This window comes from Poecilia formosa, unplaced genomic scaffold, assembly GCF_000485575.1.
Source record: "Poecilia formosa unplaced genomic scaffold, Poecilia_formosa-5.1.2 Scaffold358, whole genome shotgun sequence".
In the NCBI taxonomy this organism is placed as follows: domain Eukaryota; kingdom Metazoa; phylum Chordata; class Actinopteri; order Cyprinodontiformes; family Poeciliidae; genus Poecilia; species Poecilia formosa.
Genome location: NW_006800297.1, coordinates 539,035 through 602,535, shown reverse-complemented (window position 1 = coordinate 602,535; position 63,501 = coordinate 539,035). Strand labels below are relative to the sequence as shown.

Below are 63,501 nucleotides of genomic sequence, written 5' to 3'. Positions count from 1 at the left end.
ACACTAAAAATACACTGAAAGATTTTGTGGTTTTGCAGTGAAATTGTCTTCATTCTGAGAACAATTAAAGAAAAAGCCAAATAACAGTTTCACTGCAAAAACACAAAAACCTTACCAAGTGTTTGTGGTCAAGTTTTCAGTGCAAACATCTGAGCACACAGGAAATAAGACAAAACAAACTTACAAGTAATTTTCAGCTAAAAATATTTGAACTTGTTTTAAGTCAATAATTCCTAAATATTGTTGAAGAACTACTGGTTTCACCGTCACATTATTTCACTTATAACTGGTGAGATATTTGCCTTCTGTATTTTTAAAATATTTTTGAATAACATTGTTTTTAAGTTTCTTACAGACTTTTGACTCAAAATAAATTAGATCCCGATATTCAAACCTTCAGTTTCATTGATGAAAATAATCAATATTTTAATAAGAGAACAAACAAACAACCAGAGTGAACTCTTTATTTGGAGAAAAATCTTTGAAATCACTCAATTTTTCAAAGTCAATGAATTCATCAAGAACAACATCCAAGTTCTAGGAAAAAGTTAAAATCATGCCATTAGTCTTTTCATACATAAAGATGTAGCTGTAAGATGACAGTTTTTTTCTACTTTTTTTGTTTATAAAATGACTTTTTCTGACATATTTCACCTCCGTTAAAGAAATATTCATGTAGAAAAACAGTTGTCGTCCCTCTCAACAAAGCAAAAATACAGAAATAAAAGGCGTAATAATAATACACTACGTTACAATGCGCTGACATGGCTTCAAAGCACACATATTACACTACTGTACAAGGGTTTCCCCCCACAGACACAATGCAACAAAAGCACATCCACTGCTGAGGATAGATCAAACCTGTGAAACAGCTTAACACTGCTTATTTACTGAACCCTGACCACAGAGTGGCGTTGGCAACTGGCAAATGAGGTAAATGTTTCTAAAAAAAAAAGCACCAAAAGTTTGGCTTAAAATGTGCTTAAAATGTAGATATTTATATTTATATTTATATATATATATATAGCTTATACAGAACGGCAAATTGAAAGAATTTCAGTCCAGCTTCTCCAAACGGTTTTCCTTTATGTTTATTTGATTTTTTTTTTCCTTTCAGATACACAAGACTGGAGAAACAAAGCACTGAATCTGCAGTTTTGGTTGAGAAGCCGCTGAATTCATACCGCCAGTTCTGCTCTGAGTAAAGTAAGCAGCATTCTTCCATGTCTGAGTGGGACATTAAATATCAATGTTTAGAGTGAAATCCAAGCAGAAAAAAGGAAAAAAAAAAGTTACAGATTTGTCTTACATGGATTCACTTTTACATAAAAATCTTAATTAAAGGGAATATTTTATTTTTTTAAAACATATATAATTGCTTGGAAAGTTCTCAAGCACAAAGTTTGTCACTTGTTGAGAATATCTACATAAATGTCAGTAAGAATAGTTCCTACACTGTAAAAACACAAAATCTTACCAAGTATTTTTGGTCTATTTTTTAGTGCAAATATCTTATTACGTTTGAAATCAGACAAAATTAACTCATAAGGAACTTTTCAGCAACATAGAGGAGCTTGTTTTAAGTAAATCTCCTAATTTTGATTTTAAAATATACTAGCTCCACTGGCAGATTATTTCACTTATAACATTTTTCCCATATTTTATCAATATTAAGTAATTATTAACTTAGAACAGGCTAATTTATCTTGCTCAAAAGTTATCTATAAGTTGATTTTGTCTTATTTCAAGTGTACCAACTTACAAATAAGTTTTCAACAAGATAGGTGAGCTTGTCTTAAGTATTCATTAATACTGATTTTAAAAAACCGCACTAGTTCCACTGGCAGATTATTTCACCAATAATGGGGCATTTTCACCATCTTTTATTAATATTAGTTATTTACTTAAAACAAGCTTTTAAGTGAGATCTACCAGCTTATTTTAAGCCAATAACTTCTTAAAATTGAAGAAAAAGTACTACCGTAATTTCCAGACTATCAGGTGCATTTAAAAGCCTTTAATTTGATCAGAAACCGACAGTGCGCCTTTATCTGGAGTAAAACAGCGCCGTCTAATGAATTAGTATGGATTAATTTTACCTGTTTTTTAGTGACCTCGAAGCGATTTTGTGCGGTACACGGCATGTCGAAATGTTTTGGCTACACTACTTTACGGCTACCGTAGTCAGGAGCATCGCGGAGTAATACGTACCGTGCTTTCACCGACTAACTGTCAAGTTTTGGAGTTGAGAATACGAGAAATCTGTATCCGTCCGCTGCCGCCGTCGAAGCGGGTGGGGTGGTGGTGGGTATATTGATCTGGCGGTGAAAACCACCGTAAGAGGTGAGAGCTGGGCGGAGGAAGTCAATCGACGGCCGTAAGAACCGGGGTTGACTACGTAATTACGTCATCACGTAGTAATTACTCTAATACGGGAGCACAACAGGACAGCTATCTCAGTTTTGTTTTGCTTAATGCGCCGCATAGACCAGTGCCCTTTATTATGAAAAAAATATACCATTCATTCCAATGCGCCCTATAGCGCGAAAAATACGGTAATTCTACTGCATATTAAAAAATCATTTACTTAAAGCTCATATTTCCTGCTGAAAAGATACTTGTGAGTTAGTTTTGTCTTATTTCAAACGTAATAAGATTTTTGCCTTAAAAGTAGAGCAAAAATTCTTGATAAGATTTTATGTTTTTGTTGTGTACAAAGCTTAACCTGCGCATCATAAAATGTTTTTATTAAGAAACATCAAGGGAAAGTGAGCGAAAAACTGGGAAACTAAGGGTCTTTTAAAGATCACCTTCAATGCGTTAAAAAATAATAATAATAATAAAAACAACCTTAGGCCAAATACTTCAAGGGGACACCGATATCTAGAGCTAAGCGATGTGCAAACATAATTGTGCATAGAGATCAAATTGTAATAAATATTAATGTGGTACTAGCATTATGACATGTTTTGTCAAAACATGTATGGGTGATTGTACATTTTTATTTAAAATTTAACTTTACTAAAACATTAAAAAGTTTTTTTTGTTTGTTTTTCTTTTACATATATAGTGCTGTTGGAAAAGTGTATTTTTTTTAAAACAATCATTTCCCATGAAATGTTAGCCAGAGTCTCCGAAGAAACAGCCAAACACTCGACAAAACAAATAAAATAAAACCTGATAAGATTCGGAGATTTTTCAATTATTTCTCCAAGTTGAAAATCTTCTAAAACTTTTCTTTTTTTTCCAAATTGCTCTACACCAAAGAATCACATGAGCAACAAGCAAACGGGGTTTTATAATAAGCAAGAATCTTTACATAGAAGAACGTTCGAAGCGTTCAGAAAGAAGAAGAAGAAGAAGAAGAAAGGAAAGGCAAATGGCTCTATTTTAGCTTTAGTTTTCACCGTTTCTTCGTTTGATGTAGCTTAAAGATGCGAAGCATAATGCCTGTCTTTGGACCACTGAGGTAATTGTTGGTGTGTGTGTGTGTGTAAAACATGCTGAAATGTTTCCTTAAACAATGTAAAAGAGAAACTAGTGTTCCTCTGAGCGTTTCAGAGGTTCCGTCTTAATTCGAGGTATATGATGCCGGGGCTGACTGCTGGCGCCTGTGGAAAATCTTACCAAGCATTCAGACAGATCAAGGTGAATTTCATTCACTCTGCTGTGCTGCGTCTTACAGTGTAACCCCCCCACTAATCCCACCCACCCACTTCAATGATTTCCTGTAGTCTCACTGCTTCATCTGCATCAACACATCCCTAAAAAAGCACCATGTGTCGCCCTGGTTTGTTCCTGAATAATCCCAGGTTCCATTCACCTTCAACTCAGTTCTTTCAGGAGTCGCTTTTTATTATTTACATATTTATATACATTATTTATGCGTGGAGTAATAGAGTTGCAGGTGGGGTTGGCGGTTATTTCACCACTTTGCCGTTTCGCCTTACAGTTTTGGTCGCTTCCTACCTGAATGTTTTCGGTACAAGCACAGCTTTCCTCCATACCAAGAATGAATTGATTAATAAATACAACCAGTAAATGATCATTTAGATTTTCTATTATCTGTTCTGTTTTGTTCCCCCGTAAGGGAGTGTGCTTATTTGATGCTGATGCTGAGCTGGCCCAAGGCACAAGTGAACTAAGCCACTGCACAGGGCCTCCAGGCCAGGAGGGGGCCCCAGAAAAAGTAAAATAAATGAGTACAGAGAAGAGAACGTTCTGCGTTGGCTTGTAAACACCAACTTTCCTTACTAGCTGCGTTTCCATTTACCTTAAAATTGCGAAAATTGGAATTAAGAAAGTAAAGTTGCTTAATGGAAACATTGCTAATTAAAAAAAACAAGTTTTTCACTAGAATGAAGTGGTTTTTCAGCTGCACCAAAATTTGTGTTTTTCCACAAAACTGCAATGGAAAGACGTTTTTTTAGCATTACACGGGTCACATGATGAACAACCGGATGTTACTACTGGTGGAAATGACAAAGAAGACGACAGGAAGTGGCTGGATGATGATGATGTAGCATTTATTAGTCGCGTGCTAAATTAAAATGAGCTCAATAATTTCCATTTGCCTGATTTATCTTTTTTCTCTTTTTCTACCAAAGACTGGATGACAAAATTCTTCAGTCTGGTGTTTGGGTCTCAACTAGCCCTTTTTTGACAAAAATTTTTTTTTACAGAGACTTCACAATTAATATTATTTGTTGTGTTTATTTATTTTTGATATTTAAAATGTCTTCCAGTTCATTTGAATTTTCATTAGAATTTAAAGTTTATTGATCTTTGAGAATGTCTTCTTGCATTATTATTTCATTACCATTATATTACTTGAAAATGGTCTCAAAACAATATTTTTGTTTATCGCAACAATTTCTGGACAATTTATCATCCAGCAAAATTTATTGTGACAGACCTACTAATATGTTTTTTGTAATGATTTATCATGCAAACAAACTTTTTCAAGTGTGATTTTAATTTCGTTTCCATACCAAATGTGTGCCAAACTTTGTCACTAATCCATTTAAGTCAAAAACACACAACTTTGTAGTAGCCGTTTCCATTTAATAAGAAACAAAATTAAAATCAAATGTAAAAATGTTTGTTAAATCCTTAAAAAAAACGATGTGCCATAATCCTCCTGTGACTTCCTATCGTCGTCTTCTTTATGGTTTCTACCAGTAGTAATATCCGGTTGTTGATCATTTGACTCGCGTGATGCAAAAAAAGTGAAATAAACCAATTTTGATCCGACTGAAAAAAAAAAACACTATCAAAGCGCCAAAATATATGTTTTTTAAATTTGTTTTTCGAAGCTGGCGTGTTTCCATTAAGCAGATTTATTTTCAAAGTATTAAATTGCGCATTTTGTCAATTTAAACGCAGCTAGTAACTCTTTCAAGTTCATATAAATCTGCTGCACACATTTTAAAGATAAAGCTGCTTAATCATGTGAACAGATCTTCAAATTCATTGTCAACTCACAAGTTAACACTTCATTACCGCACAGATGATTAAGTTTGAACAATTTATCTGAGACGTTAGTGATGCCGAGGTGATAATTCAAATTTCCTGCTTCAATAAATATTACCCATAATCATAAATTCATCAAAAACAAACTAAATACCAAGAGAAATAAAATTATCTAAAACTATTAAGTAAAGGGATATGAAATAGTTTCTTTATGGGTATGAAATCGAAACAGGAAGTTTAAAGTTTGCACGTTTAAAATTATATTAATTGCTTTCATTTAAAAATTAATTATATTACTATTAATGCTGCTCCTACATGTAATATATGGCTGTTTTATTATTATCGCTAATGTATGGAAGGTGTAATAAGCTTCCATTGTGTTGTTTATCATCTGTGTTAGCTTCCCTGGTTGCTAGCCTGCACAAGGCTGTTTATTTTACCAACAGACATCTAACCGCTTGTTGCATATATTAGCTTCTAAAACAGTGTTATCCAAACAGAAAAACTAATTTGTGTATGGGAGTTTCATTAACTTTTCTAGAATATCATTAGAAAGACTTCTTAGATCAGAAAAGAACAAACTTTAAGAGGTTTTTGTGATGGTGAGCTTTTAAAAACATAGCACCCACTCATTCCCAGTCAGTTTTATGCAATTCATTCAACTCCGCCACCAAAATAACAAAATAACAATCCCAACAGTTTATATTTCACTTGAAACATCCAACTGGTCCAGTTCAGGGTTTGCTCACCGACTAGAAATGGCTTTAAACAGATAGAAGAGAACCGGTCCTGAATGAAACCCATCGAAGGTGAATGGAACTCATAATCTCTCTGGACTTTATGAAACAGGGTTTCTGCACTATTCTACAAAAATGTTTTTAATTCGATACTTTTCGAAGCGCTGCCCATACGTGTGCTGGATTTACCACTTTGCTCTTAGCAATACATCACAACACAGGAAACAAATAAAAAATTAAAATAAAAAATAATAATCAGGCTACAACTATTATTATAGCTTTCTGGGAACTGAACATCTTTTTCTCCTAAACCCTCAAACCCTGACTGAAGGTGGAGTTAAGCTAATGCAATAAGACATGTAAGCCTGAAGGCCAGGGGTGTCCAACGTGAGGCCCACGGGCCATTTGTGGTCCTTGGACTTATTTTGTGCGGCCCCCAACTGCAGTTCAAATATGATTGAAATTTGACCCGTTTATGCAGACAGAGACTTTCAATTCGTAACCAAGGTGAAAAAATGTTTCCGACACAGGAAATTTAAAGTACAACACAAAGTATTTGTGGTTTTAGAACCAAGTTTTAACAAAAGGTAAAACCAAGAGACTTTTACTGAAAAGCCAACTTTGCTGCACCCAGAATTATCTTTTATTCTTTCTTAAACTCAGCTAAAAATAGCAAACGGTTTGAAACAAAGTAACCCAGTTTCTGTTCTTATTACTGAAAATTTATTAAATTGAGCCCAAAGAAACTGAAAACTGGACTTTGTTGTTTTAATACAAACATGCAAAATCTACGAAGGAGTATTAGGGTCTTATAAAATAAAAAAGTAGCAGATTTCTGGCAAAAACCTTAAAACATTTGAGGGTAATCTCAGAAATTTTCTAGAAAAAACAAGAAAAAAAATTAATAAAACTTTTAGATTAATATCAGGAACTTTCTACAAAATTTTTTAATTGAAATGTCAAAACTTTTCTTTTGAAAAATTTAAAGTTTTCTAGAAAATGTCTCAGATTAATGACAAGATTTCTGAGTTTTTGGCAAAAATGTGATCTTTTTTTCTATCTACAAAGGTCCTGATACTGCCAAGTTTTGGATCTATAATATGTGAAGGCTACTTTATTTGACTGATTTTAGGTTGGGTGTTTTTGGCCTTTTGAATCTATATTTTCGACCTACGTGACGATACGTTTGGACACCCCTGCTTTAAGTGCTGTTACCACCAAATAATGAAAAAAAAAAAAAAAAGTGTTAAGCGTTGGTTTGAGGAATGAGCTAACTAATCTCCTCCTCCTCCTCCTCCTCTCCCCTGAATTTCCCTTTCTCCCATTTCCTCCTGTATTTAGGTGGAGGAAGCTCCATGGCTGGCCATGCTCGGCATGCTGCCAACCATAGCGGCTGAGCCAGCCATACCTGAGGTTCCTCCCATACCTGGAGGACTGTGCTTGGTAGGTGAGGTCATGTCGGCTCCACGCCCCTGACCCGGGCCGAGGGTCTGCGGGGCGTGGTGGGCGTGCTGCAAGGCGTGGCGGTCCAGCAAGGTGCGGTGGGTGAATGCCCGGTGGCAAACATTGCACTGGAAGGTGCGCTCGGCACGGTGGGTGCGCATGTGCACGTTCAGGGAGCTTTTCTGCGTGAAGCGTTTGCCGCACATGGTGCACTGGAAGGCCCGGACGCCAGTATGCACCACCATGTGTTTGAGGAGGTAGTCCCGCAGGGAGAAGGAGCGCCAGCAGATGGAGCACTGATGAGGTTTCTGACCTAAAAGACAAACAAAATAAACGTTTACTCAGTTCAAAAGGAATGCATGTGTAAATTAGCAGAGTTGGGTAGTAATTAGTTACTAAGTCTGTCACAATAACAAATTCTGATGGACGATAAGTTGTCCCAGAAGTTATCGCAATAAATGATAACATTGATCTTTTGAGACCATTTTCATGTAATATAATGGTACAAACTTCCAGAAAACTGTAAAACAGCCGAAACACTGAGTTCCTGTGAATCCAGACTAAAAACCCAGCTGTTTAGAGTTTCTTTAAAACACTAATCAACATTTTTGATGGGTAAATGACAAAAAACATGTTTTAATTGTTGATTTTTGAGTTTTTATGATAAAGCACTTTGAAAAGCCTTGTTGATGAAATGTGCTGTACAAATACAATTTGATAACAATAATGCAAGAACACATTTAGAAACACTTTATTTGAATGTGTGTTCATAAGACTGACGTAACACCTGCTATGAACATGAAGGAATCTTCATGAATGTTTATGACTGCTGTCATGATGTGTAATTTTGTAAATAATGACACTTTTATTGCAAAGTTTCACTAAAAGCTGCATTAAAATTAAATTAAAAGTGTCAGCTTTGCATTATTCTGTAGATTTTTAATGCAAAGTTACAATATAACTGTCATTATTTACCAAATGATGTATCATGACAGTCAAACATTGATGACGACTCCTTCATGGTAATCACAGCTGTTCTGTCATGTTCATGTCAGTTTTATGCAAACCTCTTCAAATAAAGTGTTACCACAGATTCTGAGATCAACAAACCTCTGAAGAACATTTTACACTGGATGTGGAAGACATTTTAAATATCCTAAGTAAATGAATAAAATGACAGAAACAACAATTAAACTGAATTATAAATTCTGTAAACAAAACTGTCCTTCAAAAACAGGTCTAGTTGAGACCAGTGAACCAGACTGAAAACTTTTATCATCCAGTTTTGATAGAAATGGAGAAAAGAGAACAACAACAAATTGCACAAATGGAAATTATTGAGCAATAAATTGATTTAGTGTTTGCGTCTACATTACCTGAAATCAATCAAAGGGTTCTAGAATTAAGTCAGATCATTGTGTAATCAAAAGTTTTTTCAGTTTTCCACTTTGTGCATTTTAATTTGAAAAACTTTTGGGACAATTTATCATCCAGCAAAGTTTGGTTTTAGTACAGAACTCACCCGAGTGGATAAACATGTGCTTGCTGTAGTTCTTCCTGGATCGCAAAGATTTGCCACAGTGCGTGCAGTCGAACGAGGTCTCAGATCCCTGGGAGGAAGGAGAGGGCCCTGCTGAACAGGAGGACGCTGAAGAAGTGGGGACGGGGGTCATCGGCGCTGGGGGCGGAGCCTGTTGGGACGGCTCACTTCCCGCCATGTTGTCCATCCCTCCCATGGGTCCTCCCACGTAGAACGGGGGAGGCTGCGAGTGGCTCACTGGGTACTGGAAAAGAAGCTATGGAGGAATACGGACAGATCATCGTAAGACAGGGTTTATGGCTGAAAAACCTGCCACAATATAAGCATTTCATATCGATAATGATCATTTTATTGTTTTAAATATATGAAACACTGACAGTGACGTGACTTTTCCTCTTCTATCCACTGTTTTCACTCCTTGCCCATTGTTTTTATACATTTTTAAGCAGTTACGGCGGCGAAACCTTAAACTGCTGCTGTGCCAGTCACTCAACTGTTCTGTTGTTGCTAGGTAACCAAAGAGTGAGTGAGTTGCTAGGGAACCAGAGTGAGTGAGTTGCTAGGTAACCAAAGAGTGAGTGAGTCAGTTGAATCCACCACATAGCTTAGTTGCCTAAAGCCTTTCCTTTACCTAAATCTCCCAGAATGCCTTGTGGTTCTGGGTCAGATTTCAGTGAATGTACATATATTGATTATTGACTATTCCTACAGTTGTATTTTCTGTTGATATTGATCATATGTCTATCTCAGTATATACTGTTATTTGATTTATTGTCTAACACATGAGTAAAAGCTCAGCACAAACTATTAGCTTTGGTCTCTAGAGACAAACGTCTACAGCAGGGGTGTCCAAAGTGCGGCACAGGGACGATTTATAGCCGTCTGAAGGACTCTGAGCGGCCGCCCTGAGCTCATCTCTAGATTTTAATGCAGATTAACACTTTTAAATGTTATAGGGAAACATTTTCTTTTACAGATAAATCAGGATCAGAGTAACTTTATTGATCCCCAAGGCTAGATTGTTGATTTGTTGACAAGCTACTCCCATCCAAAGTGTCATATCTTCAACCAGATTTTTAAAATTTTCAAACTTTAGTAAGATTTTCTTCAGTCATATTTGTCTTTGCGGTATTGCCAGTGTGTGACAGGAGGCACTGACCTGGTTGTTGATGGACTGCGAGGACGGAGGCGGAGTCAGCGGCTTGTTGACCCTTCCTCTGGGGTTAAACGCCATGGCTTGAGGAGGTTCACTCTGAGGCCAGAAACTCTCTGAGAAAACCCCATGGTCATCGTAGAAATCCTAAAATCCACACAAAAAGGTCACATAAATTATCTGCAAAACAAACAGATGAATATATAAAAATCAAACATTTAATGGTTTTCATAGTTTAGCTTCAGCTCCTGGATTAAAACAGATCTACTGGATTTCATTTAAGGGCATCAAAGTAAAAGGGGCCGAATGCAAATTAACTCAGGTTCTGATGATTAATTGAAGGATTCAATACATAAAAATAAAAAAAAAAAAAAAATTCTTTGCCCTGATTCTTCAGTTGTTTCTTCGTTACGCTGCCTCATGATTTCAGCTGTTTCAAGGGGAAGATTATTGCGGTTGCACAAAATGAAGTTTTTCATTTCAAAATGAACATAATGAACTTAAAAAAAACATGAACTGTTATACTGTTAGGTCTCCATCAAAAAAGAAATAAGTGGATATTTCATACAGTAAACTAAGTTTGCTTACATAATAAAAAATAAAAATATAATCAGAACACCAAGTAGAGAACATATTTGCAGATTTGATATTTAACTCCATAAGAAATGCAATAATGATGAAGAACATAATTCAACTTTAGTGATGGTTCTTATCATATTCCAATCTGAATGTAATAAATATTATAAATATACACAAAGTCACATTTTATTTTTATTTACCAATAATTACATTTTAAAATGCAATTAGGAAAAGAAATGATGCTTCATGATAATTTCTGATAAATTTATTAGTCATTTTTGTTCTTAAAATAACCAAATTTCCACTAAACTTCATATTTTGGTCCGTCTGATTATGTCATTTTTAAATATTAAGTGATTGATAATTTGATCAGTTACTCAGTACTTGAGTAAACTTTTTACCTAATACTTTTTAACTCTTATTTGAGTCATTTCTTGGATGGCTACTTTTTACTTTTACTTGAGTGAAAATATGTTGAAGTAGTGCTACTCTGACTTGAGTACAATTATTGTACTCACCTCTGCATATTACACAACAATTAGAAATAAAAAACCCAAACAGGTTTTTTTTGTCAACCGATACCTTTTTTCTGTTTATGGCAATAAAAACCGACACAAACGAAGGAGAAAATCAGCCCGTCAAGACTCGTCTCCCACACAATATGAATGCAAATTGTGTTGATGAACCCTGCTTTTTCTCTAATTATCATTTCTAATTATGCATGTTAAACTAATTATCATCCCATTTACAATCTCTGCAGTTAATCATATCTATCGCCTTTGGCACCAACTGATTACAAAAAAGAAAGTAAAAAAAAAAGATTTTATTAACATGTTAATATTTCGTATATTCCACTTCCCAACTGATGCAAGGTTACAGCCATTTTCAAAGACCGAACCAGGTAAAGATGGCAGAAGGTCCGTCTGGCTCATATAAACAATCCATCGACAAAGTCAGGTAGAAAACAACTACAACTGCAAATGTACCACATATGCAAGGGAACAAATGATTCACTGCACAAAAAAACTAAAAATCTTGCCACACATTTTTGGTCTAATTTCTAGAGAAAATATCTTAGTACATTTGAAATAAGACAAAACTAACTTTTCAGCAAGAAATATTAACTTATTCTAAGTAAATATTTCCTTAATTTTGATGAAAAATTAATGTCAGATTATTTCACTTGTAGGAAGACATTTTTCCCATGTTATAAGTGAAATAATCTGCAAGTGGAGCCAGTATTTTTTTTAAATCAATAATAAGGAATTGTTGACCCATTTCTTGCTCTAACATTAGTTTTGTCTTATTCTGAGTGTAGATATTCACACTAGGACCAAGACCAAAAATCCTCGGTCAGACTTGGTGTTTTTGCAGTCTAAGCATCAACGTTTGCACCATTAGCAAAGAAAAAAAACCTTCAATGCTTTCCATTCAAAGTCACAAACACAAGCCAATCAAAACTGGATGATTTTCAGCCCAACTGAAACAGACTAAACTAAAACATCTGATTTTTTTTTACCTTTCCTGCTCTATCCACAGTTTTCACTCCACTGCATTGTTTTTTATTTTTTAAGTAGTTATGAGGCACAGTGCTGCAACCTTAAACTGCGACTGCACCAGTTACTCCACAGGTTGTTGCTAGGTAACCAAAGAGTGAGTGAGTTGCTAGGTAACCAAAGAGTGAGTGAGTTGCTAAGTAACCAAAGAGTGAGTGAGTTGCTAGGTAACCAAAGAGTGAGTGAGTCAGTTGATTCCACCAACTTTTCTTCAGTGAATATATTCTAAATATTTAATATTCTATCAAATGTATTATCTACTGACATTGATCACATGTCTATCATGATATATATTATTGATTTATTGTCAATAACAAGGCCTGAGGTGTCAAATTCCAGTTCTCCAGAGTCTGCATGTTTTTTGGTCCAACACACCTGAATCTAATCACTGAATTAGCTCCTCGATATGCAAACAAATGCTCGAGTCCTGCTAATGACCTAATTATTTGATGCGAAGGCTGCAATTAACAACTGTTTTAGTAATTGATCATCCTGACAGTTAAATCGGATAAAAAAGTGGCATATTCCACAGATTTTTCATTTAACTACTTCAGTCTTTTTATACAGTATAAAAAATACATCTAAAAATACAAATAATTAAATTAATTTTTTAAAATAAAAAAACAAACATGTTTATTGCTTAAAGTACAGTAACATTAGTGAATTTGAACCAGGTGAAGCTGAAACTATTTCACTTCAGAAATTTTGAGTAAAACGTATTTACAAATAAAATGTTTTTTTTCAACTTATAATTTTTATATTTCGTTGTTACATAATACAGAACAAAAAAGAACAAATGTTTAAAATGAATAAAATCAGAACACAGTGACAACTTCTTTTATTCCAACCTTATGGTGTTTAGTTCCTGCAAAGATTTCTAATCTAATCTGTATTAGATTAGCTATTAGAGCTAATCTAAAATCTAATCCTCCATCAGAAGCTTCTTCAGATTAGCTGTAATACAGACCAGAGCTTTCCTGCCAACAGCCATCACCATCTCCAGTAACACTTTGAAAAATATGAATGAATGAGTTACAACATATAATTTTCCTTTGGGATCAATAAAGTATGTTTGAATTTAAACAACATCCATTTTTCCCACAGTTGTTCAGCTTTTGATTGTCGTTTTCTGAGAATGGAAATAAATCCCTCCATCAAAGGTGTTTTTATCTTAAGTACAAAATGTATAGATATTTTGTGCAGCTTTGGCTTAATTACTGCCCTTAATATGTTGTTTTTTCAGCAGTTGCCTTTATTTGAGTCTAAATTAGTAAATTACTAAATTAGTAGACAATTAATTTGATTGTTTCAGCCTCATTTGATTCAGGTTTCTTGAGGCAGAGACACATCTAAAAGTTTCAGGACATCGACCCTCGAGGACTGGGAGTCATAAAATGAGATAAAACTGGTTTCTTTCTTTCAGACTGCTAGTTATTAACCACGCTATTCCCCAATTTGAGATGCAAAAAACTGCCTAAAATGTGAACTCTAAAAATCATTTTCTTTTTTTTTTCCTTCTACGTACTAATAAGCCACAACTTCCTTTACTTGATAAGACATCGTGCTGGCTCATTTGCATAAAAAAAACATTTAAATGAGCCCTAAAAGATCTTAACCTATGGGGATTATAGTTCAAGTAGCATAGAGATGAGTCAGAATGAACTTTGCTTTCCACCACGTCCTGTCTTGTAAAGAGAAAAGAAAAACTGCTGAAAAAAAAAAATTCTGTGAAGATGTGCCAGTTTGTGCACTTTACTTCATTTCTAATTAAGACTTGGTGCAGTGCTTCACAGAAAACTGAAGGCAGAGCTGAAACCTTTTGACAGAGTGGCAGCTCTTCTTTGTGTAGGCTGCAGTGTTCAGCACCATGCACCATAAATAAGAAGATTCTTGGTAAAAAATAAATACAAAAGCCCTTTTTATGTATACATTTTCTGCAAAAATCCATGCTCCATATTTTAAATGCAGAAGGAATAGCCTTCTTCATGTAGCAGATGCTGAACTATAAATAAAAATCTCAAATTTTAGCCTTCAACTGCTGCTTTTCCTCATTAAAAATCAGCATACCTGTCCGAAGCTGGCCATGGAGTCCTGGGCGCCCTCCTGCTCTTGGTCCCGCCTCCCGTCCTCCAGGGAATAGACGGTCCCGTCCGAGTCCTGCACGCCTTCATCTTTAACCACGACTCCCTCTCCTCCCAGCACCTGAAAACAGGAAGGTCCACGTCAATCCATGCAACAACTGACGACAGAGCTAAAAAAAAGGCAGCAGAAAAAAAAAAAACAAGTCAGTAAGGACAGTGGCACTGTCCAGGCTGCAAGCGGCTCCTAATGAGCGCCAGGCACTTACAGCTAATATGCAGAAGTCCATAGATTACCAAGGCTGCTGCTACTGGAGTTGAGACAATAGATACAATTGTGCAAAGTGGAGAAACATCTCTGCGATATACGCCAATGCAGTGCGAGAAGAGGGAAAAGCATATAAAGAAAGCAAAGGAAAACGTTGCAGCTCTGCATGCCTGAAAGCTGTAACCATAGCAACCCTTTCCCTTATCCCCCTACCTGGAGTCTTAGCGGCTGCCTCTGCTTGCGGCTGTGGCTCGCCCCCCTGTCTCTGTCTCCGTCTCTTCCCCGCTCCCTCCCGTCCAGGTCCTCCTCCTCGCTGTAGCGGTCCATCCCCACCAGGTCGTCGGAGAGGTCGGCAGCGTTGCCACGGAGGCTGTCCCTGCCGACGCTGTCCACGCTGCCCACCCCGGAGCTGCAGCCTGCAGACAGGCTTCCCGTGCTACTGGTGCCAGCTCCGTTGGCGGTCTGCGCCAGCAGGTCTCGCAGCTTGTACCGGACGTCCTGAGTGCAGCTGGAGGTCTGCTTCATGAGGACCGGGCCGGCACCGGGGGGCATCCCGTCTCCGCCGCACATGGAGCCGGGCCCCATCTCCCCCAGCGCCATCAGGCTAACAGTGCTACTTTGATCTATGGGGCCCGGCCCACTGTCACTGACGCTGGAGCCCCCCAAACCCCCGGCCATGTTGCTAGCCCCACATTCTGTCATGAAATTAGAGAAGTTTGCATAACCTCCAACCCCGCCTGCGCTACCAACAGAGCAGCTCCCACTGCTGCCGCTCTCCCTCCCTTTGCCCAGGCCACGCTCTTCCTGTTTTGGGAGAACTCCAGCAAGCATCCCTCCTCCGGCTCCTGTCCCTGCAGCTGCTGCTGCGGCTGCCGCTGCAGCTGCACTCGCCGCCTCCGCCGCCGCCTTTCTCTGAGAGATGATCTGGGTGCATTCATCAATGACCGTCTTGATCTGCAGGATGCTGGCAGCTGTCAGGATGCAGAGGGCCTGCGACTGCAGCACCACCAGGGAGCCGCTGTACATGAAATCCACGAGCTGCTTCACGGTTTCCGCGGGTACCAGCGGCGGCACTGAGATCTCCGAGTGACCCAGCAGGAGCTTGTCCTGGAAAAACGGGCTGCCGGCCGCCAGGACGCAGGCGTGGGCACGCAGGGAGGCGTCGTGTATCCGGACGGTCACGTCGCAGAAGAGGCCTTCGCGCCGCTGCGTCCGCAGGGCCTCCAGCACCGACTGGCTGGAGTTGTGCAGGTGGATGTAGTGCACGGTTTCCGTGCCGGACACCATGGCCGGGGGCGGAGAGTCGCTGGGGACTGGGTGGGAGTGGGAGTGGGGCTGGGGGAGGGGGGTCAGGTGCCTCGGGTTTTGCGTCAGCTTGAGGTGTGAGGAGGACGGAGAGGGAAACGGATGCGGTGCGCGGGGCCACAGAGCGGCGGCCGCTTCGGCTCAAAACGTCATGAGTGCGATGGAGGATCTGGGCGGTGAAGCGTAGGAGGAGCTGCGTCTGTTAACGTGAAGTCAGGCGGTCGTTCCAAACAGCTTCACTGTCATCTGGAAAATCTATTAAAACACAGTCAAAATTTACATTAATGCATAAAGAGCATGACCGTTTACATTTCATAAACAGAAAAAAATTATCTGCATCTTTGAACAGAGTTGGGTTCAAAGATGAATAGTTACATTTATTCAATTACTTTTACTTTTTTTAAATTTACTTTTAGGAGAATATTTAGTTCTGTCTCAGTAATTTTATTATTAAATATCTCTACTCTTACTCGAGTAAAATTTCTGGATTCTCTATTCACTGATTGAAAAACAAATGTTTTAACCAAAAATTCACCGGACATAGGCACACACCTGCAGTTTTTGTTAAAGTCTCATACATTTTTTGTTGAAAGAAACTTATTTGGAATTTTTTTCTTTTGCCTGACTGTTATTTTTCATTACTTATACGAATTATTGTATTTTTGCCCTTAAAATACTAAAATTTCAACTTAAATTTATATTTTGGTCCATCTGATTATGCAGTTTTTAAATATTAAATGATTAATTATTTGATAGTTTACTCAGTATTTGAGTAGACTTTTGACTCTTACTTTAGTAATTTCTTGGACGGCTACTTTCTACTTTTACTTCAGGTAAAAATATGTTGAAGTAGTGCTACTTTTACTCGAGTACAATTTTTGGGTACACTTCCCACAAAAGGCCTCATAAATCCACTAGTGAGGTAAAAAAAAAATTGTGACTCATTGAGCTTCAGGCTTTAATGACACATAAAAACATAAATTTTAAACATATCAAACAATTAACATAAAAAAACAAAACAAAAATCCAAACAAATACTCGTATATGTCTCTTTTTCTGTCTGGTTACTGCGTATACGCCTGAATGTTGAAAAGGTGAGCACCTGAGCGGCTCCGGGTTAATCATTAAATTAGTCGCGTGCGTCCTCGTGAACACCTGTTTTGGACAAATGACAGCACGTGCGGTGCGCGAGTCCGGCGGCTCTTCGGGTCAGCAAACTTGGCGGTTCCGCACAGCGGGTGGCCGGTGCCGAAACGCAAAGACGGGGGAAAGGGAAAAAAAAAAAAACCCATAAAAAACGACCGTTAGCTGTGAAAAGAAAAGCTCGAGGACCGAGGTGGTAGTTTGTAACAAATGGCAAGCCGTCGTTGATGCAGTCTGAAGGTTTTGTCTGTTGGAAATGTTAATAATTGCCAACCGTCAGCGCCTGAAGTCAGCAAACAGGTTATCGGTAACGGGCTAACACTGGCTAGCGCTAGCTGTTGACATTAGCCGTGTAGTTCTGGCACGGAAATTTGCAGAAAATCTACACGCAAACCGCGATTTTGTAGTTTTTATAACGCAAATCGAAGCATTAGACGTACAACTACAAATGGCACCTTACCTAGTATCACCAAACTGCCTACTGAAGGTTGCTCCCACGCTTTAACCAATGCTAACCAAGCTAGACTACTAGCCCAAAGACACAATTAGTAAAGTTAGCCTGCCGACGGCTAACGCAGCCTGCGTTCTCCAATGTTTGAAGCGCGTCAACAACACACTGGAGTTGAATATATTCCAGGTGTCATGGCGTGTCGTTAAATCCCAGCTACTCACCGGGGAAATGGACGGTGACAGTTCGGCGCGTGTTAGTTTGGTGTCAGATGGATGCAGCAGGAAGCCCTCATGTAACGCACCCAGTCTGGTTGGAGCTCAAACAAACACCAGTGCGCACACACATTCAGCTTCACACAGGCAGACGCATAGAGACACAGAAAATGAGTTTTCTTTTGAACAACGTCAACTAAACCACAGCTGTAGGTGTTTCTATGTAATCAAAGAAACTATAAGCAGACTCTCTTTCTGCACAAAGTGGAACAGTACCTTTTTTTTTCCTTTACAAACCCTCACACACTTTAAGATAAGAATGCGTGGAAATGCAAAGAAACACACCTATACACCCACGCACCTTCAAATAAGCATACCTGAAAGACAAGAAAAAACGTGTAGGGTTTATAAGATTAATACTTAATCTGATTTAAGACTTTAGACTGGGGTTTACATACAACACAAAGATTCCTAGAAACCACAAATGAGAAATTTCTGACATTTTGAGCTTGGCTTCCCTTGAAATTCAACAGGAACACAAACAGTAGGATGTTTTTAGTAAGACTGCATGATATATCGGCACCAACATCAGTATCGGACGATGGTAATTGTTTAAAACTGGGTCGATATGAACAACTGATATTTTTATATTATTGCCATTTGTTCTGGTGGGGATTTTTTTCTAAAAGTGTCGATATAGTGAAATATATCGGTAAATATTGGTTGTCAACCATAATAGCAATATTATCGGATATCAATATCAGCCTGAATTTTTTGTACTGGTGCATCTCTAGTTTTTAGTTGTAAAAGGGGCTTTGAGTAGAAGAGTATAAATTTGTAAATTTATACTCTTCTACTCTTGTTTTTGTACTAAAAGTACAAAAACAAGTAGAACATTCAATACTCTAAGGACAAATTTACAGCATACAGAAATTTTTTAATAACTACTGTGTAATTATAAACAGTATACTGGGTGTGCTGTGGTGGCGTAGGGGTTAAGCACAGCCCACATATGGAGACTTTAGTCCTCAATGCAGCTGTCGCAGGTTCGATTCCCGGTCTTGGCGACCTTTGCTGCATGTCTTCCCCCTTCTCTCATTACCCACTTTCCTGTCAATTAACTATCAAATAAAGGCCACTAGAGCCAAAAAAAATAGTATACTGTAATTAAAAGAAATGTGCAACTGAGTAGAACAAATAAAAAATATGTGCATGTAGTGAATAAAAAACAACAGACTACAAGAAGTGAGGGTAAAACAGCAAACAGGGATGTGCAAATAATAGCAGGAATGTTTTCTGAAAAGTGAAAAACTATAAATAAAAGCAGGGATGTTAACTCTCATTGAGATTTCTGATAACCTTGGAGCAATACACAGCAGGTTCACAGAACAAGTATAAAACAAAAATGTTAATTGTAAGTTGATCTTTTTATTTCAAACAGAAGCAAAAATTATTGCAGTTGCTGCTAAGTTTCTAACTTATTTTAATTTTAAGGCACACTGCTTTGTGAAGTAGTAATTTTGAAGCATTTATTCTTTAGGATTTTATATATTTTTGATGTAGGGCTCTTTGGAGAATAACCAGCTGACATTAACTGTTAGATCAGCTTTTTTTATGCTGATTTAGAAATAACAGGTATGTTACAGAATGTAAGACATGGATCAAGTCAATCATGAGTGTTTTTGCTCATGTGACACAATATTTTATTCATTTACTGTCATGTTTTTTTTTCTCTTCTGCTTGTTTAGAAGAATTAAAATGATAAAGTTCCTTTGCGCGCATTAATTTACAAAACATATTGGTTAGTGTGATAGAAATAGAAAATAGAAAACTCTTATTCCTTTAAAATTTTGAATTTAGGGACCAAAATTAAGAAGCAGATGATGAAACTGGATTCAGGTTAAGATTAATTCAGCCCTCCATACAGAAAAATAAAGGAAAATCCATCAGTATGCTCCATTTTCAAGATGATGACATCACTGGATACGATTTCCTGTACTAATCAGAAGTTTAATCTAAAAATTACAAATATTTTGGTAATCATTGGGGATCAGGGCATGTCTTTTGCATTATTAAAATAATTTATTTTGACTGTCAAAATAAAATTTCTCCTTATGTCATATTCAGTCAGTTAAATTATTTAATGGTCATAATAAAAAATTTAAATCAATGCATATACCCTAAAAAAAACAAACAAACATTAAACATCAACTTTAGCCCCTAGAGGGAAATGTCTGATTTGAACTTAACTTAATAAGCAAAGAACTGACACAATAAGAACCGGATGTGATCAGTTGGGAAAGCTTGCTGGACTATTACACAATACAACCACCCAGCTTTTTACAAACACATGTCTCTGATTACTTTTATTCTCTGCTTTGAATATGACAGGTGCTTTGGCCTGTTCAAGATGTGCTCATTATTTTTTTTACATAAAGGTCACTCTTTGATAATGAGATTTCAGTCTAGTGAGTTCTGCCCTTTTTGAGCTCCTTTCAGAGTGAGCAGCTTTAGGGCTCTGTCTCTTTAAATCCAAATAAGCTGCTGCTGACCACGCTCTCTAATCAACTTTTACACTCACAGATGAAAATGGCTGCAAACAGATGCGCAATTATAAACCATACATGTTTGGAAAGCAGAAGTGGAGCCTCCTGCACAACGAAAAAGAAAGCAAGTAGTTTCTGGATGGTAATCAGCAACACAACACATGTCTTTTCCAGCAGCCATTGTACAGCACAGACAGAAGAAAAACCAGCTGACCAAACCTGGTCCCCCAACTTTGACACAAAACGTTACATTTGTGCTGGTTTGTGCAGCCAAATCTTTTGTTTGTGCTGCTATTATTTTAAAGACATTAATAAAGCAGTTTCCAGAGGTCATCATCGATGTCTTGAAAGCAAAAGCAGCACAAAAAGAAATATTTGCTGCACAAACATCGCTGAATTGATTGACACCAAATTAGTTTGATTTTGTAAATGTGAGTGGAGGGAGGGAGGTCGGTTGACCTCTGATGATCTTTGGAAACTTTTTGAAATTGAAAATGAGCTGGAGCTCTGCTTGGGTTGCTAGTTAACAGTCTGGTCATCACTGGGGTTGCTAGGTAACAGTCTGGGCTTTGCTAGGCAATGGTGCAGTGCACGTTGAATGTGACTCATTAATTGATTGGGAGGTTTTTGAAATGGCTCGTTTTTCAGACACCAAAAAACATTAACTTTTGCCAAAAAAAACACGTCTGGGTGTTTTTTTAAGCAGCAGAGACGCAAAAACTTGCAAAATGTGAATTTTTCACATTTTTTTCCCCCTTTGATCCCAACCTAGGACCTTCTAAGAAAACAAAATCTTTTTCCAAAAACACTTAATGGCGGTAATAAAACATGTTGTCCGAGGCCACAAGTCAAGGGTGAGATGTAACAATGACATTTGGTTTGTGTAACCAGTCAGACGCCAAATCTAAAAGCTAAACAAAAACTCAGAAACCATTTCCAGTGAGAAGAGTAAAAAGCTGAGAGAAAAAAAATTAAATTTGAAGCTTTTACCCAGCCAACAGGTGAGTTTGTACAGGGTTTTTGTGTCGCGCTGCCATCACCATTTCCCCTGTCGTCCCACACAGCTGTTGGCTTTTAAAAGTGAAGCTGGACGCTTTCATTTCTGAGAACAGCTGTGGGTGATATCGCCGTCTTCACTTAGTGAAAGCAAATAGCTGCAGGCAGCTAAAAAGCAGCTTTTCTTTGTCGGCTTATGACAGAAATTATTCATGAAAAAAAATCTCTTTGCTGTTCTACTTTTTAGAAAGCAACACACATACAATAAGCTGGTTGAGCTATTTATTTAGGAAACACCTGTTTTTAGCTCTCCAGTTGCAGCCTTACCCTAATCAGAGTGATATGGGCCGCTCCTTCGGCTTTTTACAGCTCAAAATATTTCCAAAGAGTCAAATTTGACTTTCTCAAACGAGAGGGAAAAGGTCCAGGAGGCTCGTTTCAGGGAGCTGACTGGAGGGGAGGTGAAGTCTTTTGTTACATCCGTAAAACAAACTACGGTCACTCCAGCTCTTTCTCTGGTGACTTGAAGTGCTGAAGCTCAAAGACTCAGTATGATGAGAATCAAAACCAAACACTAGTAGCAAATTAGACTTTATTTCAGTGTTTTGGTCAAGACTAAAATTTAATTCACAATATTATTTGGATTTGGCTCAGAAGTGAAATTGTAGTTTGAATGAGGGATTTTGAAAAGATCTCATCTAATCTCTTTTAGAGATAAAACGATTAATCGAGGTGAACCGATTGTTCAAATAATTGTCAACCAATTTGGTAACCGATTAATCGTTAACTGGAGTATACAGACTTAAAAAAAGACCATTTGCTGAAAGAACAACACAGTCAGAGCAGTAATTAAACCAAAACCAAACAGTAATTAAACCAGGGATGTCCAAAGTGTGGCCCTGGGGCCATTTGTGGCCCTTCGGTCCACACTTCAACAATGTAGTGAATTTGCGTTTAATTTGAGATTTTTTCAAACAAAATCCTCTTAAAACAAGACAAAGTAAAATAAATATGAGGACAATAAACCCAAAAAGGTTTAAAAAATGTTTACCTGTATTTAAGACAGGTAAACATTTTTAAACATTCAAGACCGTGCTTATATTTTGGATAGGCAATTATTTACAGATTCCACTATTTTTCTTCATTAAAATATCTTCTATTGAAGAGATAAAAACAATAAATGTCTTACAAAAGAAATATTTTCACTTTTAATTTTCTGGTCGTCAAGTACTTTCAACTTGACACTTTTGGCCCTAATGGCTAACCTTTTGGACACCACTAAATTACTTTTTAAATCTGATTAATCAACAGAATAATCCATTACTAAAATAATTGTTAGCTGCAATTACAATAAATTGGTTTCAAATATTTGGCATTTATCTGTACTCTTCCCAATTCCTGATATTTGACATTGCTTCATAATTTTATCAAGAAAATAGTGCTTCATGGTGTAGCAATCCATGTCACATTTACTACCTAGTCCTAAATTTGTACCTCTACCTGTTTAAAAGTTTAAGAAAAAGACGAGATTTACTCCACAAGAGAACATAATTTAATGAGGTGTAGGTGGATGTGTTGGTCACAAGTCTTTAAATGCAGTAAAAATAAACAAAGGGATTCAGTACTGTTGTTTCGGCTGATGTAAGGCATGCAATCTCCACAGAGCTCTGAACACTGAAAGCTACAGGTCATCACAGTAGGACACACAGACACTCAGCCACAGCTACACACAGAAGCGCTCTTAAATCCTCTGTTGTTAGGACCCAATAGACATTTATTCTTTGCACACACGATGAATAGAATTTAGATTCATCACAACAGCAAAAGTAAAGAACAAATACCAATAACATATTCTAAAATGTCCGTTTTCTACCTTATCCACTCTTCAGGAAAGTGATGTGGTTCAGCAGGAATAATTAAAACATGTTAGCGACAATGACAGTTACACAGACAGGTTAGTAGCCTAAACACGTCATGTGAGCATGTTGCACATAGAAATACGATGATTAGAACAGCCGTGACTCTTGCATTTGACCCTAAAACTGCGAAAAACACAAAATCCTACCATGTATTCTACTTTCAGGTGCAGATATCTTATAACACAAAACTACTAACCATTGGCTTGTTTTAAGCCAATAATTCCTTAATATTGATGAAAAACTACTACACTGCAAAAACACAAAATCTTACCAAGTGATTTTGGTCCAGTTTCTGGTGTAGATGTCTTAACACACTGGAAATAAGACAAGCTGACTTGAAAGTAACTTTTCAGCAAGACATAGGGCCTTATTTTAAGTAAATGATTCCTTAATATTGGTATATAAAAAAGTCCTAGTTCCATTGCCAGATAAATTAACTTATAAAATGGAAAAATGTTCTAAGTAAAATAATCTGCCAATGGAACAAGCATTGTTTTCACCAATATTAAAGAGTTATGTACTTAAAACAAACCTCTATATCTTGCTAAAAAGCTACATGTAAGTTAGTTTTGTCTTATTTCAAGTTCACCAAGATATTTGCACTAAAAACTAGACCAAAAATACTAAGGTTTTGTGTTTTAGTAGTGTAGTTCCACTGGGAGATTATTTCACTTATTATATGGAAAATGTTTTTTCATAAGTGAAATAATCTGCCAGAACTTTTCATCCATATTAAGGGATTATTGACTTAAAACAAGCTGCTATATCTTGCTTAAAAGTTTAGACTTTAAAATACTGCTCTCAGTTTATAAACCACTGCATGGATTAGCACTTCAAAACATTAAAGATCTGCTGTTGTCATAGCAACCTTCCAGACCTCCCAGGTCTTTTGGTTCTGGTTCTGGTCTGCTCTGTGTCATCAGAACCAGAACCAAACATGAAGAAGCAGCATTCAGCCTCTATGCACCACAAATCTGGAACACACTTCCAGAAAACTGCAAAACAGCCGAAACACTGAGCTCCTTTAAATCCTGACTAAACCTGTTTAGAGTTGGTTTAGATTAACAGTCCATGAAACATTAATAACGATGAGAAAATGTAATGCTTCAATTATTGACTGTTTGTTCTATGACTTTGTATTTTTGTGTTTTTATGAAACGTCTTGTTGCTGAAATGTGCCATACAAATAAAATTTGATTGATGTTAGTTTTGTCTCCTTTCCATTGTTCGCTAGAAAGAAGAGCAAAAATACTTGGTAGGATTTTGTGCTTGTACGGTGAATTTAGCCAGTCCTCGTAAAGCTATTGTTTGAACCTGTTGAAAACAAGTTTCATCCTTCATTTTTTAATTTGTAAATTACATGAAACGCTTCCGCTGTAGCTCTCATATAAAAAGTGCACATATTTGCTAGTTTATGGCGCAACATCCTTGGATCTAAAGTGGCTGTATAAACAGTTAAATATTTGCCTCCATATAAAAATAAAATCAGCGACACAAATATTGCACACCTAAGGAGCTTAGAGTTATTCTATGAAGGGAAATATACAAACAGGGAAATAATAAAGCCTCTGGAGTTATAAATATCTGCATCTTCGGTTTTAAAACTATGCGTGGAGCACGTCGCTGGCTGCAGGTGGGGCAGAGGTGGAGTCACGGCTGGCGATGGGGGGAAATGGGTTCAGGCTGTGCAAGTGAGAAGAGATCAGCAGGAAGTCGTGGAGGACAAACGGGACAGAGCGGCTCAGTGTTGCTGGGCGTCTAGCTCCCTCTGGCGGCAGCCGACGGCAGTGATGAGAGCAGCTCCCTTGCCACTGCCGTCCTCCGACAGCAGGAAGTTAACATCACATTTAGGGGCGAGTTCTTTTACTGTCTGGTGGAAGATCCGAGAGAAGCTGCGAGGAAGAAAACTCAAATGAGAAAACAACTTGAGACTATAAAGAAAACCTGCACAGTAAACATAGGTAAGGGTTTTGAGTATTTCCTTATAGTTTAGTTTTATATTTTAAAAAATACAATAATTGGTAGTAAAATACCAATAAAATAGTAATAGTAGGACTAAAAATCAAGACGTACTTGGTTTCAGTTGCAGCAGTTACCCAAAAACTAAAATGAATTAATCATTATTTTAACTGGTGTTGAAGGCCAAGGGAATATTTGTGCTTAAACTGACCTACTGATCAAGTAATCTACTATATCCACCGCCAGATTATTTCACTTATGAAAAGATATTTTTCCCATTTTATAAGCGGAGGTGGGCAAAATTTGTATCCAAAATTGTACTCAAGTAAGAGAAGCACTACTTCAACATATTTTTACTCAAGTAAAATTAAGAAGTAGCCGTCCAAGAAATTACTCAAGTTAGAGTAAAACAGTATTTGGTAAAAAGTTTACTTAAGTACTGAGTAACTGAGCAAATTATTAATCATTTTATGTTTAAAATTACATCATTAGACAAACCACAATATAAAGTCATGTTGAAATTTTGATATTTTAAGGGCGAGCATGACAATAATTCATGTCAGTAGCAAAACATAACAAATTCAGGTAAAAAAAAAAAAATCCAAATCAGTTTCTTCCAATAAAAAACTTAAGAAAGTCAAACAAAACCTGCAAGTGTGTCTCTGTGTTTGTGAATTTTTGGTTAAAACATGTTCGTTTTTTAAAGCAGCGATGCATCATAATAAAGTTACTCAAGTGAAAGTTAAAAGTACAGCGGAGTAAAAATATTCCTAAAAGTACATTTTTTCAAAAACGTTACTCAAGTGAATACAACTGAGTAGATATAACTAGTTACTACCAACTCTGGTTATAATAATCTGCCAATGGAAAGGGTCCTTTTTCATTAATATTAAGGAGTTATTGATTTAAAATACTTGGTAAGGTTTTGTGCTTTTGCAGTGTACTGTTTGGTGTTGTGCTGGTCCTCCATCTTGATGATTGTTTACTGTAATCTGGGTCTTACTGTGGGTGCAGCTTGTACAGCGTGCCGTCCACACCCACGGTGATGTCCAAGTGGTCCAGTCCTCGGTTCTCACGGATCTTGTCCACCACGGCGGCCATTCCGGCTCCGCAGATCTGAGCGGCGCGGCGGGACACCGTTCCACACACCTCCTTAACGATAATACTGTCGTCACAGGTGCTGTCGAGTCCCAGCTGCTGCAGGATTGCTCTGACCTGCAGCAGCGCCAGACGATCGCTGTGGAGGAGAGAGAGGGAGAAGGTCAGAGGTCACGCAACAGCGGCGCAGTCACCGGATACGTCTCAGCTGTTCCCAGAGGCGGAGGTAATCGTACACCACAGCGTCTCTTTTCTTTCTTTCATGTGTTGTCTCACTGAATGCTGCCTTTCAGAGAGCCTGGGCTGTAATGCTGCTTTCTGTGGACATTTTAACCCTGTTCCAGTGTTAAACTTTTCTCCAAGAATTATTCACTTAAAACAAGCTCCTATTGTTTGCTGAAACATTATGTACAAATTAGTTTTGTACTAAGATATTTGCACTAGAAGCGAGATCTGCCATAAGGACAAATTGTCCCAGAAGTTATTGCAATAAACCATTTGACACCATTTTCGAGTAATATTGTGATAATGTTATAATAATGCAAGAACAGATTCTGAAAGATCAATAAACTTTAAATTCCAATAAACATTTAACACTGGAACTGGAAGACATCTTAAAGATACAAAATAAATAAACAAAACAGCAAATAAAATTAGTTATGGAGTTTGTATAAACAAAATTGTCCTTCAAAAAATGGGCCAGTTGAGACCAAAGCACCAAAATGAAGACTTCAGTCATCCGGACTTTGGTAGAAAAAGATAAAAATGATTTATAATGCAAATGAAAATTATTGACCTTGTTTTAATTCATTATACAATTAATTGATTTATTGCTTATTATGATGCTTTTGGTCTTCTTTGCTTTTGAAAAACTTAAAGTGATGGGGAAAAAAATAAAATAAATAATGCCACTGACAAAGAGGAGGCATAATTTTTACCCAGTGAATTCTCTCAATATGTTCACAATAAATTCAAGCAACAATTTGTTAGGCATATTTAAATATGTATGCTTTTACATGAAAGAGCAGTTTGTGGAAAACTGTTGGCATTAAATGTGACGGATTCACTCACCTCTCTATCTGTGACAGGAATTTGGTCTCAAAGATGCCGCGAGTCTTCAGTGTCTCTGAAATCTGTCCTCGGAAGAGGAAGCCACGCTTCGTCAGATCAATCAAAATCTGCCGCACGATTTCTCCCAAATACATTCCGCTGCACATCTTCTCATATCTGGCAGGTGTGAGAAAGAGATTTTGGTTACTGCATTGTGGAAATCAAACACCTGTCTGATTATTTTGATCATGAGTATGAACTAGACTTTTTAAACGGGAAAATTGACCTGAAAGTCTCGTTAAAAGTAGGGGTGCACAGATTGCAGTTTTCTGGCCGATCCCAGATTAACAATCTTTAAAAAGTTTGACCTATTGATTACGATTTTGGCCGATACCAATTTATTTTGTGTGAAAGGTCGCTAAATATAGCAAGAAAGTCGCAGAGTTGGCAACAGTAGGGTGACTATTGGTAACTATAAATGTGCAGAAATGAGCTGGTGTAATTATCTGTCAGTCACTAAAAGTAAAGAAATCGGCACAGATCAGTTAGATGCGGATAAATCAGTGCACCCCTAATTAAAAGTGTTGTTAACTTTCCATGGTTTGTCTTTGACCTCCTGACCTCTGTTTGCCTTCGTTGAGTGAGTTTTCGTCCACTGCCTGGTCATATTTTGTCCTGATGTCGTCCAGACAGCCGTTGTCTCCAAACGCCCCCCACTCCATGTTGACACACATCCGACCCTCAGTGCCTCCCACTATTTCAATGTTCTTCAGCTCCTCCATGTAGCAGGCGTTACTTCCTGTGCCTGAGAGCATGCAAAGCAACTTTAAAATGCTTCAATCAATCAATAAGTTTGACAATTTAACATCATCAATGTAGAAACACATTGTCTTATTACACTTACTCTACATGAGAAACTTTTCTCAATAATTACAAAATACATTTCTTTCATGGCCGCAGACATTAAATTAAGAATATAAGCTTAAAACAATATATCATTCTCCCCAATATTAACCCAAAAAATGCGTATTGATTTTGAATTGGTTTAAAGTGGAGCATTTTTTTTTCATCCAAATTATTCCATGATTTTAGTCCATACAAAATCATGTTTGTTTTAAAGTAGTCCGCACAGTTTTACTTTTGAAATCCTTCAGTTGTTTATGTATTTGAGCTTCAGATACAAAACTTTTGTAAATTAATTGGCAATAATGTCCTTATAGCTTTAAACGTAACTAATAACATTTTTAAATTAACCAAATCTCCTAGTTTCAAGATATTTTATTGAATAAAGAAATTTGCATTCACTTTATACAGAAATCTTTTGGCTTTCTTTTGTGTCACTAACAAAGGCTTAGTTTTGGTTTGTGTTGCCTCAAACCTCTTTACCTGGAATAAAGAGCAATCTGGGCCAAAATTGTAGACTAAAAGTAGTCATAACTTTAGTGATTAATCTCAGAAATTCATTAGAAAACTTGGAAATTTTCTAGAAAAATTTTCAAAATATATTTTTGACATTTGAAATTCAGAAGTGTCCAAATTTTTTGTAGAAAATTTCTGATATTAATCTAAAAATTAAATGTTTGGCATAAATTTACTACTTACTACTGCTTTAATTTTGAACGTTTGCTGTATTGAAAGACATTTAGTTTTCAGTTTCTTTTGACCTCGATTGAATAAATGCATTTTCAGTAATAAGAACAGGATTGGGTCACTCTGTTTCAAAATGTTTGCTACATTTAGCCAAGTTTAAAAAAGAATAAACATTGATCTGGGTGCAGCAAAGTTGGCTTTTCAGTAAAAGTCTCTTTTCTTAAAACTTTGTTAGAAAAACACAAATATTTTGTGTTGTACTTTACATTTTTCTGTGTAAGAAAACTATGTTGGTAACAATGATTACAAATTAGAAGTCCCCATCTACATCTGCAGGCCACACAAAATCCGTCTAAGGGCCACAAACGGTCCCCGGGCCACGCTTTGGACACCCATGCTCTATACAATAAGTCAGATATGGAAAAACAAATTAATAATATACTTCATGATCGTTTACCGATTAACCTTCTCTTAATAAATGTATAAAAAACATCTGGAAACCAAAAGAAAAAAGAAAAACGTAAATGGCTCACTCACCTGCAATCAGTCCGACTTCACACGTTGGCTCTTCGTATGCACAGGTCATCATAGTTCCCACGGTGTCGTTCACTATGGCAACCACATCCAGCTCAAACTCCTACAGCACAAGCACGATGGGTTAAAGACTGAAGTACAGCTAAATGTGTTCATGTAACGCTTAAGAGGTCAGCTGAAGTCTGGAGTTCACCTGCAGCCATGCAGAATACATATTTTAATATTTTCTCTTCAGTCAGTTGTTTGTTTTAGGAAGACAAAATAACAGGATAATTCTCAAAAAAAAAAATTAAATACCATCAGTAATTTATGACTTGGATTTCTCAGAAATATGCAAATGTTTGAAGGTAGACATTGAAACAGAAACAGGTCGACCTCTAGATAACACACTCTACTTCAGGCTTATAACCCATTATTTCAGGCTTATAACCTACTCTACTTCAGGCTTATAACCCACTCTACTTCAGGCTTATAACCCATTATTTCAGGCTTATAACCTACTCTACTTCAGGCTTATAACCCACTCTACTTCAGTCTTAGAATCTATTCTAATTCAGGGTTAATCTGTGAACTAGATGTTACACAATCAACTGGTAGCTTATTAACATTAAGTAATTTGATATCTTATTCTTAAGTGAATCTAGTAAATGCAAACTTCTGACTTCATATATGCTGTCACTGTTATCACAAAACCTTACTAGTTGCCATGCACCTTGTTAAAACCCAGTAAATTAATTAATATGTAACAGCAAAGATTTGTTTTGTGGATTTTATTCTGATGCCATCATATTACTGTGTTACTGAACCTTATATTTCAACTTTGCTGTAAAGACTGTGGTGGTATTTCCACCTCTACATCATAGCAGATAGTGCAACTCAAAAATCAATCCTCATTAGCTTGTTTTTTTTTTAACTTAATTACTGTGGTTGTTCACACTATTTGAAAGCAATGTTAGTCTGCATTTTTAATAGAACAATGCTAAATGGAAATCTGTTGACAAGAGAATTAATATGAGGGCTGATTACTTTCTGATAAGTAATCAGCCTGAGAACACACCGAGAACAATGCATGTTATTTACATTTTGGGACAAGCTGACAATAAATGATGCAAGCTTTTCCTGAGAGCTGCCACATCCTGAAGCTCTGCCGCCATCAGCTGTCAACACATGCTTTCACAACCATCACCACACACAGCTTCAGTCCAGTCCTGCTTTACCTGTCGGACAGGGATTTACTCTCAGTTTATACTTACTGGGTCTTCAAGCTAAAGAGAGCGAAATCAGTTTATAAACTTTATCATCTGTAACAAATACACAGGTGGGCAGAGAACCCAAACAAGGTACTCAAGTACAACTAGGGCTTTTTCTACGACCACAGTTTGAGTTTTGTACTCAGATTATTAATTAAATTGGAGAATTACATCTTTGGATACGAGTTGAACATGTTTGCTCTGAAAAGTAACTTGAGATGATGCTGGTTGATGTGAGTTGGTGCCATTATAATTAACAAAAATTGAAAGCTTATATGGAGATATCTGAAAATGAAATGTGAACATACAACATTACTGATAATCAAAAATGTAGGACTATTTACTTCCTGCTCTTAAAAACCTCACCTTGAATGTTGAGTAAACTCTTAAAGGACATACTTTCAGGGTAAATTATCTCTACCTTTTAAAGTGATCTTTAGAAATGTTCTTCATTCTTTCTTTAGCCTTTCTTAACTATTTCTGTACATATTGTCTGCTTTGTCACAGACTTTCAACCCACACATTTTCCATCTAGTCGGCCTTTGCAGAGGAATGTTGTTTCATGTTTATAATTACCTCTTTTCTTTTGATTGCTTCTCGGAGAAGCTCCACAACATCTTCACCTTCACAGTCTGTTGCCTTGAAGCCTTTTGTCCAGGTTACCAGGATACCCTGAGGAAAACACAATGCTGATTGGAAAACTTCTCATATAATGGATGCAGAGAGCGTAGGAATGCAAAATTTAACTATAATTATACTAGGTGTGATAAAAGTTGTAACACTTGAGATTTTGTCCATATAAATCACAGTTTTTGGCCCTGTGAGTGATTTTGTCTGGTCCTTGAATGCAACACAGAAATGACAGATTTGTTTTTCCACTTCAAGTTTGGACGTTTATGCAGTTAAAAATTTTTCACTGCCTTTCAAAAAAAGATACAAAATAAAGTTTCCTAAATATGAAGTAGCCATTTAATTACATTTCACAGTAAGCAGAACCAGAACCATTCAGTGGCTTTTACTGGAGAGCAGATTTTGACCTATTCTTTTAGGAAACTCCACTAAATAAAGTTTGTGAAGAATGAGCGACCCATATCTTGTTGCTGAGAACAAACATGAAAAACCCAAAGATAATAGAAAAACTGTCAACATTTAAAATATACTTTTAGTTTTGTTTTTTGTTTTTTTTAACAAGGCAACCAGTTGCCCAATAATTCACAATTCCTCTTCTAATAATAATAATAGTAGTAGTAATACTATATTGATCCCCAAAGGGCGGGGATTTTGTTTGTCCCAGCGTATCACACAATAAAACTTAAAAATAAGTAAATAAATAAAGTAAAAATAAAAAATATATAATACTACTACTACTACTAATAATAATAATAATAATTTATATGAATATCAGACTTTGTGTTAGGTTTTTCTTTTTGTTTTACTGAAAGATTTTAAAATAATATTTTGTGGCCCTCAATTGACAGTTTTGGCCGATAAGGTAGAACGTTTGGACACCACTAATATAAATTAAAAGAATGAAGGTAAACAAGAAGCCTGTATTTAGTCTATGTATACATAGCTAGCAGTTGGAAGCATATATATATATATATATATATATATATATATATATATATATATATATTTATTTATTTATTTTTTCTTCAAAAGCAACATTTAACTGCGTTAAAGGAAGGAGTAACGTAGAACGCACTGCATCCAGGCTGGTCTGGTGACAGGGGAAGGAGAAGGTGAAACCCAGCGGCAGTCGAGCGCTTTTCATTCCCATGTAGTCCAGGAAGTCGGAGATGCAGTGCACAATGTGGTCAAAAAGCTGCACAGAGACACTCATGTTAGATTCACGGGGGATATAGAAGTAGGTACTGTGTTTTTGTGGAAATTCGTTTATAACAAATAACGCTATTACACAAACATTGAAATAAATCTGTGTAAAGAAACTTTTAAACCAATCAAACAGAAAACCTCCATAAAGGAAGTTATTCTTAAAAGTGATCTAATTCTACGGAGTGAAACATTAACATTACCTCCTCTCCTGTGCCCTGCATGACTTCTATGGGAATGGCGTAGATTTTGTTATGCATTTCTACTGTGCGCTTCTTCCCACTGCGAATCTTAACCAAAAGTACACGGAAGTTTGTTCCTCCAAGGTCCAGAGCTAGAAAATCTCCATTTTCTGAAAAAATAAAACAAGTATTTGTTAACCTGAAAGCCAGCAGAATCTATTCAGTCAACTTCTTGGCTTTTGGTTGCATTATAAACTAAATGCAAGGATTTAGTTTCCGTTTGTCGTCCTGCTACTGACGAGAGACAAATCTAAAAAAGGGCTTTCTAAAAAACATTGTACCTGATGCGCCTATATACAGATATTCATATTTCAGCTGTCAGAAGAGACGTTGGCTTCTTAAATTGTATTCGGTCATTTTACAGAAGCGCTATATATTCAACACGTTTTATGAAATGTGTGATGCTGTGAGAGCTCTGGTGGAGCTAGCTGCATATTGTCCCAAAAAACAAAAACAAACCATCATCCTCCTACTACTTCCTGTTGTTTTCTCCTGCGTTTCTGCCAGTAGTAACATCCGGCTGTTGATCATGTGACTCGTGATGTAAAAAAGTATTTTTATATGACTGAAAAAACACCTCGTCCTCGCACAAAAACTTATCAAAAGGTGAGTTATTTTGAAATTGGCATGTTTTCATTAAGCAAATTTATTTCTGTAATTTCAATTTGCATAATTTTATAGTTAATGGAAACACAGCTACTGATGTCAGCCATTTACTTTATCTCAGGAGCTCCCAACACCTTCTAATACGATCATTTTATTAACAGGAAATTGGCAGATTGTAAATATGTGCTGACTTGTCCTTCTCATAAATGAAGTAAAGCAAAGGCTAATTCGAAAGCAGTGAGCTTGGTAAGTAAACACATCCAGCAGGTGATTATCAAACTAATTTCAGCCTGCTTTTTAGGATTTTTGATGTTCCTTTGATTCCTTGTGATGGAAACTCACTCGAAAGTGAAGCTTTCCCTTGATGTCCCTGTTAGCTTGTTTGGTGTTGTTCAGACCTTATTGACACCAACATGCAAAGAGCAACTCTGTTTATAGTTTATGTTTGAATGAGATTCATGCTTTCAGTCACCTGTTCCATCTGGTGTACTCCGAACAAATGTAGGCAGCATTTTGACTGTCGCCTCCTTGTGGGTGTCCTTCTTCAGGCCTCTTTCGATTTCCATTCTCATGCGTTTCTTCACCTCCAGCAGTTGACCTTTGCTCAGCCTGAACTCTGCCAAAGTCTCCTGAATCTGGCGCGCCTGGTCGGTCAAACGGTAGGCCACTGCTGTCACCATGGCAGCACCTTTGCCACTCCCACTTTCAGACAGCAGGAAACGGACATCAGAGTCTGGAACCAAACGACGTACGGTCTTGTGCAAGCGCCGGGCGTATCTGTTGAAAAACACAGAGATGTGAACCAAGGGAGCATGCAAGTCTTTAAAGGAGAGTATTAGGGAAAAATCAATTTTTTTGACCTATACATCCTGTTATAATGTTATTCCTTCACCACACACACATCTGGAGTGTTGTTTTGACTCCTCATTTATGCATGTTTGAGAAATCATTGTGTCTCCTGTTGCAGACATTTGGGGGTGCCAAAACGCCTGCTATGCCCCACCTATTTACCCAAAGCTTCGCCTGAAACATCAGTCCTCCCTCACAGAGCTCCTTCAGACTAGTGGTAGCAGCAATTAGCAAACACCTAGTGAACTGCAAGTCTGCATAGCTCATCATACAACTTAAGTCTCATGGAGGATCATTGCTGTAAACATGTGGTGAAGGCGGAGTATCAGAAAAAGTAGGAGCTTCTTAAAGAGACAGAGACCAATTTCATTTAAATGACATTTTGTCAAGTCAAATGTCATTTAAATTATTTTTGATATATGCAACATTTTCATAACAACTAAAGATAAAGTTACTTTATAGTTCTGTAAAATGCCAGTATATGCCTGGAAATTACCTAATACCCCCTCTTTAAAGAAACATACAACTAGAAACACTGACAGATATGTTTCTTCGTATTTGGAATGAGGTTCTGTCGTTAAGTTCTTCTTGAGTTCCCGTTGTCTTAAATACTCACTGAGGGTGCATTTTGTAGAGAGAACCATCGATTCCCACAGTCGTGCGAAGGCGTGCAACTCCTTTGTTGTCCTTTAGGCGTGAGAGGATAGCTCCCAGAGTTGCAGAAATCAGATTTGCAGAGCGGAAGGACACAATGGTGCATACATGCCTGACGGCCAGGCAATCTTCATCTGATGGTTCCACACCAAGTCTGGTCAGGATCTCCATACATTTCTTCAGTCCTTCTTTAGTCCTAAAACGACATTTTTACCTCGATGAATACCTCAAGAGAAAGCTGGAGAACTAGTCAGTTTTCTGTTTAAAATAGATATACTAAACTCATCTTAAAAGGGATCTATTATTTATTTTTTTTGTACTTAGGTTTCCACTGCTTCTAAAAACAACCTAGCAACCCCAGTGGAGCTCCACCCATCACCTAGCAACCCCAGCAGAGCGCCCGCATGTTTATTCAGCTGGTTGTACAATGGCTGCTGGAAAAGACAAGTTTTTTGTGGTTGACTTTCCATCCAGAAACTGCTTGCTGCACTCATGTTGGTTGTGCAAGAGTCTCTACTAATGCTTTTCAAAGATGTATGGTTGTATAATTGTGCATCTTTTTGTGACCATTTTCTGTAGCAAGTATAACCATTGAGTTAGGGGGCGTGGCCAGCAGCAGATTATTTGGATTCAAAGTGACAAGAGGTCCTAAAAAAATTGAGCTCAAAATAGGCAGAACTGAGCAGACTAAAATCTCATTATTCACAAATGATTTTGTGGGGGGAAAAGTAATGAACATGTTTTCTATAGCCCATACAGCTATACTAACCTGTTCAGGAAAGCACTATAGGTCCCCTTTAACATTATGATTCAAGTCCTTAGGTTTAATACTCCTTAAAAAGTGAAGTCCCTTAACTGTAACTCCTGCAGTGAATCCCAAAATGTGTCCTTATCTTCCACATCATAACACATGCCATTCTCTGCACTCACTTCTCTATGGCAGAAACATGCTTTGTTTCGATCTTTCCTTTGGTCAGAAGCTCAGGAGTGATTCTTCCCTCAAACAGGAGCCCCTCCTTGGCCATCTTCACCAGGATGAGTCGAACCAGCTCTCCCATGTACATTCCACTGGCCATCTTCTCAAACCTCGTCACAGAGAGAAATACTTCAACTTTTAGACAAGCTTCACTTGACAAAATGCATTTTCAAATTGATTTGCACTTTAACTTACAATTGCTTTCCTGGGTTGAGGGAACCTCTGTCAATCTCTCGATCAAATTCTGTACGAATGTCTTCCAAGGAGCCGTTATCCCCAAACGCCCCCCATTCGGTGTTAATGCACATCCGGCCTTCGTCGCCTTCCACCAGGTCAATGTGACGCAGTTCCTCCATGTAGCAGGCGTTTGTCCCCGTTCCTGAAAACATGCAGAGTAAACCAATGTTTTGTTTGAACACATTTGCCCTCATTCTTAAGCCTGTCACAACAATCAATTAATCCGTTAATCGCATAATAAATTGAAATGAGCTAAAAAATTTACATTTTGATGATTGTAATTTTGTTTACAAAGACATCACAATACATTTTATTTATGGTTTCAAGTTGTCTGTATGTTTTTTTATTCGTTTTATTGTTGTGGTTTTATTTTAGATGCTTAAAATGTCTTCCAGTTCCAGAGTTAGGTGTTCTTTGCCAAATTAAAGTCAATGTATTACTTGAAAATAGTCTCAAAACAACAATATTGTCACCTTTCTAAAATAATGGCTTATGTCATTTTTTTTTTTTGGCCAAAAGCGATTTGGTTTTGCCTAAATCATCTTTTGGCAAAAAAGATTAAAGGATTTTTTCTTTTTTTCTTTTACTAATATCGCTTTTAACAAAAAAATGGCTTATGCTATTACTTTATTAAGGTGACTATGTAATAATTTATCGCAATAATTACTGGGATAATTATTGCGATAATTAATGTCGCAGTAATTTATCGTCCAGTAAAATTTGTTTTCGTGACAGGCCTGCTAACTTTACTGTAAAGCATGGGGCTTTGGGCAGCTCAGTCTCTAGATGTAGTTACACAACTTTGATACCAATTTACACTGCCTATTCACTGGGAGAAAGCTGTTATCAGCAATTGAAATGAGATCACATTCAGGATCTGATGTTGAGTTTTTAACATTTGTTGCATCGACATTTGTCTCTTTACAACGAATTAATTAATAAAAAAAAATCATCTCAACTCTTAATTTTCACCTATAATGATTCCCACTTCACAACGCTGATCGTCAAATCCACATGTCATCATGGTGCCAACTGTGTCGTTCACCACTGCCATGATGTCTGCTTGATAGTCCTGAGAAAACAAAGATCCATACATTTAAATACATTATACTCATATATAAAGCTTTCAAATGAAGAAAAATTAAGACTCACCCCTCGTTTCTTAATTGCCTTGTTGAGAAGTTTCACAACATCCATTCCCTCTACACCATTAGCCTTAAATTTCTTTGTCCAAGTCACAAGGATGGCCTGCGGAAGAGACGCTTTCGGTTTAAAGGTTTGCTGGAGAAAAGTTCTCTATGAAATTTCATGAGAAAGTATTTGTCCCTTTCAAATTTCTTCTTGTTTTGACTTCTTGTTCCGCAGATCATCAAACGGTTTAATTCACTGATGTAAAAATGCTAAAAATGATTCAAGTAATCAGTTAAATAGATCTTGATGATCCCCAAAACTTTTGAGAAAGTATTACGTGGACTGATGTGACAAAAATACAATTTTACAAGGTAAGGATGGGTAATAAATTGATTTATTGATTAATTGAGCTTTTTATTTTTTTTTTCAAGTTGGTTTGATATATTTTTTTCCTTTAATAAGTGAGATTATTTCTTTATATTTTCTCTGGTTACCTTTGTCTGACATTAAATTAGTTTGAGTTGAAACATAAAAATGTGATTAAAAAATATAAAACAGATTAAATGCGTTGGGGACCAAATACTTCTTCACAGCCGTGCACATCATAATCCAGTAAAGTGATTACCTCATCCAGTTTGGATTGAACACAGGGGAAGGAGAACGTAAATCCCACAGGGAGTCTTTTATCCTTAATTTTTTGTTTCTCCATAAAATCACCCAGGCACTCAGCGACATGGTCAAAGAGCTGCAGACACACAAAAAGATTTTTACAATGCAAATTATTCAGAAAAAGCATCATAATCGCATATTTGTAAGATAATTATTGTCGCATAGTCAGAGCTATATACAAGTTTCATAACTATTTCATAAAGCCTTGATCCCACATTAAGAAAACCAGTTTGTGCAATCTGGGCTTTGCTTTCATTGTTAAACTGAAAAGAAATTAAAAACATAATACATTGTTAAAATCTCAAGTTACTCAAATAAGAAAGATGTTTTACAATAACACCACACGATGGATATACAGTTGAACAAACTTGTTCGTTCATGGGTCATGTTACCTTTCTCGCCAGCTGTCTGCAGCGTTTCATTAACTAAATTTGTCTTGTTCTAAGTCGGGCCTTTGGGCGACCACACTGCTGCTGCTGCTGCCAGTCGGCCATGTTTTGATTATTGTGTTACAACCTGAGCAGCAGCTGTTGTCTCTATAAGCCCGGTGTTGTTCAGCAGAACTGAAACTCTCCCCTCCTAATGCTCACAGCAGCACAGAGATGATCATAAAAACTGACCTTCACCATCGCCTGATATGTAAATACGTTCTGTACAAGAAAGATTCTAGTAGAGATAAATAACAATGCATCCCATGGCTTGTACAATATGTACTGATTAAGGGTGTTTTCATTCCTGATAGCTCAGTAGACTGGGTTAGATTGCAACATTTGCAACATTTGTCGCATTTTGAGCTGACAAGCTTGACATGTCACCATAATCCAAAGGTCTGTAGTTTTAAAGGGGCGGTATCATGTAATTTATTTATTTTTTTTAAAGTTATGTATCAAGTTATTCCACCAACAAAAACAGCAGCAATTAGGAAACACCTGGTGGAACTGCCCACCTACTGATCTCATCATGCACATTACTCAGTCCAAGAAAGGTTTTAATAGATTTCCTTAGTTGATCGACTTTCTGCATTTTTTTTTTACACCTGATGGTCCAGTAGACTGGATTTGATTAGGGACTAAAATTGCAACATTTGTTTCATTTTAATCTGGGGCAGTTTGCTTTCATACTGCACTGTCAAACGATTCAAACTAATTGAAAACCTGTTCAGTTCCTCTCCGGTGGTGGCGCTGCACTAACAACTAGTGAAGGAAATGAAATGAAAACTTTGGAAGAACATTGAGCGCAACTTCCTTCTTCACAAAATGTAAACAACATTGGAGTAGCGTCAGATTTTAATGGTTGTGTGGATTTCTCTTATTTTTAGTAAAAGACTATGAGCTGTTTTCCCCACTAGCACTAGTCTTGCGTTTGTGTTGGTTGTAGTTACCCAGAATGCCATGGCATTCTGACAAAAAAAATAATTTAGAATCTAGAAAGTTATGCATAATAGTTAAGATTTGAACGGGAGATCTTTTTGATGTCGGGAGGCTTAGAGTCTAGTGTTCGCATTAACCTTTTGCACGTGACGTCACGCTCTAAAACGACCAATGCGCTTCTAAAAAAACAAAAGACAATGCGCTCCTTTTAAAGATAGTCTGAAAACAGACATCTGTAACCTATTATCGCTTCTATTTATTTGATTTTACTTTAAAAATGGTCATAGGATGCTGCGCGGTCGGCTGGACAAGCAGACATGGGTGCAATCAAACTTGACATTTTGTTTTATAACTTTTAATGAAAGAAGATACGGTGGTGATGGATAGCAGCTGCTAATCATAACGACCGTCAGCCCTCGGTGTAAACGCGGATTTGCAGCGAACACTTTGTACAAGGCAAGAAGATTAACATTCACATAATTTATAAGTAAGTATGATTAGAAAGGTATCAAATATTGCATTATGGAGAAGATAGTCTAACCATTAGTAACCATGGAGACAGTTGCGCACCGTCATGTAGCCTAGCATGACGGTTAGCATCTCGTGTTTTGGACGTTTTTAAGGCTGCTCCAATGTAAGGTGAAACGCTGCTTATGACTGATATAAATCACGTGGTGTGAATTCAGACAAAGTCGGTAATTTGATCAACACGTCAGGAGGGAGGCGGTACGGGTCGGTTTCTAAGCTAGCTGTTTCAAACTTCTGTAAATCCCGCCGTCTATGAGCCCCAACCAGGTGTGTTACGTCACAGACAAATTAGCTCCACTCGAACAAGAAGAAGCCAAAAAAAAAACAAAAAACAAGAAGAAGCCATGAATAAACTGATAAAAACAACTTTGGAAAACAATTTCAGTCGCTCTGTGCCTCACTTCCGACGTCCAACATGTCGCCTCCAGACGTAGTTGCAAAGGGTCAATAGAAAAAGGAAAAGGGTTCAGATTTGGCTTAAAAGCAGCTGACTGCTTCATTTACCTGTGTCCCACTCCCATGGATGATGTCATCAGGAGTGTCGTAGACCTGGCTCTCCATCTGAACCGGCTGCTTCTTGTCCTGTGTCACTTTGACACGCAAGATCCGAAAGTTTGACCCACCAAGATCAAGAGCTATGAAGTCTCCCTTTTCTGACAAATTGAGAACATAATGAAATGTTATAGATTTATTACCAGAATTATTCGGCCATACTTTAAATAGTTTATTCCGAAAACAAAAATCTGGTTCAGTTTAGGAAGCTTAGACAAATTCAGTTGCTTTTGACTGTCATGATGCATAACCCCTGTTTAAACTTCAGTGCTTGGGGGAAGAAAATCAAGCCAAACAAAACTCTGAATCCTTTATTTGTGTTTAAAACTTTACCACATTGTTACATTGGATATGATGAGACTTTTGTGCTCCTGGTTTCTATGAAATACACCAACTCTGTATAGTTATGACTGTCCTCCCAGCACTAAATGGTGACTAATCAAATATACATCTCTATAAATGTACGGTTTTATTAGGATTGTAATTGTTTACTTTCAAATGACCTGCCCAATATAAAACATGACACATGAGCAAAAGTAATTATCTTATTTTGCTCGATAGACTTCAACATTCAACTGTAAAATTTTGTTGTAGGGCTTTGATAATAATAAATTTAAAAATTATCAATATAGTCAATATAATTATATAAAATATAACTGTATTGGTGTGAGAGAGAAGCGGAGTAAAATTAGGGTAGATTTAATACTTCAGCTAAAGACCAGTTTGTATTTTTGAACCTGTTCTGTTGCTAGTTAGACATTTTTTGTATGTTTTCACAAACAGCTTCTGATCCAAGCAGAATTCAGCTTTATTTCTTGGTATTAACTCAGAAATATACAGTCTCTGACACTGTAACTATCGATCCTATCATTGCTTATCTATTAATCTTTTTTTAACTCTCATCATGCCTTGAACTTTACCCTTTCTGTGTTCCCTTGGTTCTCTGATGTTGAAACTAGGGGCTATTTATAACGTGTGAACCCTGGAGTCAGGCTGTGCCATTGCTCAACTAAATCAGACGTGTATGTCACTCTTATATCCATATATAAATAATTTGTATTTTATTAAGGAAAAGCAATGGAAATGCTCCCCAGTCCAAGAGGAAGTCGGGTGGTTTTCTTTTTATAGACACTTATCTCTGGGTTCTGGTGCCGGTAAGAATAGACGTGCTGCCTTTGTATCTTTAGCTTTGGCAAACAGGGCTCACTCTCTGACAATGGGAAAAGTTATGTTTGCTTTCCTGTATTTACCTTTTTTAAGTTAGCACAAGCATCCAGAAATTGAGTTGAACCCAACTTGACCCTGTTCTGGTTGGAACTTGCCAGTCGTTGTACCCGGATACCAGACCAATGAATTTCTAAGTATTACATGCATTCAGGCACTGAACACTTTCACCACCAGACTTTATGTTACTGTGTTTGTAACTGATTATAAAGATAGAAGTTTTTCAAATCAAAATTCCTACTTTGTGGAAAATTCAGTTAATTTTTGTAATCTGAAACTTCTGGCTTTCCAGCTTCTCCTAGCTATAGCACTTTTCTTGTACTTTGTCAACCTCCAGTTATCCTGAACATCAAAACAGGGGGTCAAAATATTATTTCTGTAAGACTATAGGCATAAAAAGCCACTTCTAGGTCCCATTTTCCACTCTTTCTGCAGCTTCTTCCAGTATCCCAAACCCCCATCAGCGCCACTGTGCCTAAAGAAGCTCAGCCCACATGACCCGGCTTCACTTGAGTCGCGATGGTTTTATTTATATCTCTTGCTCATTTATAGTGAGAGACGTAGGTATTAAATCCCATTTAATTGGTTTGTTCTGTTACAGGAAATTAAAGGCATCCAGTTTTTGTGGTAGTTCCATTTAACTGAAACTGAATATTTAGAAACTCCAGAAAGAAAACCGACATTAGATCAAAGATGATTTCTGTGTCATTGAGTGAAATAGGTAGTTATTGGCGACCAAAGTGCTAAGACATTCTCTGTTTGGCACTCATCACACAGTAGATTTGGGCAATCTTCTTCTCTTCATAGAAATTCTCCTAGGCTTCTTTTCTGCTGCTTGGCAACTTGAAGCTTTGAGTTTTTGTCATAGTGGGAGACATTTCCATAGTCCCTCCTTGTTGTTCTGGCAGAGGTAGCAAGGTCTTGGCTCCAGATCTCAAATAGCCCCATCCACTGGCCCATTACTGAGATTAAGTAAGGAACTCTTGGCATGAAACCAGCCCTGAAGCATTATGCTTCCCCCTCCATACATGACTGTGGGGATTTTGTTCCCTAGGTCATACTCAGTAGTTCTCTTCCTCCAAACTTGACCAGTCAAGTTGACACCAGAAGGCATGACTTTGGTCTTTTACGGTCACAGCACTTCATCCTAAGACTTATCTGAATCATCTGAGATGTTTGCTGTGTTAGATGGGACTGTAAATGTGTATTTATTGCAGAAGGCTGTGTTTCCAATAGTTTTCTTGGTGATGAGGTTCACCTACCATTAGTACAAACAAATTAATTCTCTTCTTATTGCTGTCAATCATGCCCACGTGCGCCACTAACCCTTGTCCCCGCTTTTCCCCATCAGCAGATCCTGTTGTGAACGCTAAGGCTAGTTAGCATGGCCACCGATCATGGTGAATAAATGTTTTTCCTGTAACTGTGAGTTGTTTCTCTGCCATTAGCACATTTAGCAGCATGTACACAAGATTGACTGACAGCGCTAAGACACTCCTCCTGGCTCTGATTGGTTGTTTTGGGATGGGGGGTGGTGCATTTCTTCAGGTGGAGGTGATTGAATATCTGTCTCATATTAAACTGTCACAAGATGGTGACAGTTTTAACAAATATGTAAAAAACATATTTTTTGTAAAAGTTGCATACTGCAGCTTTAACTAGTTCTTATCTTGAAATACATTTGTTTTAGATCAAAATGAAACTACCAAAAATCTGGAGACTTTGCTTTAACAAAAGAACAGGAAACTAATCCAAAGTGTATACTGAGGTTGTTGGGGATCGTTCCAACTAGGATTTGAACCACCAATGTTTTGTTCTTGTAGAAAGAACAGTTCATTTGCTCTCCTGAATTTCCAAATTTTTTCTCATAAGTGATCAATATATCACTACTGAGCAATAAGCTTTTAACCATCAAAGGCTAATTGTAGCACCTACAGTCATAAACCTCCACCATGTCTTACGGTTTATACGAAGCTCATAAGTCATTCAACTCTGTCCTAGTTTTTATTTATTAAAGTTGTATTTTCTGTAATAAGTCCAGGAAGTGATTAGGCTTTCCAAACTGGCCTCACAGACAAAACCATCATAATTTAATCCAGAGCAAATCCAGAACACAGACAGGCTTACCTCACAGGACACTGCTTTAATATTTCAATGCATCGGCACATTTTTGTAAAGAGAACGACGATGCATCAAATGTCACAATGTATGTGGTGTAGTAAAATTGTTTTTTGTTTTTTTTGTTTTTTCTGGTTATACTTAAAAAAAAGTCTTAAATTTGTATATCTAAAAAAATGCCTTAAATGTTTTTAAATTAATTTAAAAAGGCCTTAAATTTTGTGCTGAAAGAACTATTTAATCTAGAATATTGTATGTATTTTTTTTTCTAGTGGGTCTTTTCTGTCAGTCAATTGAGTCACATTTGAGTGGCTTATTCATTGCATTATGTGACTCGGAGCGGTTGAGGCTATTGGTAACTAGCTGCTAATAAGCCAATGCTAGCTAGAAAAAGTATATTAGAAGCTACTTTAGCAGGAGCTTTTGGTTTGGCTCCTGCAGTGGAAATGGATAGAGGTTTTTCTCTTTCTAGCTAGAAAAACTAGCTAGCCTTTTCTGGCTGGTTTTCATCCCCTCTCCATTTTGGAGAAAAATATTGTGGAGAGATGCTTTTCTGCATCTATCATGGCTTAAGGGCAAATTTATCGCCAGATTGCTGGAAGACGTTCGCCTCCGATTTCTGTTGCTAACCCATACGATGCTGCTTTCATTCTGTGCAAAAAATCTTGGCACTACGGAGGTTAAGGCCGTTTCTTTTTTACTTTTCTGTTGTGATGCAGGCCTTAAATTTCATTCATGATGATCTTAAAAAGTCTTCAGTGTGAGTTGGTGAAACCTGCATTCACGCCCTACCTGATCCATCAGGGATGGACCGAACGAAGGTGGGCAGCATCTTCACCGTCGCTGTGGGGTTCGTGTCACGGCCGAGTCCGTTCTCCATGTCCCTACGGAAACGGCCCATGATGTCCCTCAGCGTCTCGTCAGAGAAACGCATGGAGTAAAGGTACTTATCAATCTGGAGAACAGACACACAAAGATGGGCATAAGGGAAGGTTAATCAGTCACATAAAAGGATCGATTCAGCTGGGATACCAATGCCAAAGTCTAAGCTATTGGAGATAAACAATGACATGCAGAGCAGGCAGCTATCTCACTGCAAAAACAGAAAATCTTACCAAGTAATTTTGCTCTAGTTTTTACTGCAAATTTCTTAGTACACTTGAAATAAGACAAACTAACTTTTCAGCAAGATATAGAGGCTTATTTTAAGTAAATAATTCCTTTATATTGATTGAGAAGTATTTGTTCTATTGGCAGATAAATTAACATATAGCATCGGGAAAATATCAAGTTAAATAAACTCCCAATGGAACTAGTACTTTTTCATCAATATAAAGGAATTATTTACTTTAAACATGCATCTATGTCTTGCTAAAAACTTGCTTGTAAGTTAGTTTTGTCTTATTTCAAGTTTACTAAGCTATTTGCACTAGAAACTAAACCAAAAATACTTGGTAAGATTTTATGTTTTTGCAGTGCAGGACTTGTACAACCTTTTATTACATTTTAATAGGGTTGGTAGCTTATTGCCGTCACAGAGAAAAATAACATTTTGATTAAGATCACGTTATAACGTCATAATTATATTGTACAAACATTGTAATATATTGTTTATTATATTGCATAAACATGATGATTTCATGCAGTGATGCCGTTGGCGATAGTTTCATGACAGTGCATGCATAATGATGTACAATGGCTAATTTACAAGAGTTGGTCAGGTTTTGCTTCATGCTTGGCGGAAAGATGCTAATGTTGCTGTGCATTGTGGATTAAATCATTATAAATAGTATGTGCATTCAGAGTAGGATCCTAAGCAAAATGAGATTGCACAGAAGGAAAAATCAATCCAGTCCTCTAGATATGGTGGCCTATCTAACTGACCAGCTGGAGAGTAATGGGAAACATTAGTTTCACCATGTTAAATGGATTCAAAATGGATATGTGGTAATTCAGACTTTTGCTACACTTTCTTGAATCCAGTAGTGTTGAACAAAGACTAAAGAGGCGGTTGATGTGAGGTGATTATGTAAATCCTGGACCTAATTTCCTGTGCCATGTTTACTCCTACCATGTAGGAATAGCAACAATAGCTATCCATATTTTTAGCCATTCATTTGTCATCAAATATCCCAAATAAACTTCTTCCTAAAACTCATACTGCATATTGCACCATCTGAAAGAAATTATTACATTTATGCAACATATTACTATGTTTGTGCAACATAATTATCATGTCATAACATGATAGTGTTCAAAAAATGTATTTTCCTTCATGACATCAATCAATGCACTATAGCTGGTTTTGTATTTAACCAGCTATAGTGCAATGAAAAATATTTCCACCCTCTTAAATATTTCAGATGATCAAACATGTTAAAATCAGATATAGATAAGTAAATACAAAAAAACTGTGTTTCAGTATTGATTATATTTTATTTTTCCTCAGGTAAAATAACTATCCAAACCATTCTGACCATAATGTGACTGAATGAATTGCCAACTGCCATCAAGCTGTTGAAATACCTGGCAATGAATCTTTACATGTCTGTGGAGAAATTTTAGCAGATAAAGCATGAATGGGTTGTTTAAGGTCACAGCATCTCAGTTTAGTAGGTCAGTCCAGAGCCTTCATTTTGTTTTTCAGCTTTTCACAGGTGGACTTTCTGGTAGGGCTGGACGATATGGCTAAAAATATATATATCAGGTTTATATCAATCGATGCCAATAATTATTGATTAGTTGTTTTTTTTTTTAGATCTGAAATATTGCTTATCGGGTGGCGTGACCATTCCTGTTTTATCCACAGTTGTTACTCCATACCGGTTTTTTAAATCATTTTTCAGCAGTTATGAGGCACAGTGGCGAAACTTAAACCGCTACTGTGCCAGTTCCTCAACAGGTTGTTGCTAGGTAACCAAAGAATGTGTGAGTTGCTAGGTAACCAAAGAGGGAGTGAGTTAGTTGATTCAAATTCAGAAATACTTTATTGATCCCAGAGGAAAATTAAATGTTGTTGTAACTCATATTAATTAAAATTCCTCAAAGAATTACTGTAGATGGACCAACCTTCCTTAGAGGTTGAGTGATAAAGTCTTTGGTGACGCTCTATTTGACGGGGTGTGCATAACACTGACATGACATAACACCTGTTATGAACATCAAAGAGTCTTTATGAATGTCTATGACTGTTGTCATGAAGTGTCATTTGGTAAAGAATGACACTTTTAGTGCAAAGTTGCTTTAAAAGTTGCATTAAAAGTCCATTAAAAGTGCCAACTTTGCATTTAAATGTCATTATTTACAAAATAATTTAAAGTTGGCACTTTTAATGGACTTTTAATGCAACTTTTAAAGCAACATTATTTACAGAATGACACTTCATGACAACAGTCATAGACATACATAAGGACTCCTTCATGTGTCATGTCGATCTTATGCATACCCTGTCAAATAAAGTGTTACCAAGTCTTTCCTCAGCCTACATCTCCCAGAATGCTGTGCGTTTCTGGATTGTAGTCCAGTGAATATTCCATATATCGAAAATATATTCATTATCTATCTGTCTTATTGTGACATATATTTACTGTCCAGCCCTACTTACTGGTGTGCTCTGGATCACTGATCGTCCTACTGGTCACAAACTGGCTGGACATTTTTTATTTTCTGATACAGAGTAGAAATCATCATCATTTTATTAGTTGTGGCAAGTCGACCAGGTAATGAAGAAACAAGGCATCTGAGGTTGACTGTCTGTGTGACGATCTTAGTAAGTTAGAAAAAACTAACTTACAAGTAACTTTTTACCACAATATAGGAGCTTGTTTCAATAATTCAATAATTCATTAATATTGATGAAAAAGTGCAAGCTATAAGTGAAATAATCTACCAGTGGAACAAGACATTTTAACTTATACTATGGGAAAAGTAGTTTTTCATCCATATAAAGGTAGCTCCTATTTCTTCCTGAAAAGTTACTAGCAAGTTGGATATTTGCACTAAAAACTAGAATAAAAATACTTTAAGATTTTGGGTATTTGAATTTGAGTTTCAATGTTCTAATAGATTTATGTTTTCTTTTCAGACCTGATGAGTAAAAATGGAGAACACAATGGGTGAGTAAAACCAAAGCAAGATGGAGTTCGCATGACTTTTTACAACAGCCTTCCAGCCGGTGTCGGTCTTCTCTGGACGCCATGGCAACCGGTGCTGTGAAACCCTCTGACGGTGGCGACGTGCTGCAGACACCATCCCTGACCACAGCTCAGCTCAAGGACATCGATGTCAAACACCAATAATCCATCGGAAACCCAGGAAACGGTCCAACCCCTGACTCACCACCTCATCGTGACCTTCCCCACTTGTAGCTGTGACAAGCTACATCCTCCTCTCCCAACGTGATCGGCCCCCAGAAGCCGATTCCCAACATGCCGCTGGTGGTAACCATCACCTGCAGCTGTCACGGCACAGGAGCCTCCAGCATTATCTCCTGGTTTAACGTTCTGCTGCTTACCTTCTTGAGCTGATCATCCTTCAGCTCGGTGAAGTAGTAGGCCAGAAGCTGAGCCGCTATCATCCTGCCCAGGAGCTGTCAGCTGCCGTGTGCTTCTCAGAGTAGAGCCTGTGAAAGAAGGAGGCCTTGGCAAGTTTACTCCTCTCCCCCCCTCACTGATCCGTCCAACCTGGACTGAAAGAAGCAGCAGGCCTGAGCTGAGCAGCTGGGCAAGGCAAGGTTAAAAGGAAAAAGGTCCGGTAGCCGTGCCTGCTAGTCTGCGACACGCAGCACTCACCGCCTCTCTCTATCTCTCTCTGTCACACACACACACACGCAAACAAACACACACACACAGGCTAGGTTTTACTCTCCCTCTCCCCTCTCAGTTGCTAGCTCCCGGTTAGCTCTAGGGAGATGATCAGCTCTGCACTGGAATGGTCTTTCTGCTACGCCCTGCCCCCACTAAGCCTGCTGATTGGCTGGGTGAGGAATCTGAAGGAGAGTAGAGGGCTGACAAGAGGAGGGAGTGTGTGAGAATATGAGAGAGGAGGAGGGCGAGCGCTGGCTGAAGAAGGGAGCTGCATCTGTATGATAAGCCACCGGCCGCGCTCTCGTGTTGCTACGTGCAGAGGGGCAGGACCACAGCGTGTTGTCATCATTTCTCTGACTGCGGCTCACTCAGCATCAGCTGCAGAGCATCACTTCAGAAACATTTCCCGCACATTCCCGACATGCAGATTTATAGTTTTGATGTCTTAACTCTGCAGCACACAGCAGCTCAGCAGCCAAAACAAGAGGCTGCAGGTCTTTCCTGATGATTAAACTATATTAACTGGTTCTGCATCGTGTTTCAGTAGCTTAGTTTAATTTCATTGTGACTTTTTGTTTGTCTAACTCAGTTAATTTTAACAATTTTTTCAAGTTTTTGCTAGTTTTTATTTGTTATTACTAGTTAAATATGGTTTTATTATAGCAGTAGTTTCATTTTTGTTATACTTTAGTTCATTTTAGGTGCAAAATCATATTTTCAATCTTATTGATATTTATTAATACTCCCATTGAACAAACCGGAGAAAATGGTAAAAAATAATTCCCAGAATACAGACAATTTGGGCATTTCTCGATCATCATTGATTTGAATTCATCATGACAATAAATCAAAAGTTTTATCATAAGAAATTCAATAAATGCCCTCACCTGGTCTGCATGTTTCCATATTTTAAAATAGTAAAGCATTATTATTTCCAACACTTTAAAAATTGAGATTTTTAACCCAAGATTACCATGCAATGATAATCTTACCAGATTCAGTGGAAACTAACAGATCAGCATTATGTCAGTAAAACAGTAGTTATTTCCTCGTCTGGAGGACAGTAGCTCATTTCTTCTCGTTTCTGTTCAGCATTTGGTTCATTGGGTTAATGGGTGAAGGGATTCAACAAATCCCATCGTTACAGTGCAGAGTGAGAGTCCGCCCCTCTGCGCTGCGTCACCTCGCAGAGCGTGAATGGACCCACGTCCGCCGGCTCACTGACGCAGTAAAACTGTGACGTCTCCTTTTTCATCCAACCTCGTGATTCGTCTGATTTAGAGCTGTTAAAATCTCTCTGCCCTCTAAAATGCGTTCCTCAGTCTTCTCCCTGTCAGCTTCACTTCAGTCTGCATCGGTTTCGTGAAAAGGAGAAAAGAATCAACAGGATGTAAGCGTAGGAGGAGGGCGCTGAGTTCACTTGCTCCCCCGAGACAGAATCCCCCCCGCGGTGTCATGGCTGCTTCAGGGTGACCTTCTCTGACGGTGACCTCATTACGAGTGCTTACTCAGTAACTGCTGGCTTTAAATCCCACAACGCTGCCCTCATCTCATGACTTTCAGCACCATAAACATGTTTTAACCACAAACTCGTTTGGAAAGTTTTCAAAATATTTGAGCCTGCACTGCAAAAACACAAAATCTTACCAAGTATTTTTGGTCTGGTTTCTAATAACCTTTCAACCAGATATAGCAGCTTGTTTTAGGTCGATAATTCCTTATTATTGGGGGAAAAAAAGTATTAGTTATAAATGAAATAATCTGCCAGTAAAACAATACATTTTAACTTCTAATCCTGAAAACCTTGCGTATCTTTATACTCCTATTTGAGACTCAATTTCTCCTAAAAACAGCCCGAGCACTTAAAAAACATTTTTTTGGCAATATATGCATTTTTCTTTGGTGTCTGGAAAATGAGCCATTTCAAAAACTTACTGATTCTTGAGTCAAAATCAACAGCAATGCGATGTTACCTAGCAACCCAAGAGAAACTCCAGCATGTTTGGTCAGCTGGTTTTACCGCTGTATGTGCTGTACAATGGCTGCTGGAAAACACAAGTGTTTAGTTGTTGATTTGCTATTTAGAAACTTCTTGCTGTGTTCTTGTTGGTTATGCAGGAGGCTCTACTTCTGCTTTTCAAAGATGTACGGTTGTATAATTGCGTATCTGTTTTCAGCCATTTTCACGTGTGAGTGTAAATGTTGAGTCGGGGGCGGAGCCAGCAGCAGATTATTTGGATTTAAAGTGACAAGAGGCCATAAAGCAACTCATTCTGCTCAATATAGGCAGAACTGAACAGACTGAAATCTCATTATCTAAGATTAATTTAGTTTAAAAAATTTAATAGTCAGATTTTTTTTATAACCACAGACATATGCTAACCTGTTTAAGGAAGAGTGATTGGTTCCCTGGAAGCCTTTTCTTAAAAGTAAACATTTAAACTGCGTTAGGAAAACGACACCACTGCTTCTTCACAATGGCACTTCCTGAAGTGTCTCTTAATTTATATTACAAACATTTCTGTTTGTACTCATAAAAACGAACGGGGCGTGTTTGTTTTCATGAAACATTAATAGAAATCACACCCTTGTGCACGAGTAAACACGAGTTAAATTTCACACTGAGATGCACTGTAAACTTTATGAAGCTTTGAACTAGATCTTAAATCTTCATTTTTTGCCTTTTCCGTAAATGTTTTGACTTTAGTGGGGAATTAAAGTGTTTCAACAAATCTAAAAGATGCAGAAAAGAAAACACTTTGGACAGGAATTTATTTGCCTTTCATCAAAGTATTGTCATGATTCCGGTTTGGGTGAGGTGAGGTAAGACGCAGGCAGGCCCAGGATGATGATGAAAATAATAAATTTTAATGAAAAGTCCAACAGAGACGGCACAGGGAACAGACTGACGACATCACACACTACGAGGATCCGACACAGACAAAGACAACAGGTGGGGTTAAATACACAGGGAAGGTAATCAGGGAACGGGATACAGCTGGGAGCAATCAACAGGGAAGACAGATTCACAGGGGAAACAGGACTAACACAGAAAAACTACACAGAAAACACAGATCCTAACAAGTATCAAAATAAGTTCAGCTGCTGAAGCTGCTTTTTGGTCATTTTTCTTTAGGGTTATAGGCAAAGTTTCAGTAAATATACAATGTTTTAATTTAGCATCTTTGTGCATCTTGTCCCTGTTTTGGCAAAGGATTTATTTTACTTCCTCTATCCTGACCATCTGATCTAAAAAAAAAAGAGAAACATCTGCACCTCTAGATTTCTTTAACATGTAGCTCAAATCTTCTTTACTGCTTTGTAGTTATAGGTTTTGAAGAGAAAGGTAATTTAAAATAACTTAATTATAACTATTTGGTGCAAATATCTTAAACTGAAACCAATTTAAGATAAGCAAATCGCAAAACATGAGCTAAATCTCAGGAAACACTTCCATCTAAGATGAGGCAAAAATATTTGAAAATCTAATTTATTTACTGTAATAATATGCTGAAATTTAGTCTGTTAATTTGAAAGAAAACAAAGATTTAAAAGTTGTTTTTTGCATTTAGTTTGTAGTTGTTATGTCTTCTAATGCTTGGCAGAGCGAGACACCTCAAACTTTCTGCTCATCACATTATCATGCTCCAATAATCGTTTTTATTCCCTGTTTAAACTGGAGTTGGGGCCAGAGACAGGAATGGGACTGGCATTATGTTAACCATCTGAAGCCACACACACACACACACACACACACACACACACACACACACACACACACACACTCATATAAATGCTAACCCGCTCCAAATCACTTCTACATCTGACTTCCATGCACAACTTTTGCAGTTGTTCTGCAAAAACGAGGAAAGGAAACCCTGAGTGCACGGCTCTGCGGTTTGTTGTAACATCATGGAAAGTTTGAAGAAGGATTTTAAGAACAAAACTCAGTTATTCTCTAAACATCAAATGTGTAAAAAGCAACTAGGAAAATATATCTGCAGTTTAAAAACCAGCAAAATTTTCTTATATTTAACTGTTTATTTTCAACACTTTAACTCTCACTGCATGTTTGTCTTGGTGTGTTTTTATGATGATTAAATAAAATGTTGAAGTGCCAATTTCACAAAAGCATTTACTGCAGTCCGACACTAGATGGCAGCATTCACAGAGTAACATCAGCCTGAAGAGGCTTTGCAGACAATCATGATTCACAAATTTATATTTTTACTGATATATCTACATATCTATATCTTCCCATATGGCTTGTTTTTAAACTAACAAAGTTATCAATATTTTGAATATTTCTAACTAAAAGTTTTAAGTTATTATCCATATTGCACTTTTCTGTGAGATGTTTGGTAAGAATGTTAGTATCAATGTCAGATTTATCTGTATAGCATATTTAAAACAACAAAGTGCTTCATAATTTACACCAATAATTAAAAAACAAAGATTAAAACAATAAAAGGAAAACACAGAGATATTAAACAGCAAACAGAAAACAAGCTGAATAAATGTATGAGAAAAACAGCAACTCAAAACTAATTAACAAATTATCAAAAATTATAATGAATTAGTTTTACAGATGTCTATAATAAAATTATTACCATTTGTTGGTTTATTTATCTGGAGAGTTTTTAAAAGGTATGATTATGTGTTTGTGTAACATTGTGTCAAATTTAATAAACTCTATTTAAGAAGCAGAAATTATGGAAATTCATCAGCTAATTCCTAAAAGTCTCTTATTTTGCCACATATACGATGGAGCCCAGCCTGTTGGAGGTTCAGTGGTTGGAAATCTGCCTAGTAGCCTGTTGTTTTCATAGAGTATACCTATAATATTAGAGAGAAATGCTTGGGAACCTTATCTAAGCAAAGCTACTCAACATGCTATTGGTTGGAGTTTGAAAAGTAGCCAATCCAGGAGCAGCATTTATCTTGATTGATGCTGATTGGTTGAACCCCCAAGAGTGGAAATAAGGACATCTGTTAAACTCTGTGGTAGCGCTAAGACGGTTTCCACGGTGTGTATCAATTTATTTTGAGGTGTATTTGGTGTTTCAACTGTTAAAATATGCAGTTTTTAGAGTAAGTTTGAAGTGTGCACAGATTTTAGCTGTTCAGGTTAGCTGTGGCGAATACCACAAATGTTTCATACGTTGGTCTAAATGTGAAAAGAATAGTGCATGTAGTCAAACCTGTCTACAAAATAAGAGTCACTTGCTATGCTCCCCAGTCTTGGATATTAGTACATGTCCAGAATGCTATCCCGCTGGAACAGAAGCATAATTCTGTTGTTTTGTCCTTTGCCGTCTCATGTTTTTCCCATATGAAATCATGAAACGACCACTTAGGGATGATAGCTCAGTTGTACAAATAAAGCCTATCAGTGCCTCCAAGTGGTAAAATAATTTCTAAACAACTGAATCAGAAATTTATGTAGATCAGCATACAACTAACCAAGGTTATTATTGGCTTACCCACTGTGACATGTACATATCACGTCCTGTGTGCTGGCTGGGCCGTTAAACAATGTATACTTTTTATGTCATTACAGTTAGAATAGTTAATACAATGTACAATGGCTGCTGGAAAAGAGAAGTGTTTTATTGCTGACTTAACGTCCAGAAACCACTTGCTGCATTCTTGTTGGTTGTGCAGGAGGCTCTACTTCTGCTTTTCAAACATGTACGGTTATAATTGTGTATCTACTTGCAGCCATTTTCACATGAGTGTAAACGTTGAGGGGGGCCAAAAGCAGCTTAATTGGATTTAAAGTGATGAGACGCCCTAAAACAGCTGAAGATATCCAGAACTGAGCAGACCAAGATTTCATTGTCTAAGAATGATTTTGAGCAAAAAATGTAACAAACATATTTCATAACCCACAGACATATCCTAACCTGTTCAAGGAAGAGTAACATGTCACCTGTAAGCCTGTTTTTAAGTTAAAATGTAAACTTTTAGTTTGAAAACAGTACTACTAAGAATTAGTAAAATAATTAAAATAAGCTCCTATTCCTGCTGAAATGTTACTTGTAATTTAGTTGTGTCTTATTTCAGGTGTACTAAAATATTTTCTCTATAAACTAGATATAAAATACTTGGTAAGAATTTGTGTTTCTGCAGTGCAAAGCAGGGCTCAAAAAGTTTAAACTCCAGCAAAATAACTTTTTAACAAGATGTAGTAGCTTGTTTGAATTAAATTATCCTTAAATGTTGATAAGAAGTTCTAGTTGCAGTGGCAGATTTTTTAACTTATATAAAAACTTCTTTTCCAGATTTGCTAAGTTGTTTCATGAAGAATAATGTTTTGCAGTGAAATCAGATAACTTGATTTCCACATCTCATGCTTTCAGTGTAACAAAATGTCCTCCCAGTCACCATTTCTTCGTTTTTTCCTCTAAATTTGTTGTTTTGTTTTGTTTTTTTTTGATCGACTCAGTTAATTTGTGGTATTTTCTTTAATATAAATTGGCTTGTGTGAAATAAATAGTTGCAGAAGCTCTTGTGGCGTCTGAAGGAGAGGTCTTTCTGGAACACAAGCCTCGCTGTTAAAAATAACTTGAGTGCTGCCTGCAGGAGGACAGACTGTCTCAAGAAACCTAAAAAGGTCTCGCTAAGCTCCGAGCGCGGAGGATCTGCCAGAAAATAACATTAAGCCTGATTCTGACTTTTATTTAGAGGAGTCATTTCACACAGAAACGTTACACTTTTTATCAGTCTTTCTGAAAATACTACCTTTCATATGAAAACCAGCATTATGAGATTTAAAATGTCAGTTTTATAAGTGTAAGGCGTGTTGTATTGCTGCTTGCGTTTCACAGCTTTTCTCATGATCACATGAAAATCCAGATTTCTCCTTTAATCTTTTAAAGGAGATTTGAGCCCTAAAAGGTTTTACAATTCTGGGATAAAGTCCCAGAATAAAACTTTCCTCTACATGATTGGTTTAATGTGCAGGTGCAGATGCGTGTCCTTCATCTCCAAACAGCAGATTGTGAATGAAAATGAGATTTGGGGGTAAATGCTATATATAGTCTTAAGTGCATCCATACATGGGGTGGAAGGAGCGCAGCATTCCTCCGGTGAGAGGGTAATATTTTTGTTGCTATCAGCAAGAGCTTCCCAAGTGGCATTAGGCTGGTCTGCCACCGCTTTGTGCTGTTTTCAGTTTTTTGGGGTAAGTTGCTTTTGTTGGTATTTTTCAAATTCAGTTGCTAATTATCTTTAGGGAGAAAACGATTTGTTTTTCATTGTTCGCCTGTTGTAAAAATTAATTTTGGGTTTGGTACAATGAGGATTTTAGTTAGCAGTGGTGTGAAATCTCACTCAAATTCTTACATGTCTGTTTTAAATACACTTGAAAACAGATTTTATTATTATTATTATTATTGCTGGTGTTAATTGTGAATTAAATAAGTGGTTTGCAGTTTATTTTGAAAGAACGATTGGAACAGGCGGCTAATCTGACTGAGTGGTTTTATCAGCGGTGTAAAGCATGTGTGTTGCTAATAATAAATATTCTAATTTTTTCCCTATAATTGAATCCACAGACTGTTAAAAGCTATTCATAGCTGAGCAGCACAGGTTGGAAGATCTAGAAATAGGTCAAACTGCTGAATACGTACAACCTGTTGGAGTTTTATCTGAGAAATAGATAAAAGTCTATTTCTTTTATATATTTCAGTCAGTCTGTGAGGCTGTTTTTATTTAGATTTTAGGATTTTGGCAAGAAATTAATCTTAACGACTCACATAGTGAGTGGAGCTGTGACCATAAGGAAGAAACTGGTGAAGTTTAATGAAGTGTAAATCCTGTGGATGTAATAAATAAAGGCGGTTGCGACTGTGGTGTTGACGTTTCTCACATGATAATCCATGTTTGGTCTCTCCCTCCCCCCGGTGCTTTCAGCCTGAGCTCCCTGACGTTTTCCTGTCATGGCTTCCAAAGTCAAACCCTGGTATAAGAAGAAGGCTGTGAGCCAAGTTAAAACTGATTATGCTTATCATCACAGTAAACATGTTGTCAAGCAGCAGACAGAAAGGTATGATGGTGAAACTCACCTGCTGCTTTGTGAAGCCGCTGCCGTCGCTGCTGCTGCTTTGCCAGACGCAGCGTCTGCTGCACCTTTACGATGCGATCCAGACTCATTTTAGGCCTTTTCACTGCAAAAACACAAAATTACCAAGTATTTTTATTTAATTTCTTGAGCAAATATCTTGGTACACAAGAAATAAGACAAAGCTAACTTCTATGTAACTTCTTAGCAAGATATAGGAACTTTTTTAAGTGAATAATTCCTTAATATTGACAAAATAACTACCAGTTCCACTAGCAGTTTATTTCTCGTTATGAGTGAAATAATCTGCCAGTGGATCGAGTACTTGAATATCTATATTACGTAAGGAATTATTTCCCTAAAACCAGCTCTTATATCTTGCTAAAAAGTTACATAGAAGTTAGTTTTGTCTTATTTCAAGTATACTAATTCATAATTTAAGGAGCTTTTTAAGTGAATAATTGCTGAATTTTGATCAAAAGTACTAGGAAATTATTTCACATAAAACATAAGAAAAATGTTTTGCTATAAAGGAAAAATTCTACCAATGAAACTAGTAAAATCAGTATTAAGAAAATATCGTTAAAAATCTATATCTTGTTAAAAAGTTTCATCTTATTTCAGGTGTACTAAAATATTTGCTCTAAAAACGAGATAAAACTCTAAGTTTGTGTTTTTGCAGTGAACCTGGAGTAATTTTTAAATTGCTTTCTGCTTTGAACAAATCATCTCTTTAATGTAAACAGCTGCTGCAGTTCCACCAATATCTGACTGAAGTTGATAATGATGTTTTGTTTTTATTTCCTTAAACAAATGGGTAGATTTTCAGATTCAATATTCAGCGTTTTATAGCCGATACTTGGAAAAAACAAACCCAGTTGAAGGCCAGCTGGGTATTATTTATTTTCATGTTTCTCAAAGCTCAATAAGTAAGAAAAGTAACAAATTGAAGAATGAATGAGTATTAGTTGGTAACTTTTAGACATCTGGTTCTGTATCCTGAGGAAAAAACGACGATTTTGCACCGATTGTTTGGCCAGAGATGGAAACTGGACAATTTTTCCTTGTTTATCTCTGATGATCAATCAAATCCTGAAATGTGATCTATTTCCCTCTAATTCATTAGATATAAAACTAAAACCTCAAATCATTTATGTTCTGGAAACAACAATATGCAACCATATTATTGAGATTCTTTTATTTTGTCCTAAATTCAAAACTGTCAAATCACATCCTGTATATCGGAGGGAATTTATTAAATCATCTATTTTATATTGTGATAAGAATTTTGATTTATTGTTCGCCTCAAAACTGACCGTATTGTTCGCATTTTTTGTTTTACTGTTTTTTTCTCACTATTTTGTCAATGAGAGTATCAATAAATTTGAAAATATGATTAAATCCATTAATTACATGCAGATTAGTGATGTAAATAAAACCTCTTTATGCAACTTGTGTCCTAAAGAAGCGAATTACAAATGGGAACATTTTTCAAGAGCATTACTTGTGTTTGTGGGGCTGTAATTGATGTGACACACGGTCACAACTTTACAGTAACCTAAAAACTAAATAATTAACAGTTCTTATTATCACTTTTACTGTTATCACAGCAGTACCACAAAATATATTCTGCTTTTTACTTCCTTACATGTCACAGCTGTTTGAAGAAAGAAAACCTGAACCGATTCTGATTCCATTTAAATTATTTTCCCGCGCTACAGATAGTAATAATAATGAAAGTACATAATTAAAAAGCCTGATTTCTGATTTAACATAATTTTAAATTCTCTATAATCTAGAAGCTCCTGAGCTCAAGCCAATGTTAACTTGTGAACGTGTGATTCCTACTAATGCTCTGCTGCTTAATCCAGGTGAATTAATGAATGAATTTTTCTGCACTGGTTTGTCAGCTAAACAGCATAACGATCATATGTTGATGCTTTTGGCTCTAAGGCTGTGCTCGTTTTCATTCAGTCATGATGAGAGGAATTAGTTTGTACTCAAATTGTAGCAAACCCTCGTTCCAGGGATATGGAGCTAAATTAGAGCCAAATGTTTTCTTCATTTGAAAAACAAAATTATAAATTGAAAACTTAAGTAAAAACACAAAATCTTACCTTGTATTTTTGGTCAAGTTTCTAGTGCAAATATCTTAGTAAATTGGAAATGAGACAAAACTACCTTAAATATAGAAACTTGTTTTAAGTTTTTTGTTCCATTATTTAACTTAAGACATTTTCCCATGTTATAGTTAATTTATCTGCCAATAGAACTGGTACTTTTACATCAATATTAAGTAATTATTTACTTAAAACAAGTCTCTATTTCTTGCTGAAAAGTTACATTTAAGTTAATTTATCTTATTTCAAGTACTAAGATATTCCCACTGGAAATTAGACCAAAAATACTTGGAAAGATTTGGTGTTTTTGCAGTATATTTTCAATTTCAAATTTTACTTTTTGTATTACCATGTTGTTTTTCTAATTAACAACACATTTGGTCCTAATTTAACTCCATAGTTGAATTGTAAACCTAGTTACACCAGTGCTGGTGGCATATAGTTTTTAGGTTCTTCATTCAGTCAGAGAAGAGAAAAAATAAGTTTCTTCGTAGTATTTTAAGTTATTCATCTTGTCAGTTTGATCATTTAAAAGCACAAAACCCTCTTTAAAAACAACCAGGATGCTGTTCAGTTTAACATTTAAATATTTACTTCAAATATGTAAATATCTGCAAAGCTTTGCTTTAGGTAGCCAAACTATTTTCCAAGAATGGCAAGTTACGGTTTGATTTTTTTAAAAATATGTTAATTCGCTTTAGTACAACAAAATATCTTCCTATTTAGTACGACAGAGTATAAGGGCTGGACTAAGAAAAACTAAAGAATAAAGTTTTACATGAATAAAGTCATACAAAAATAAAGTTGAAATGATGAGAAAAAATAATATTTTGAGAATATAGTCATATTACACAAATAGTCAGAAAATTACAAGAATTAAGTTCTAATAATCAAGAAGAAAGTCATAATATTGTAACTTTATTATTAAAATATAACTTGATTCTTGTCAGTTTACGATTTTAGTCTAAATTATTTTTCTTTTTTTCTTAGCGTGTCCCTAATACTCTGTCATATTTAATGCCTGAAAGTCTTTGTAAAAGCTGTAAAGGAGTCTGATCTCCACAGGAAATCCAGCTTCCAGTCAGCACAGCAGGTGCAGACTCAGGCCACAGAGGCTATGGCAGAACCAGCCTACACCGTCCCGGCTTCCCGCCAGAGGTGAGTCCATGCTGACCCCGGCTCATATCTGCACTGAGGTTTTCACTCACTAATTACTGCTCTTTAGTTCTCAGTCACTTCCTTAAATTGGATCTGTTGAGCAAAATTCACATTTTGCATTTTTACGTGTTTCTATTTTGGTGTCTACTGCTTCTGAAAACAAATACACACAGCTGGTTTTTGGGAGTAAGTTAAGGTCTTTTGATGTCTGGAAAATGAGCCGTAAACCACAGGAATGCAACATCACAAAACAGCAGGCGCTGTGCTGTTACCTAGCAACCCCAGTGAATCCAAGCCTGTTATCTAGCAACCCAAGATGAACTGCAGCACTTTTGGTCGACTGGTTTTATCACTGTATGCTCTCTACAATGGCTGCTGGAATAGACCAGTGTTTTGATTTTGACCTACCATCCAGAAACCACCTGCTGCACTCTTCTTGGTTGTGCAGGAGGCTCCACTTCTGCTTTTCAGAGATGTACAGTTTATAACTGCACATTTGTTTGCAGAACATTTCCAAGTGCGAGTGTAAACGTTGAGTTGGAGGGCGTGGCTAGCAGCAGATTATTTAAAGTGGCAAGAGGCCATAAAACGGCTCAAAGGCAGAACTTACCAGACTGAAATCTCATCATCTAAGAATAATTTTACTCAAAAGCTGCAATGAACATATTTTGTATAAACCATAGACGTATCCTAACCTGTTCTAGGAAGCATAACAGAGTTCAGTACACAGAGTTCCCCATGTCCCATGTTTCCTGTTCTAGATTAATTTACTGCCAGCATTAATTACTGCAAACTAAGACTTAATTAGATCCCAGTGTAACATTAGGAATTCACTATCAAATGTAATTCCACAAAGTATTCAGCGCTCGTTTCCTGCGTTTGGTGTTAGGACTGCTGCAGAAACCGAGGAGTACCAGAGAGTGAGTTCAAACGTGGGAAAAGGACTGGCTGTTATTCAGGAGGAGCTGCACAGGATGAGGATTGCCACTAAAGCTCAAGTGGAAAGTATTGCGATCCAAAAAGAGGCAAGTAGTAAAGGAAGCGGTAAATGGATGGCACTTAGTTACACACCGAGTTCTCAGGGGGGCTTTGCTCCACACATCTGGAGTCACGTTGCTCATGTTCGTACAATGATACGAAGCAGCGATTGATGGAGTTTTTCCTGAAGGACAGGGAAGTGAAAATTACCAAATTTTGGATACTAGACGCCCACTCTGAGTTTGGGATAGACATGTGGGGAATTTAAAAATGTTATGATGACAGTTTCTTACATTATTAATCCCACAGTTGGAAAATTCACTTGTTACCGCAGCACAGTAACAAAATACACCTCACTGAATATAAAATTATCTAAAAATATTATAAACAACTGTAAATACAGATAAAATGTAATTAAAATTAAACAAAACTCTGAAAATCTGAGAGATTTTTAAACACAGAATAAATAAATACAAAATATGTTTTTATCATTTCTCTACTTTAAAGCTGAGGTACATAACTTTAATTTTAAAAAATATGTTTTTTACATATTTGTTAATATGATCATTGTCATGAGGTTATAATGTGAGATAAATAATCTGTAAAAAGATTGATTTCCTGAAGAAATGCTCCCAACCAAAAACAGCCAATCAGAGCCAGGAGGCGGGTCTTAGCGCTGTCAGTCATCCTCGTGTACACGCTGCTAAATGTGCTAATGGTAGAAAAACAACAAAAGTAACGTACTGCTGCTTTAAGAACAAGGCCCAAAAGAGAAAGCTGGTTTCCAGAATCACGAATAGAAGAAGGATTTTTAATCCAGGTTATGTGAAACTGGTCAAAGTTCTTAAAGCAGCAGCATGTAACTTTTGCTGTTTCTTCACCATTAACACATTTACCAGCACATACACGAGGTTGATTGACTGCACTAAGACCTTCCTCCTCGCTCTGATTGGCTGTTTTTATTCCAGATGTTTACCTGTGGCAGCAAAACATAAAGAAAATGTAAAAATGGCTGCCAGGCGTTGTTTTTATTCTATCAGCCATGCAACACAAACAGGAAAACCATCTCTATAGAAGAGGACATATGGTTGGTTTTAGTCACTTTTTCCAATCCATTTTAAGAAAAAGCAAAAATAAATTATAATGTGAACTCATTTTTAAGTCATTAGGACTCTTAGATTTAGTCGACCTGTAATCAGATATTGTCATTATTTGAATCATGTTTTACTCCAAACATTCACCAGGTGAAGGACATGATGAAAAAGAGAGTGGATTTATTGGAGGAAATTCCCAAGATGCCAGACTTCCTGGTGGCCCTTCGGCCCCACACAGTCTGGGAGAAAACCCCGGTGAAGCTGTTCTGCACCGTGGAGGGAAACCCACGGCCCATTGTCAAATGGTACGAATGTTTTAAAATGTTTCTGCTTCCCATATGTGTTCCTAACTTTTAACACTAACATTATTCCTCACTTCTGCCTAGAAATAAGAACTAATACTTTTGTTTAGGAGCTTAATGTGCATTTTGGCTGGCACTGAATCGACAACAAATGTTAAAAGTATCTTTTCTGTACGTCTCTGGGATAAGAGTAAACTGAACGTGGTATTTGGTTGGCTGCAGGTATAAAGGAGGAGTTCCAGTCGACCCACTGAGCGCCCCGGGAAAGTACAAGATTGAGAGCAAGTATGGAGTCCACAGTCTGATCATTAGCAGGTAAGTAAATTAACAGAAAACCTAAAGAGTTGCTATAGTTTTATATGGAGCTAAATCAGTCTCAAAAAGATTCACAAAGCGTACAGCAAGATTTGTAAGAAGTGTACCACATAATTGACAAGCATGACAAAATTCATAAGTCTGGGCTGTGAGAGGAAGCTGGAGTCTCTGAAAAGAGGCAGAATGACCTCTAGATCATCAGGTATTCAAACACTGGATCTTATTCCATTCAGCAAAATTATGATGTGAAAATTATGATCTCTTAAAGGGGCAGTATCCTGTGAAATTAACTTTTTTGAGCTTTACATCATATTATAATGTTATTCCCTCATCAAAAACATACCTGGAGAGTTGCTTTGATTCTTTCATGTGTGTTTAAATCTCCTTTAATCTCCATGGCAACCATTCAGCTGTGAAAACGCCTGGAGGGACTTAGCTCCGCCTTCAAGGCACAGCTCCTCCTCTGAGCTGCAGCTTCCAAGTTTCCTCCTCACAGCAGAGCAGCCGTCTCCCCCCACTCAGCTCCTTCAGACTAGCCAGCAGCAATTAGCAGACATCTGGTGGAACTGCTGAGCTTCTCAGAGCAACGCTGGTAAAAACGCTGTTAAAGGGTTAATAGAGGAGCCATGTTGTGATGAATATTTCAGAAAGAGCAGGAGTTTTTAAAGAGACACAGGCCCAATTTCGAGGCATTAAATTACAAAGTAAAACTTCTTTTAAGTTATATTTGCCATATACAACATTTTTATTAGGACATAGTTACATTATTGTGCTATAAAATGGCATTAAGTGTCTG

At 37.0% G+C, this 63,501-nt stretch overlaps 3 protein-coding genes across 7 annotated transcripts in view; 1 reads left to right on the top strand and 2 right to left on the bottom strand.

Moving 5' to 3' along the window:
• Positions 1 to 7,198: 7,198 nt before the first annotated feature.
• On the bottom strand, positions 7,199 to 18,362 carry zbtb45 (zinc finger and BTB domain containing 45). Of its 2 annotated transcripts, none has more exons than XM_007574666.2 (6): positions 17,947 to 18,362; positions 15,040 to 16,386; positions 14,548 to 14,682; positions 10,352 to 10,492; positions 9,175 to 9,448; positions 7,199 to 7,965 (listed from the first exon to the last, which is right to left on the bottom strand). In XM_007574666.2, the coding sequence occupies exons 2-6, from the start codon at positions 16,111 to 16,113 to the stop codon at positions 7,547 to 7,549; spliced, it is 2,043 nt and encodes a 680-aa protein (XP_007574728.1). In that variant the 5' UTR covers positions 16,114 to 16,386; positions 17,947 to 18,362; the 3' UTR covers positions 7,199 to 7,546. The 2 variants fall into 2 exon arrangements, with proteins under 2 accessions (XP_007574728.1, XP_016517564.1); XM_016662078.1 differs by lacking the exon at positions 17,947 to 18,362 and adding an exon at positions 17,735 to 17,927.
• A 6,205-nt stretch (positions 18,363 to 24,567) lies between these two features.
• LOC103153661 (hexokinase-1) lies at positions 24,568 to 48,959 on the bottom strand. 2 transcript variants are annotated; one of them, XM_007574664.2, is made up of 19 exons: positions 48,382 to 48,959; positions 44,661 to 44,823; positions 40,479 to 40,627; positions 38,033 to 38,152; positions 37,429 to 37,524; positions 37,249 to 37,348; positions 36,235 to 36,418; positions 35,994 to 36,149; positions 35,026 to 35,259; positions 34,033 to 34,337; positions 32,916 to 33,064; positions 32,585 to 32,704; positions 31,456 to 31,551; positions 30,883 to 30,894; positions 29,633 to 29,732; positions 28,127 to 28,310; positions 27,527 to 27,682; positions 26,361 to 26,594; positions 24,568 to 25,290 (listed from the first exon to the last, which is right to left on the bottom strand). In XM_007574664.2, the coding sequence occupies exons 1-19, from the start codon at positions 48,442 to 48,444 to the stop codon at positions 25,140 to 25,142; spliced, it is 2,772 nt and encodes a 923-aa protein (XP_007574726.1). In that variant the 5' UTR covers positions 48,445 to 48,959; the 3' UTR covers positions 24,568 to 25,139. The 2 variants fall into 2 exon arrangements, with proteins under 2 accessions (XP_007574726.1, XP_007574727.1); XM_007574665.2 differs by lacking the exon at positions 30,883 to 30,894 and having other exon boundaries at positions 48,382 to 48,957.
• Positions 48,960 to 55,757: 6,798 nt separating this feature from the next.
• The window catches only part of myom2a (myomesin 2a), a 32,449-nt gene continuing 24,705 nt past the window's right edge, over positions 55,758 to 63,501 (top strand). For 2 of the 3 annotated variants that reach the window (XM_016662085.1, XM_016662087.1), the window contains exons 1-6: positions 55,758 to 55,859; positions 56,591 to 56,723; positions 59,924 to 60,016; positions 60,906 to 61,041; positions 62,239 to 62,393; positions 62,613 to 62,705. In XM_016662085.1, the coding sequence (XP_016517571.1) occupies positions 56,617 to 56,723; positions 59,924 to 60,016; positions 60,906 to 61,041; positions 62,239 to 62,393; positions 62,613 to 62,705 (584 nt within the window). In that variant the 5' untranslated portion in view covers positions 55,758 to 55,859; positions 56,591 to 56,616. The remainder of the gene's footprint in view (positions 55,860 to 56,590; positions 56,724 to 59,923; positions 60,017 to 60,905; positions 61,042 to 62,238; positions 62,394 to 62,612; positions 62,706 to 63,501) is intronic. The other variant, XM_016662086.1, reaches the window with a different exon arrangement.

Coding starts and splice junctions, on each gene's coding strand:
- LOC103153661 (XM_007574664.2), bottom strand. CDS start 48,444: ATGATAGCGGCTCAGCTTCTGGCCTACTACTTCACCGAGCTGAAGGAT. Junction 44,824..48,381: donor AGGATGATCAGCTCAAGAAG/GTAAGCAGCAGA, acceptor TCTGTTCTCCAG/ATTGATAAGTACCTTTACTC. Junction 37,525..38,032: donor TTCAATCCAAACTGGATGAG/GTAATCACTTTA, acceptor TCTCTTCCGCAG/GCCATCCTTGTGACTTGGAC.
- zbtb45 (XM_007574666.2), bottom strand. CDS start 16,113: ATGGTGTCCGGCACGGAAACCGTGCACTACATCCACCTGCACAACTCC. Junction 10,493..14,547: donor CCATGGCCAGCTTCGGACAG/GTATGCTGATTT, acceptor TGTGGATTTTAG/GATTTCTACGATGACCATGG. Junction 7,966..9,174: donor GCACATGTTTATCCACTCGG/GTGAGTTCTGTA, acceptor TTTGTCTTTTAG/GTCAGAAACCTCATCAGTGC.